Genomic DNA, 72,089 nt, shown 5'->3' on the forward strand with positions numbered 1-72,089 from the left:
TTGTTTGGTTATGGTTTGTTTGTTTACTTTTGTGTTTTTTTTTTCTTTCTGGGGCATTGCTTATCTATATGAAAGCTCTCACCTTGTCCTCCATATCAAGCATTAACAAGAAGAGAAGTGAGGTGGAGGGGCAAGATTTCTTCCCAGTTTTCTCTGTAGATGCAAGAGGCATCAGTGGAAGAGTTTTATTTGGAACTGAGCAAGAAAACTAATTCCCTGTCAATAGCATTTCAGTTCTTAATAGCATCTTCAGCTTTGTGGAAGCTTGTTGTTTCCAATCTAAAAGACTCAAAGGCTTTTTTACAAATCACAGAAATAACAGTGGTGTGGAAGAAATGCTTAAAATTTGCTTGCTTTACCTTTATATGAAATGTTCAGATGCAAGTTTATTTTTATCCCCAATCATTTTTAGCCCGATTGTGAGTGCTACACCTAGCTTATTAATCTCATGCCTCTCCAGCATTTAAAATGTAAACTAAAATGCCTTAAAATTATCTTAAATGAAAAAGCATGTAGTTAAATTATGTATGTTAAATTGTATTATTGGGAAAACATGTCAGGTTGTCTTGTCTGTATTTTTTTCATTGGAAGAGCAATAGAAAAAACTTGCTGTGGCTGAAGTGAATGTGTCATTACCCTCTGTGCAATGACTATACCAATAGGAACAAGAAATTCCTATCTACTGGAACACTACTACATCTACTGAACATAGAAAGTCCTAAAAGTGTCAGTTCTACAATGGCCAAGGGCTTTTCAGCCCTTTGGTGGGAGTAATTTTGATGTTTGGAGGTACTCAGTCACTTTCTATTCCCTTTCTTGAATTTCAATTAGCTTCCCCATGTCTGATTTTTTTTCCTGAATTTCTGTGCAGAGCTCCTGAAATTACTAGTTGTTCTTCTACCCCAGAAGCTTTGTTAGTCTGTAATGCACTGACATGGGAGAATGTGGAGTGAAGTTAGTGGCCATCTCCAGAGAGCTGGGCATCCACCAGGCCTTGCAGTGAGCTTTTCATTCTAGTCTTTGATCTCCATGGAGTTGGTTTAAGTTATTAGAGGCTAATCATGATATCATGCTGCCTTGTTCTCATGCTTACACCCCTGAAATTGCTTCTACTCAAAATCACAATGGGTTGAGTCTTGAAATATAGTCTCAATTTGTCTTTGATTGTGTTGAGCTGTTCAGCTGGAACAAATGTGAAGCGTCAGTGAAAGAATGCAGATACTCAAAAAGTGCATCAGCAACTGATTTGTAAACATCTTGAAGTGGCTTTTTCTTTTTTTCTGAAGAGCTTCCTAAGAGAAAAGTCACATCTTGCAGAAAAAAAGATACTATTAATATTATTTTACTCAAGCTCTTGACCTGAAGTAGAGACTTGATAGAACAGGTTTCAGGATGCTCAGGATGTACTCATCCAGAATAGCCATCACCTAGGGGTTGAGATTGTGGATTGTGCCATACAATTAAAATGCTGTCATTTCTTCCTTTCTTCTACTCTTCACCCTCCTCCCCCCTTTTCTTTTTCCTTTTTTTTTTTTTTTTTTTTTTTTACTCTAATCACATGTTGTGTAGGCTGGCAAGAGAAAGAAAATGATTACAGCCATGATCTGATCATCTGAAACTTATCTTTAATACTCCATCCATTCTTGCACTTTGTCATTGTCTGAAATCACCATAGCAATTCTCTCTATTTACAGATATCATCTCTAGCATGTTGCTGTTAGTTTTGTTCATTTCTCATGTTGCTCTAACAGGTCTGGAGACATTGCCAGTTTCCTTTTCCTTTTTTCCCCAAGATAAGTATCTAAGCCCAGCAACTCCAGAAGATAATTAATCCTGACAATTTGTCACCATTACTATGAAGTGTGGTTAGATATCTGGTTTTGACTAGGCACCTAACTTTTTGGTATCTATGCCATTGTATACAATGGAAGGTTAAGGCCCCAAGCTACTTTATTTTGGCTTGGGAAAACACTTCACAAGCAGATGTTTGTCTATGTCCTGAAGTGGCTTATCTCCCTTCAGTGAAGACACCTTTTTTTAAAATCATAGAGCCAAATCCTCATTGAACAGCAAACATGTAACATCAAATGTTAATTAAATGGAACGAAAAATCAGATTCTTATGTGCCGTATTCTTAATATGCATTACAAATGTATATTAAATGATTATAAACAAATCAGAATTTTTCTGCATTGAATCAGTCCAAATAAAAAATAAATTCAGGCAGGAAATATGATTAAAATAAAAATCAGAAAAAAAGTATTTTAGCACGCTTTTAATTCAGTAATTCTTTAAGAGTTGAGTAATTGCACACATTTGTGTAAAGTATAATGAAAAAATTATTTCACATCAGGATGTGGAAGCATTTTACATCAATTTCATGTCTGCAAATGCCAGTGAAATGAAAAGAGCAATGACAGTCCTTTCAGAAGCTGACTGCATATCAGATTGGCTGCTGGAAGACAAATAAATGGGATATGTGGCAATCAGGCCAGAGTTGACTTTTTTTGCTAATTAGCTTAAAAAGGGGATTGAGAGAATATACTCTTAATTATTCAATCAGAATAGAAGCTAAATTTGTATATAGATTCAGAGAACGTGTTAGAAGTTCAAGGTGCAACAGAAGCTCAGCACTAGGCTGGGGCTCCCTCTTCTCTTGCATAGAATATTGGGAGCTGATGGTCGTCCTAGGGGACAAGTTTGTGTGTCGATGTGATGCATAGCTTCCTGGCCTCAGGAGATCAGGGCCGTTCCTGAGCTGGGAGAGGCTGAGCAGGAACAACTAGGAGAATTAGAGAGGTTCACAAATGAGGCCTGTGGGGACATCGCTGGTTCCACCCAGAGCCTCATGTTACTGAGGAAAATGCCAGTTGCAGAGGGAAAAGCTTCTCTGAGCACATCTAGTTGTAGAAAAGAGGGGTTTGGTTGTGGTAGGAGCTGGTGAATATTTGGGGAATGATGTATACTAGAAAAATAGCTTTACTTTAACCAAAATAGAGTTGGCACTAAAGATGTAAAGGATTGTGGAGGATTATCTAAACTAGAAGCAGAAAGATGACAGATATTGAGGAACATTTAGTACAATCTGATGCAATCCAAACAGAAGATGTGGCTAATGTACAATACAACTCCAAAAATGCCATAAGGGAAATAAGAATTGCAGTAAACAGAGAAGGCAAGTCAGATTGTTTACAGCACCAACTGAGTAGCATGTGCAATACTGAACAGCACCCGAAATTATAAATGCTTCTCCAAGAATTGGAGAAGCCTAAAAATAAGACAGGAAAATTGGAATAGTTGACATCAGTGGCAAATCTGGTAGAAGACATCCCAGAGACTGACTGAAAAGAGGTGAACAGTCAGTTACTAAGATGTTGTACTTACAGATGTGGTTTAGTGGGGAAATACTGGTGGTAGAAGGATGGCTGGACTGGATGATCTCGGAGGTCTTTTCCAACCTTATTGATTCTGTGATTGTACTAAGCTGCTTAGACATCAGTTTTTAGAAAGTAGAGACAGATTGTTAGGAGTGTGGGAGGAGCATAGTACAGGAACAGTAATGAAAATGTCAAAAACAGTATAATATTGTTGGGAAAGAGGAGTACTGAGGAATAGATGCAAGTGAAATCTATTTCTTTAGTTTATATTAAGTTTATATTGCCAAGGCCTCCTCTCTCCCAGACAGGACAAAATAAATGAACTGAAGACACTACAAAGTTAGATAAAAGACAGATAGTAGATTCTAACTATCTGATATTGAGCAGCTCTTCATCTTTATGAGATGCAGAAGAAAAACTTCTTAATGTAATTAATAGCTCATTCCTACATCAGCTTCTCTCAGAGCCCAAGTAACAAACAAAAAAAACCTAGACATTATCCTAAACTCAGTCTATAGTGGTGTACAAGATCTCACTGGTGTGTGAACCAACAAAATTGAAGTTAAATGTTTGCATCATTAGGGAAAAAAGACAAAGAAATCCAAGAGACAGATATTCAGTTTCAAGAAAGAGCACTACATAAGAAAAAGACAAATAGTAAGAAGAAGGAAGTAATCAACCGGAGAAAAAAAAAATCTCGTGAGATATAGTTCCACAAATGAGAGCCTGGAGTATGTATTACAATTCCAGTTAAACTGCATACTGCAATTCCAAGGGAAAATGAAGCCATCAAATGAAATTTCCTCAAAGCTCAAAGGGAAAGTTATCACTGAAAATGATAGGAAATGGAAAAGGATGCTATCTTAGGGAAGAGTAGTTTAAAAAAATAAGGCCTACACAACGGAGGAGAAAGCAAGGCCTGTAATACATGGCTAGTAGAAAAATAAATAAACAAAAAAAAAAAAAAAAAAGGAGGAATGAAAGAGTATTTGAACGGTAGCTGATAAAGTTGTGTGGCTTACTGCACCAGAGATGTGGTTGTTCAGCAATTTCGCCCTTAAAGAGGGGTTTGGATGGGCAGAGCTTCAGAACTACGATCTGGTGAATCCTCTCTGCTACCTCAAGACTATAGAATCTGGGATAAATAAAAGGTCACTGAATTCACAAATAAAGAGTCTTTCTTAGGAAGGCTGTTGTAAGGTAAGCTCTCTTACTGGCCTAGTGGGATTTTCATCATTCTGTTTTAGTAGGTGTGTCAATGAATATTATTTGATTTATCCAAATCCTTGTACATCTGGGTTTAATAAAAACATCTGATGGAGTTTTCAACCAAACATTCTCCAAACAAATAGTTTGTTTACTAGTAAATAAAAAATTATTTTGTAGATTGAAAAGTGCATATGGGGTAGAAAGCAACTGATAGGGCTTAAAGGTCACTTTTTAAGAGGTCAAAAAGTAGAGGAGTCAGTAATGAATCAGTACTGGGGCCAGGTTTTTTTTTTTTTTTTTTTTTTTTTTTTTTTAACATTCACCAATAACTCAGAAAGGGAATGAACTATGAAATCTCCAATTTCACAGCTGATATTAAGTTATTTTGGGTAGTCAAATGCCATGCTGGTGGCATGGGGGATCATAAAAGGACCCTAGTAAATAAGCGGGAAGATAAAATTGTAGTTAAACTCAGAGCTGGGAAACGGAAGGTAAAGCTCATGAGAAAAAATTCAGCATTGACAGCTGCCTGTGATTATCTGTTCAGCAAGGAATGACATCATCAGGAAAAGGAGTAAGAACAAAATAAAACTTCATTTTGCCACTGTATAAAACATTGATGTGTTCACAGCCTAAGTACTGTGCGCAGTTTCTACATCTCCAAAAAGTCAGTGGAATTAAGGAAATATAGAGAAGGGCAGCTAAAACAGAAAGGAGACAAAGCAGATGCCTTAGGGAGAGAAATGAAGGATTCTGGGGCTATTCAGTTTAAAGGGAAGAAATGAGAGTAGGAGCAATATTTGCCAAATCTACAAGGTGATGAATGATGTATCTGTGAAACTGTTATTCACCAAACCCCATGGTACTAAAATAAGTGAGCAGTCATTGAAACCAGCAGAAGGGAAGCTTAAACAATAGGAAGAACCTTTTTGTACAGTAAGTAGAGCAGTTTTGGTATTTCTTGCAATAAAAGGAGACAATTATCAGTGGATCATAAATAAACTAAGGAAATCATGGAAATCAAGTCTAGAGATAGACTCTAAAAGCAATAGGCAGAGTCACTTTCTAACATCACCACGACAGGTTTTGGAAGCTGGAAGTCTCTAAAGGGGAGGGAGTGCATCTAATCACCACCATAATAGCACCTATTTTTGCCTCTGTTAGAGATAGAGTACAGGTGCATGTAAGCTAATAGTCTGAGACTGTATTGCTTTTCTTTGGTTCTTACGTTTTGTAAATTTCCACCACTTTGAACTGAATATATTCTTTCAGAAAATATTCATTGTCTTTTAAGATTTCTTCCCCTTCTTTTCAATAACCACTTCAAATGTTCACTGACAGAACCTGAGCCGAGAACAGAGATTATTTCCCCATAATAAAATCAAAGAGTACTGGAATTTATCTGAAAAGCAGTAGAATGGAATGAGAGGGAAGGAAGGAAACTCCCTTCTTACCTATTTTGGGTGCAGTAGTCATGCTTAACTGTTATTAGATCATCCTGCAAATATATGTGCTATTTAACACAATGTGCTCAATAAGCTTAGTAAAATGGACTATGTGGCAAGAGTACCTTTACTCATTAACTGTCCTCACCTCCTGCCAGCATGTCTCCTTCTAGTCTCTATATGTAAGTGATGAGAGCCACTCCTTCCTGGTTTATCAGTGTAGATAGGTTTTAGTAGTTCTTCATTCAGTTGCGTCTACAGTAGGATTAATAACAATACAGTGATCTAGAAATGCAAGAGGGCCCACCACTAGGAGGCTCAAGTAAATTTTGTGCAAAGTTAAAAAATATTTAAAAGCTAATGAGTCATTTTAAAAAATCAGGAGATTTTTATTGGAAGCAAATATGCTGGTTCTTGAGATGTACCACTGGGGTTTTTTAATCCAGCCAGGTTAGGTCTTTAAATTGCTTTTCTACGGTGTAGCATTAGATGCTTCCTTTTTAAGGTAAATGAGGCTTCTCATTGTTCTAGGAAGGAGGGCTATAAAGAGTATGACAAATATTTTAGGACAAGGCAGAAAAGGGAGCTCTTATGTGGCACCTTAAAAGAGCAAGAGATTTATGAGTACCTGCTCTCAGCCTGCCAGAGAGAAACTTTGTGTTTTAAATATGATTAGCTCTGCTAATAACACGTCTATAGATCTGCAGGACCACAGGAGGAACTGAGGATGTATAGTCTGCATTTTTAGTTAGCCAATCTGAAAGGATAAATGTGCTAATGCTTTTTTCCTTGCTCTAATGCAAACCTGCACAGACTCACTCACAACCTGCACGTATTTGCATATTCAAACCTTCAAGATCCAGGCTGTATTTTTGGTTTCTTTACATGCACACATGCACACTTTCTATTTTTTATATTGCCTCTGAAGAGTTTTCTTGAAATTCATGAATCACCTGGATTCACTCTGGAAGAAAAAATAGCAGGAAATAACTTTTGAAGTAGGCTGGATGGTATGACCTTCAGCTGCACAGGTACAAGTGCCACCTTTCACAAATGTATAAGCAAATGAAATATCACAATTTTCCTTTCATTTCACTGTTTTCATAGGGGTGGCAATGTAATAACTCATTATTTTCAACCAAGGGAGACAATTGTGACTTTAATGTTTTCCTCTATTCACAGCAAAACACAGAATAAGATTTAAACAGATACTGCCTTATTTCTTAAACCAACTTCCTCCCCCAGGCATGTTTATACTTGCTTGAAATCTCCTAAGTGGTATGGCCCTGAGCAATTATTTACTAACTTCTCAGCCTTTAATTACGCACAGTGTACAGATAAAAGAGAAGAATGTTTTCCAGAAGGATACTTTGTTATTCCATGGTGATAAAGTATCATTTGTGTGAAACGTAAAGTTCTTAGGACAAATGAAAACCCCAAAATAAGAAGTGCTTGTTCTTAACAATGGCTTCAGGAAGATAAAACAAAAACAGTGTTTGTGAAAACTGCTTTTGGTAGCGACTGGAAGATTTTAAGCAGCGTAATTTCTGATTTGAATGATAAAAAGACATAAGATGTGATATACTTTTGTCTTCTGCTGCTTGGACATTAGGGGATTGTACAAATGTTGAGCAGCTAAAAGTAGGAGAAGAATTACATTTTTTTTGCCTTCACATCAGCGGGACAGAAGTTGCAGTAACGAATGACTTCAATTTAGAAATGCTCTTTGGATGTTGATTACAAACATTGGTACTTGTAAGGCACTTGTATAAACTGGACTAACAGATGTGCAACCTCAGAAACCTTGTTGAAGGCAGCAGCACTTAGATTTGTTTAAAACTGTCCCCCAGGCTTTGGATATTCTTTCAGTTCTGATAAGTACAAATGATGCATCAATTCTTTTGTGTTTTATGACATTACCTCACTGTTACACTTTTCTCATTCACATTTTCAAAATGAATTTCATTTGTCAGAAATGCTGTATTGTCTTGAGAGAAGAGATGCTCAAAGAATGGAGGAAAATAAGTATATTTAAGTGTATCAGAAATCTTGTGATTATAATTAGAATAATGTACATAAAATATAGTACTTCTTGATACTTTTCAATTAGTATCACAAAAGGTGACTTTCATTCTAGGCTGCCTTCCTGGAAATCTCCCAGCAGAAATGCTTGAAAGGCAAATGCAAAAGAAATTTGCTTAAAGAAATGCATGCCTTTATGAGGTCATAAACCTTGTGTATGCAAGCTGGTTACTGTCAACTAACTAGTATTTGTCAAGGGAGGAAACAAAAGAGACAGTACTGTTGGCACATGTTGTGGTTTAACCCAGCAGGCACCATGCAGTAGCTCCCCATTCTCAGTGGGACTGGGGAGAAAATTGAAAAATATGAAAGTGCATGAACTTGTGGGCTGAGAAAAGGGCAGTCATTTCTGTACAAACTCTTCTGCAAATGCCAGTAACACCATGTTATAGGGGCACAAGCTGTACTATGACTGAATTTAATGGGTAGTGTAACAAGTTACCAATAATGTGAGAAAAGAGGTCAGATGGATTGGAAAAATACTGATATATTCTGAAATTATAGCCAAAGATCGGAAGTTTACCCTAAATATTACTGTATCTGTGCTGGCCACCTTCCTTATAATATAGGGAAGGATAAATGTGCACACACATCTGCAAGTAAAATCAGAAATTCCAAAGCACTAGTTAGAAAAGTATTTTATTTCATGTGTATCCTTTTTCTCATGTTTATCTATAATCATGTGTGGTAGTCACATATATAGACAAACAGAATACTGTTTTAAATATTGTTTATCTGAGGAATGAGTGCTCAGCTAAATGAAGAAGTAGCCAGAGCTAGGATCAGGCATTTGTAATTTAGTTCACTCTAGGACCATCTTTGTGCTCCCTCAGGAGACTTTCTGAATGTGGATTCAATTGTCTTCTTAGATTGGTGTATTCAGGAGAAACATCAGAAAGCCCACAGAGTTGTGTATATGAACATGAAGAAAGGAAGTGTAAGCCCATCTTAAAGATTGATAGATTCATGTGAAATAAAAATTTCCTATCCATGGGGATATAGTAGCATCTCAACATTTGTTTTTATAACAGATTAACATGATCATAGTTCTTTTTGACTGAAAACTTCTGAAAAATATAACAATTAGAGTCTGGATATAAGCAACTGTATGTTGAAAGCTTGAGAATCTGTCCCTTGTTTAGATATACTAAGGAAAACTAAGAAGTTTGAAGAAATCTGGCCTACGTTGTCATTCTGAACACTAAAAATATGGTTTTATATGGTGCAATCCACGTCACTTCTGTATTTAACAGTACTCAGTGCAGCAATGCCACCATATGGTGTAGTCCTCTTAGATATATCAGTATTTAAATGACAACACCAGCAGGAGCTCAGGGAAATGCAGCAATCGTGATTCAATACGTGGGCAACAGTGCCAGCTACAGACATCCTCAGAGGGAGAGTGGGAAATGCCTGTGGGAATTCATTAGTTTCTAAATCCTTCCACATTGCTTTCAAGCCTTTACCTAATTTCTGTCTGTAGGATTCACCAGTAAATTCACTTCTATCTTTTGAACATTTAATGATGAAATTTATTTTCCATTGTGTTCTAATAAAACAGGCCAGTGGTAAGGAAAGAACCGTGTAATACTGACTCTAATTTCACTGAGGGTTTGCTGTCAATCATTCTATCTGCAAGGGCAGAGTAATCCCAAGGAACTCTGTTTTGCTGGGGTCTTTATCAGACCACATTTAAATTTTCTCCCAAATTCCAGTCTATACTGGAGCATACATGAAGTACATGGCAACTTTTCATCAAACTAAAAAGATAAACTGTATGCTCAAACTTCACACAGAATATTTTCCTTTTTTATTTATGCATCTTGTTATTTCTAGAGAGGTTTAAGACCTGGAGTTAGACTTTTTCCATTCTCTTCCTTTAAGACCTGCTCTGGTGCTATTTACACATGTCCACAAAAGATGAAATACAAAGATTCCTTGTTTTGGCATTCGAAGAGCAGATCAAAACTGCATTAACTCCACTGTCCTGAGTAGCTCCAGTTTGAATAACCCCTGTACACTTATTTCACTCTGCACTTTCGAGTAGGTGGTCCATTTTCTATGGTTTCTGTAAAGCATCATTCACTTTTAGAACACCTCTGAATGGTGCCTACTCTTACAGTTTGTTTGCAATATGCTTGGAGATCCTTTGCACTGAAAACTGATCTCTTAATGTACTATAACTGTTATTTTGGAATTTTGTCAAAATACATTAATGTCAATGGAAGACTCACTGTAACCTCAGTGAAATCCAGATCAAACTCTGTTTCCTAATTACTTTATGCATGGACACATACAAATACACTTTTCATACAAGTATTTCCTGAACTCTGTGTTCTCATGGTTGCCATAACATGTCTTTGTGCTGAAAGGTAAGCAACAAATAGAATGTTAATAGCACTGGTGCAATGAAGCTGTACAACTTCTCACAGAGAAAAAAGGAAACTGCTTAAGTTTCTAAATGTTACTGGGACACCAAAGATTCTTAAACATTGGGTAATAGATGAGTAAAAGATCTAAGCAAACAAACAAAAACACAACAAGAAAAAACCCTTTGGTTTCATATTTACTTGATTTGTTTGCTTTATTTTAAAGAGACAGATCCACTCTAACCATATAATATTACATCCCTGAGATTCCAGTCTCACAGTGCAGAAAAGGCAGAAATCTTTAATAATAGTGAAGTATTTTTTGCTACTTTTTCATAATTCTGTTCTCTCAGAAAGGTTGGTTTTTTTTTTCCTACTTGGGCAGAGATGGTCATGTTCCTTTTTTACTTCAAAAGCTATTTGAAATTCTATCATAATGGCCAAATCTGTGAAACACTAGAACATCTGACATTTCAGCTTCATCATATTTTTCTGTCGTCAAAATCATAGTACAGGACCAGAACCTGGATGAGGAAGAAGAAATGATTTCTATTCAAGGTGATCTAGAAAGCTTAATCATCCAGATCTCATTAATTTGTTACTAGTGCTTTCAGGAGTTTGAAGACTTCAATTTTTATTTTTTTTAATTTGTTGTCCCTGCCCCATGTTACCAGCTGGAACCTTGAGAACTTGCACGTCCTTCGTCTTATGGCTGCATGCAAGGTTAATTCTCTTTAGTTCTTGCTACACAGAGAGCTCTTTACTGAACATAGATAATCTTGAGCTGTAAACATATGCTTAAAATTGCCCAATAATTTCTTAAAAATCCAGATATTTTAGTATTGAATCAAAATATCTACTGCTAGTCAACATGTCAGTGATAAATGTAGCCTGTATGCTCAAATATTTTTAAAAGGCTGTGGAGCTAACGTTGTCATGGAAGCTTGATCTGTCAAAAACGTGTCAAAGGAGTCAAGCTGATAAAAAGCCTGAAATATGTTCTATGAATAAGGCATGTAATTTTGTGCCCAAATTTGTACCTCTGGCTGACAAAGTTGTGCACAGTTGTGGTGCTAATTATAATGGAATAATTTTCTAAGGTTTGAACAAACTTTATATATCCCTAGATTGATGATGCTAAAATCTGGGTGAGGAGTAGTTTTAAGCTGAATTCCAACTTACGCAAAATTGAAGATAAACACAAGAATGCTTGATGTGTCCAAGAACAGAGAGATGTAAGGAGACTTATTACTTTGTAAAGGTGGCTGGATGCCAATGTATTGGCCATGTCTCACTAAGATAAACAATAGAAGTCTCTCACTAGTAATAGAAATGCAAGAGGCATAGTAGAAAGATTTTTCTAGGCTTCTGAAATTGTGGAAAACTGATTATTTCTGTTCGCTTATCAATAATTTGATTAAGATACATGTATGATGCTCTGAGACTATCCATTTTTGCAATAAATAGTGACTGCAAGGAAGGTCTGATACAGACCAGAGAACTGTGAAATAAAACTAGGTGGATCTAGACAGTATGTGAATGAGAGCATTAAAATTCAATACCCATTTTCCTGGGAGCAACAGAAGGTTCAGATAAAGTTTATTTTCTGAATGTCTTACATTCTTCAAGATGGCTTAACTGCTAATGTTAAATGTGGCAACTAAAGACAGTTAGGCTCAGCTGGTGTCACACAGTTATGTAGAAAATGATTACTTAAAGCTGTGCTTTATTTCGCCTGATTGAACCCAATAATTTGTTTAGCAATGCCCTAGATGCTGCATGATCATCATGGATAAGCAGTTTTCAGAGAAGTCTGAATGTTCAAATCTTGCAGTGATACACCATTACCTCAAAGCACAATCACATCCTGGGATAATCACTGCCTCTTGAACTTAGTAATTATTGACTGTCCAAGAGAGAGCTACTATTTGTGTCGTTTCTATATTTTCTATATTTAAGGAGTTAATAACTTAAGTCAGAAGTCTAATTTGATTTTGAAGGATTTTTAAAAGTGTTTGCTTAATTTTATTGCATATTAATATCTTATTAGTTTTTGTAAAATTTTATCCCCAATTTTTTATTGTCTGAGAGTTTACCAACATCATAAACCCAATGTTTATTCAACCTTCAGTCAGCATTGCCTGAGAGGATTTTAGAGCTGAATAAACCCAGTTATTTTGCCTTTCATAATTATCTCTTTGTACTCAATGAGCTCATTTCTGTCCTAAAACAACAAAAAAAGGCAGGCTCTCCTTAGAAAGATTAAACAGGGTTTGGATAAGACATCTAGTTTGCCCATAATCCTAAATTATTGATTTAAAAATATTAATTTCATGCTTACAACCAAAGAAACCCCAAAACATAAAAACTGTGGTTTCATGTCTTGAAAGTGATCAGCAATCTTCAGTTTTTTGAGAATAGCTTTTAGACCCTTCTGAGATAAATAAGCTTTATTAGCAAAATAAACAAGATAAAAATTTGTGACTGTAAACGTCGGAAGCTATTATAAGGGAAACAACTCTTTTTGCAAGGCTCACTCTGATGGCAGGGAGGAGTGATAGGCCTGCAGCAAGTGCTTTCAAAGTGCAGCATGGTTCTTGGTACTTCATGATAAGCTGTCCAAATATTTGGACATTGACCAAACAGAGCTCTTGGCAGTCTGATGGTCCTTTAACTCAAACACAGTTACGGCATTTTTAGTGAATTGAGAGGCAAGTATGAAGGTTCAGAACAGAGATCCTAAGATTTTTATGTAACCATCAGGAGGTCAGGTACTGATCATTTCTCCAGCTAGAGTAACAATACATTTTTGAAGTGATGAAACCAGTTTTGTTTTGATAGAAGATTTCTTTTATCAAAACTAGCTACTCCTTACACATTTCAACAGATAGATTATGTTACTATTACATACTTATCCATATATATAAATAAAATGTGAATGATGTTAGGATAGCATTGAAGCTGAATATAAGTTTCATGCTTGTTAGTGAAAATCCTCTAGTCCTAAGACAAAAGGCTTGCTTTCTACTGACATGCTCATAACAGAGTCATCAAAATCTGGATATAATCTCTCTATCATTTTAGAAGAATAATGTATGATATGAAGTGGTTAATACTTATTCTTCCTTCCAAGATCATAAAACTCAAATCCATGAATATTCATGATGTCACTTGGAAAAATATTTGGACCAGATCACAAGAGCTTTCTTAGATTAATAATACAAGTTGATCTTTGGCTGTACTTTGTGTCAAAAGAATACGTATGGGTTTTCTTCAACACTAACCCACTTTAAGATTTTTTGTGAATCATTTTTATATAATTTTTTATTATATATATATTTTTATATAATTTTTTGTTAATTTTTTTTTTTTTTTTTGAGAATGCATATATGTTTTGGCCATTTTTTTTCTTTTTTTCTTTTTTTTTGGTCAGCAAAACCAGATTTCTCCTTTTGCTGACTTAAGTGATTGAATGAATATTAAAGAGTGATAAATAAAATGAATATTTTAACTCACCACAGAATTAAGGAAGGCATTATTAAAATACACGAGATACCATTGACAAGTTCCAAAATGTATCCTTATTATAATTTGTTAAAGGATTAGAAAATCTAATATTTTTCTTGCAACACTGCTAATATTACATAATTTACAATTTTGATAAGACTCTTCAGGTATGTGTTCCAAAAACTATTGCAAAAAAAAAACCAAAAACCGAAAAAAAACCCAACCTTTCTGAATTGGTATTCCAAGAATGAGGACAAAGAAAGTAATGATTTTGACTGTACTTTCCATTTGGTTATTGAAATTATGCTGTATGCTCTTCTGGACCAGGACTAAATTATGAAGATCTAGAATGTTTTAGTTTGCTTCTTGTGTTTTTGTGGGTTTATTTATTTGTTGTCTGTTTGTTTATTTGATATCTGTTTTTTTCTGTGTGCTTCTGAGCTTATGAGGTATTTAATGTAGAAATAGTTTCAGTACATTTGTCTGTGAATTTTCTATTTTTTTTCAGGAGAGATAGAATCAACTTACGATGTGTATAAAGACAACCTCTTTATGTGCAGGAATGTAGAGAATGAGAATAATGGAGCAAATCACTTGTAATACCAGTGGCATGTGCATGGGCTAAAAATAGTGAGTTTCTTTACACATTTTCTATTTTTTTTCCTACTGAAGAAGAATATGACCTCTAGAGATTAATCTTCCAGTACTTTTAAAAATTTTGTAATTGTTTTCCGCATTTCATAATGAACATATCAATTATATCCATTGGAATAAGAGTGCAAAGGAAGATTTAAGGAAAAGGTCTCAGTTTGGAAACAAACAGAAGAGAAGTTTCTTTGCTTCAGACACAAACTGTTTGCAGGAGAAAAAAACAAAGTTATTATAAGCCAGAAATAAACCATCCTTTCTGCTCTCAAGGTACAGGAGCTAACAGAGTTGTGTTCCCTGATTTCAGCTCCTTGGTGATTAGGTAGTTTGGATAAAAATGTAAGTACATCCCTGAGGTGACACGAGAGTAACAGGAGAGCCTGAACAAATGAACATGGTGCAAAACCAAAAGACATGTCAGTGAAAGGCTCCTAAATGGATCAGATAGCTGGAAATCCACAAAAGAAAAATTTACCTTGCTGAGCAGTAGAAGCCTTCATTGTGTCAATCTGTCTTCAGCTGAAATGGCTGTCACTATCTTTGCTCTCCAGCAAAGGGAAGGGAGTGGATCTGTGGGGTGGCAGAGGAAGCTCGCAGATTGCAACCTCCAAACTTCCTACACAGAATATTTCTATTTCTGACAGGATGGATGATCTTTTAAAAGATAGTATACGCTAGCTTCCGAATACACTATTTCCTTAATATCAGATGGGCTGCCTTGTGATATTTTCTCCAGAGTAAATATGAACTGTAACCATATGTATCTGGACTTTTTCCCCAGGACTTTCCATGACTGTTTCTGTTACGACATCTTTTAACTACTTTTTTTTTTTCTTTTTCTTTTGTATGTACACGTGTATTAACATATAAGTTTTAAAGCTCCAGATGGAAAAATTGACTCTCTTTTTCATAATGTCTGATCCAACTTCTTCCTAATTACATGAATGTCAATTTCCGTGTCATGGTAGATGATACTTGAATGCTTGTATTCTGAGTAATAAGTTGTTATTTTTCCTTTTTTTCCTGGTCTGTAAAGGTGTTATCACAATATCTGCATTGCCTAAGCATGTTTGGTGATGTAAGAGCAATGATCATTTTATGTATAATAAATGGACAAATTCATTTTTATAAATATGACATAAAAATAGGAGCACAAATATTCTAAGAGCAATAATACGAATTCCTAACCTGATCTTTGGTTTAGAAGATGATCTGTGCTAAATGACAATTCCTAAAGCTTCTTCTTACCCATTCCTGTAAATGCGGTCTATATTTGAAGGAAGTCTTGTCCAACAGATCCAAATATTTTGAAAAAACATTTCCATAGTAAATAATAATAAGTTTCTAAGAAAAACTAGTAATTTTATCATAGCTTTTATTCAAATGAAGTCTCTAGGTAAGACCTCTGCAAGATTGGTATAAGAGTGTTAAGCTTACGCTTTCACCGAAATCTGCATCTACCCATTCCCATTCTACACAGCAGAAATGATGAACTATTGGCTTAAGTATTTCATAGCTAACTACGTAGCATAACTGCCTGCTAATTTCTTCAGTAATCACTTTCTACCAACTCTCCTTTAATCAAAAACAAAAACAGAACAAACCTATGTAGCTTGAAGAAAGTCTCCTGTAGGCTGGCAAAAAATTAAAGAAACAAAAAATGTTTGATTGCTGCTGTAGGTAACATATTATGGATAACTTGTTATTACCATTATGGTACCAAACATAGATGAGTCACTGCATAGTGACAAGACAGCTGGTTCAAATCTGTATCTGGCATATCCAACTTCATGTCAGTTACCTTAAAATCAGTTAACTTAAAATGATTGTCCACAGGTACATGAGTCGTGAATTTATCCCAGGAACTTTCTGGAGTGTTTTTGAGTATCATGGTATTAGTCTTTTCAGTTTCACACTCCTGCTCACTTAGAAAAAAGTGAAAATAATGATGGTGTGATTTGACCTAGATTCATCTTGCAGTCTCAGAATGGAGGAAGTTGCAAAAAAAGGTGCTGCATTTTTATTTTTTTGTTCAGGGTTATAGTACCATTTTTAACATATGTAAAATCTACAAAGACAGGCAGTAATTGGTATATAATGTATGTAACTTTTTTTCTGAGTTAACATGCTCTTTTAACAGGAGTAAGAAGTTTCATGTATCAAACTTTTCCATGTACTAAGCTCTTGAGGATCATTGTTTTTGACGTTCAACATGAATTGTGTGAATTTGTTTTAAGAGCAGATCAATTAAGTACTACTGTGACATACTTAATATCTTATAATGCACCACTGTTTACATTTGGAAAATTCATAGTATGTACAAATGAAATATAACATTTTAAAAGCCTTATTTTTGGGGTAAACTGATGGGAAATTCTCATCCATAACCTTACTAGAAAGTAAGAAAGAAATCTGAAATAAACAAAGTAAGTTTGTGACAGTGCACTGAGTTCTTTATTTTAGTATTCTAAAAATATTGAATTAGATACAGAGAGCCTTTCATTACATATTTTACTAAAAGTATTAAAAATCTATGGAAGGGAAAAAATATTTACATACTTACGTACATATTTCTGTGGATAAACTAAGTAATAAAACCTAGCAGAACCATGTATCACAAAGCTAACTATTTTATCTTAACTGTCTTCCTATGACCAGATATAATGTACTTACCCTTCAATCTCTAGGAGTTATTGTTATTATTTTCTTTCTGGGAAGATTTTGTAATTGCCCTTTGTATTTTGTACAATGGAGGTGCTACAGCCTTGAAGTAGTCAGTTTACAGTTAACTGTTACTTTCTGTACCTCTTCAGATAGTTCGTGTTATTAACATTTGATACATTGAAGACTTTTTCTGTCTTTTTAAGAAAGGAAAGCAACACATTTTTATAGGCTCACCTTGACTCAGTAAGACATGATTTTGTATTATATTCTTCTTGTTTATAGTGAGATGATGACTATCTAAAAGAAAGTATTGAGTTTTAGTGCAAAGTTCTGAAGAGATGAATCTGCTAGATTAAAAACAAGCCTTTCAGAATGGAAGCCTTTTTATAAGAACTTTTCAATCCTCTGTAGAACTTTTGTCTTCTATCTAAAGGTATGACAGTAGTCAACTTATCTGCTTACTCGTTAGCTAGCACTATTGCAACCTTAAACAGCTCAGGTAGATGAAGGGCTGTTTTTATCCATGGTATGCTCTAAAGTACTTGTTGAGTGCCCAGCCACTGCATTTGCTGTTCCTGTTGATATCACAGTTCATCTAGTCTTATGGGGAATGGCTGAGTGAACTGGAATTGTTCAGTCTGGAGAGTGTTAGCCTCTTCTGCATAAAAAGACTAGAGGAAATGACCTCAAGTTGCATCAGGCAAGGTTCACGTTGGATATTAGGAAAAATTATTCTCTGAAAGAGTTGTTAGGCACTAGAATGGGCTGCCCAGGGAGATGGTTGAGTCACTATCCATGGAGCTGTTCAAGAAATGTTTAGGAGTTTTACTAAGGGATGTGGTTTAGTGGAGAAATATTGGTAGTAGGTGGACTGTTAGACTGGATGATCTTATAGGTCTTTTCCAACCTTGCCGATTCTATGATTCTATGATCGACATTAACCAACTACTTTATCATGCCTCAAACTACCTATAGAAAAGGATCCTGCCCTCTGCTGTGTCTATATTTTGTCTAATGTTGTCTATTGTATTCTATTATAGCAATAATATGAACCAAGTGCTATTTAAGAAATCAAAGCTAGTGAAGCTGTTGAGCAGGTTGAGGGAGGTGATTCTGCCCTTCTACTCTGTGCTGGTTAGGACTCACCTGGAATGTTGTGTCCAGATGTGGAGTTCTTAGTGCAGAAGAGGTGTGGACATCCAGAGAAGGGCCACAAAAATGATTGAAAGGATGGAACACCTCACATATGAGGACAGGCTAAGAGAGCTGGAGTTCTTCAGTCTAGAGAAGAAAAGGCTGCAAGGTGACCTGATAGCAACCTTTCAATATCCAAGGGTGAGCTACAGGAAAGAAGGGAACAGTGTCTTTAGCAGGGTCTGTGGTGACAGATCAAGGGGAAATGGCTTCAAGCTTAAAGAGGGTAGATTTAGATTGGATGTAATGAAAAACATTTTTCATTACATCCAATCTAAAAAAATCCTTTACAGCAAGGGTGGTGAGGCACTGGAACAGGTTACCCAGAGGTGCAATTGATGCCCTGACCCTGGAGACTTTCCAGGCAAGGCTGGATATGGCTCTTGGCAACCTGATCTAGCTGCAGATGTCCCTGTTCATCACAGGGGTGATGGACTAGATGACCTTTAAAGGTCCTTTCTATGGGTTTCTATGATTCTATGAATCTATGAAGTTCTGTGTGAGAGAGAAGGCCTTCATATGTGTTTATGAACTATTTCTGCACAGAAAACAAATTATGGTTATATTATGAAAAAGGTTCATGTAGCACTCTTTTGTGTAATTGCAAACAGTACACTGGGAAAGGAAAAGGATCACCTATAAAGGAACTATGCATTAGTTAATATTTGGAATAATTATTTTGCAGCCCTCTTGTGACTTTTCAGCCAGCTTTAATTATATGCATCTAATGAGAGGAAATACTAACATAAAAAATAATGACCTCAGAAAACTTCAAAAAAATAGCAAAAAAACCCCTACACCAATACCTCTGTTTGAGAATTATGTTGTCAAGTATTGTCATATATAAATCTGTGCAAATCATCTTGCTCAATATTTTGCATGCCAGTTTTATGTCATAATTAGAGTATCTATTGGATCTATTTGCAATTTTGTTCTATTTGGACTATCTTGTAGAATTTGTTGCTGGCATTCAAGTTGAGTATATGAGTCTCAGAGAGTTGAGAGTGACAAGGTACTGTGAGTTGATTACTTCATGATTCAGCTGATGTGGTTTCTCACTGAATGAATTGTTTATCTGTTTCTTGATAAAAGTGAGAGTAAATATATGTCTAGTCAAGAGACTGGTCTTTAAAAGATACAGTAAAAAGGCATGATGCTTTGTTTTTAAATCACATAGCAATAACTATTTTTGATACTGCAGAGCTTGAAAGCACCTTGCCTTAAAACACATGTAATAAAATTGTTCATTCTGTTCTTTGATACTCTAAGCAGAGAGAAAAGGAAGACAAGACTCACATTTCTTTAGGATATGAGAATCCTACAGAATAATTCTCCCATTTCGCTTCAAGATTAAGTAGTTATTTTCTGATATTTATGTACTAAGGGTTTTGCAGAACCAGGTGACAATGTGATGAAGGAAATAGAGAACTTTTTTCAATTGAGTGAGGGACAAGAATCCAAAAACCAAATGAAATTCATAAACTCAAATGCAACAGAAAGGAAGTGATTAAAAGGAGTCTCACAATAGAACCAGATTTGATATTCTAACTTCCAGTTTGTTCTAGTCAGCATGGAGATGTTTCTGCTGGAAGGAATTTTTGGCATTTGAGAATGCTGGCTTCATATTGCTAAAATTTTGACTGAAGCAAAATGAACTTTGTATTGGACAAGAATCATAAATATGTAGTAAAAGGTCTGAAAATATCCTCCTTGGTGTCATGAGAGTTGTATTTCTGCTTTGCTCAACTTCTGACGTCAAAAGCAATCAGTCAGAAACAAGTGTCAGTAATGCTCTGTTGCTACATTTTCATGAAAAGCTACCATGCTAGAATAGTTGAGAACAATAGAAAAGTTGAGAACATCTTGCTTTTGTAATATTACTGCTTAAATTTAGTGAAAATGTATCTAAGTTTCTTTCACAACACTTACAATATCTGCTCTGAGTTTAACAAAGTACAAGCACAGAAAAACAGAGGACCAGTGTTTTTTTTTTTTTTTTTTTTTTTTGACAGAATCAGACCACTTTCACACATGGATAAATCTTGCTTTGGTATGGCTGAGGTGCCTCTTTTAACAAAACTGTATTGCTGACAGCAAAGAGCAAGATCTTACTGCCTGAAGCCAGTGGGAGTTGTGTCTTTGACCAGAGTCAAAAGCATATTAGAGCATAGGTTATATTACTCCCACTAGACTCTGTCAGATCTGAGATACAAAACTTGTTTTTTTGAATCTTTCTGTTCTGCTTTCACAAAATCAGAAATCTTTGACTGAGAGCATTTTAAACAGCGGCCCACTGAAGAGTGGCTCGGAATGTTGTTCTGATTGTTTCCTTCTTCCAGCTAAATACTGTTTTAAGAATTACATTACAAACCAGTATCAATACAATAGATCAAATACACTTGTGGAATACCTTTAAGTAAATGAGACATATGTGATAAACGATTATGCATGTATGAGATTTAAAAAAAAAAAAAAAGGTATGACTCAAAAACCTGCTAGCAGGAGCTGCGTCCTAAATGTCTGTGAAACTTGTCTACACTGATTATAATAATGTGACTATACTGGATACATGCAGCCTACATCATGAACTTTCCATTCACAGAATCACAGAATTGTAGGGGTTGGAAAGGCCCTCTGGGTGTCATCAAGTCCAGCCCCTCCATTGAAGTAGATTCCCTATAGCAGGCCACACAGGTAGGCATTCAGACAAGTCTTGAATATCCCCAGAGAAAAAGGCTCTAGAACTTCTCTGGGCAGCCTGTTCTCCATCAGTCTGACAGTAAAGAAGTTCTTCCTTGCATGAGTATGGAAATTCCTGTGTTCCAGTTTCTGCCTTTTGCCTCTTGTTCTGTTGTTGCTCTCTGCGAAAGTTCCACTCTCAGACTTCTCTCCTACCCTTCAGATGTTTATAAACAGTTATGAGATCCCCTCTCGTTATTGAGAGGGTCAGTTTGTCATGGACCTGGGCTGCCGGAGTTCAAGGAGCATTCAGACAATGCTCTCAGATATAGGGTTTGGATTTTGGGTGGTCCTGCATGCAGCCAGGAGCTGGACTCAATACTTGTGGGTCCCTTCCAACTTAGGATATTCTGTGATTCTATAATTCCTTTTTTTAAATTATTCTTTAAAGTCACTTTTTGGGGGAAATTTATATTGAAGGTGATCAGAGTTGTCTCTCTCTTTCATGATCTACAGCATTAGAAACTTAAAACGCAGTATAAAACTTTCTACTTTTTCCAGTCAAAACAAACAAGAATTTACTTTTTTTTTTTTTTCCTTCAATATGACAGTTTTCAGTCCTTGTAAAGAATTCTTCTTGTTTTCAAGGAGCTGTAAAAATAGGAAGACACAACAGTCTTGTCTTATATGAGTCAGCCTTTACAGATCACACCTCCCCGCTAAAAAAAATCACAAGTTAAATTTTTGTGCTAGCTGATATCCAATACCTTTTGTTTTTCACATTATCTTTTCTTATCCTTTACCTGGATAATGAAGACTTCACTGTTTTCAAAGACAATCAATTTGAATATACTGGAATTCTTATTGAACGGAGATAAGTAACAACTAGGATCTGTCAGAAATCCCCAGAGCCACAATATGTATTTGTTAGAGATGCATTGCAAGTGGATATACCTTGCATTCTGCTTCTGATTCTACACATTCAGACTTTGCTTTAATCTGTCTGTTTTAGGTGTTATCATTCCGAATGAAGTATTCTCTGCTATGAAAAGATCTGAAACCTGGCATTATTTTAGAGCCTCAAGATAAAGAGGTGATGCTGTAAATTTGTTGATGCATCCTTTTCAATGTTTATGTTGATGAGAATTTGGCAAGCAAAAATCTGCTGGCTGGAAATATGGCAAATATAATTGATTGAGCAGTAATTTTTGTGCAGTTGTCAGCAATTCAAAACCATTTGCTCAGTGAGGTTTTTAACTTAGCTTTTATTAAACAGTAGAGGAAAAAGTAATTCACTATACTCATCAGGGAGAACGTCTTTTATCATGCTTTCAAAGTACTTTCCAAGTTAAGCTTTCCAACCCTCTTTTAAGCTAAGTATCAGATACGTGAATGGAACCTTTTATTTTAGCACTTTTGTATGAAACATACTTGAAAATTTCTGATCCCACAGAGAAGTGAATGGGGCTTCATGGGATGCAGGGCAACTCAGTCAGAACCAAGCCCTGAAGACAAATGGGGCTTCTGAAGCAGGTGATGGCTATCACAGCATTACATATATTTTCCTGTTCTTCTGGATGCTGGTGTCAGCCCATGAGAATCATTCTGCCCATTCTCTCCATGTCAGCTCATGAGGAGAACCACTCCACTTCTTTCATTTTGCCTGAATCATGTATGTATCTCACCTGACATTTCATTGCTTTTCTATCATAAAATCTATTCAAGAATTTCATTGATCTTGTTCTTAAATATTGATTTTTTAAAATAATACGAAGTATTTGCCATGGAAATATATAACTATAAAGTGTAAATACATAAATATGGTTGAGTAAGAGGAGATACAAATTCATTCTTGTTCATTTATCAAGACTCTAGAAAACCTTTACAGAAACTTTTCAACAGGAGAGTTTATTTTTTTCTTTTTTGAGCAGGAGAGTTTCCACCTTCTTTTCAGATATTACTCAGTTGACAAATTCCCTCACAGTTTTTCTCAAGGTCATTTTTCAGTACCCAATCAGAATTGATTTTCTGCTGCTTCTCTCTCAACATTGCAGTTGTTTCTCTTTTTTTCCCTTTTTTTTATTTTCTTTTCTTCCTGATGTGTTTTTATCACCAAATGATGCTTTTAGTGAATTTCCCTCAGCCCACACTGGGACTGGTAAAGGTTATAATCCTTCCATCTGTTTGGTTCTATGAGGGATTTCAGTTACTTTTCATATTTTTTGGCAAGTATAAGCAGCTGTTTCACAGAAACTTTATAAAAAAACATTCATGCCAAATTATAACAGTTCTTGAAATAATCATGGTATTGTATAAAGTAACATATACCATGAATTAAAGCAGTTATTGCTAGGATAAATATTTTATCTACTCTTATTTGAGATAACTTGGGAAGGTCATGGTGAATTAATTTGAGCTCCTCCTGATTAAACCTTTAACCCGAGATGTACATGGACATATATCTCCTGTCCAGACTTTTCACACAGAAAAGCTCTGGTATGAGTGATTGACATATGTGTGTCTTCCAGATCATATTTCATCTGCTTTCCTTTAAAAAAACATTGAGTTTGTTTTCTGGCATTTTGAGAGGGAATAAAGAGATTTCCATTACCAATAATGACCAAGCTGAATGTGGGAAGCATGTTTTAAGAAATTCCTAGCATACTACCACAGTAGTGCTGTAAATGCCTCTACACATCATCCTCTGTAACATTTAGCCAGTAAGACTAAAACTAGTTAAACTGGTTCAGAGCATAAACCCAATCAATTTTTCGGTAGTTTCACTGAAATCAATGGAATTTACAGAGAATGAATTTAGTTAATATCAATATTTTGCCCTGAATTTTCTAAAGATTAAAGATTTTAGACATATTTTGTAAATAATAGTTCTGTTTACAAGCTGTGTAGAATTCATCCTTCAGTTTATACTTCTGCAGTATTTTAAAATTCACAGAACAAAAGATGTGTCTTACCACATAAGGAATGTTCCCTTTTGTCAAACATACATGTTAGATTAAATGCCTCTCTTCGTACACTACTTATCACATTAGGCAGAATTCATACTGACATAAGAGCAGATGGCTTAGTTTGATGGAATATGTTTCATACAAGGAAGAGGATTGAATAAGTTGACAAAAAAGCATTTTGTGGATGGATTAGACACAGTAGAGTGACTTGTGTGATGTCTATGGAAAACACCAACGAATGGATTTTTAAGGTGTTGAGTGTAGAACATATTCCTTATTGATCAAACAAATTGAGAGGCCTGGCAAAAAGTAAAATATGCCCACAGAACTCATTCTGTCAATGGGAATGTTTTTTATCTACCTGCATCCTCAACAAATGGTATTTTATTATATTCTTCATGTGCTTCTAGCAGCACAATGCCACTTTCTTCCAATTTCTCTTTCCTCTGACGGAAAAATGTATTTGGTGAAATCTCTTGCTATGACAGATTTCAGTCAGTGCATAGCTCAACTGCTGCTGCTTGGTACATGATTCTGGCCTAAAAGGAGGGTTATTGGTAAAAGCTCTGGCAACTGGGCATTTCTATCCAGGCCCCCTCCCCTTGGCCATTTTGGTCCTCTGAACTGGGTGAGTAACATAGAGGTAGAACCACAGCAAGGTGTGTGTTTTGTGCTGGAATGACTGACTCGGCAGTGCAGAGTAAATCACAACCCTAGAACATCTAATGCTAATTAAACACCTAGGCATGATGTTCATAAAATCAAAAACACTGAGAGAAGAATGTTAGGTAGAGAATAATTAGAGGCTGAGGCACAGGTCCCACCCATGGATCTCTGTAGTTACTGTTGCTTGAGATAACTATGCAGCATAGATACTTGTGTCAGGCTAGCCTTTTCCTCTCTGGGGAAAGGAAGTCCAGAAGCTCAATTATTCAGCATATGGGTGTCCAACCTTCTGGCTTGCCTGGGCTGCAGTGATTGAAGAGGGCCTTGGGCCACATGTATATATGCTGCTTCAAAAGCATTGCCTCCCATTTGTTTCCATAAAAATGAAAACAGATACAAAGAACACAAGAACACTGATAGAGCAAAATCTGAGCTACAAATCACTATCTTTCCACATAGTCATCTTCATTAGCTATGCATTTTTGCCATCGATGAAAAGGAGCCGTGCTTGTAAAAATCTGCAACAGTGAAGGTAACCCATTGTCACAGTTGTCATGGCTGAAATGCACCACTCACCACCTCACTGTACTCACATCCACTGTTCTGTCTCCATAAACACTGAGGAAGCATCAATGAATGTCATTGGGTGCATTTTTTCTGCACTTTTGCTTTGTTCGTACTCCCATGTCGGACACCATTTTGTCAGACTTCCCCTCTGCTGCCATCTGTCACACAGCAACAAAATGTAGCAGAACATTGATGGGAAAGTTCATCCTCTTCTGCCATACCACCAACTGTTCCTCCAGACAACATGGGCCAACAGAACAAAATAGGAGGCGTTACTTTTGGAGCAGCCCTCATTAAGTATATAATATAGTAATGCATATAAAGTACTGGGAGTATTTTAATTTTTAACACTTTTTAATTAAAATAGATAAAAAAAGAGAGCAACAAAACCATAAAACTGGTGACATACTTGATCTTGTTTTTGTGAAACTAATGCATCATTCCGATTCAGTGGCAGTAGTTGCAACATTGAGTGAGCTCTCAGGATTTTAATCAGATTGTTTTGATGAAATTTTACTCTTCTCATATGTTCTTTATCCTCCAAAATAGTTGTTCACAAATGTAACTGCTGCCAAAAAGGGGCTACACAAATATGGCGTGATTATGAAGTGATGGATATGTCTCTCTGATCAGACAGGGCTTATGAAAGGCTGGCAGAGACATGATCAGTTTTTTAATTGCAACTCTATTCATCCCATTTGAACGTTCGCAAGTAATGTATTTATGTCAAATGAAATGTTGTCGTAAATAATAATAATAATAAAAAAATTCAGCAACCTTGTAAACTGTTCGCAAATTCCTTTATCAAAACAGAAAGCACAGCTGCATATTTTTTGCTGTTCACAGGGCTGTGTTCAGCCAATGTATCAAAATCCATAAACTTATTTGCCATAACATGAGCTGGCATTGCACTGTGCCCCGTGCCCTGGTTCCAGCCCAGATGGAGCTCATTGTACACCGATACTCTTTGGGTGCTAAGGGGCTGTGCAAGGCCGGGGCAGAGCCACCACCATGATGGCACAGGGCAGGAGGTGACCACACTGCGGGGTGTGCAAGGCCATGTCGAGCCCGTGGGCCATGGGTTGGACATGCCTAGACCTTAATGCCAAGTTTTTAAGGAAATTTGTTTCATACCCATGGTATGTATACTTGCTTTATGGACGAATTCAGAGGGTACTTCTTTTACAAACTGCTGAGAAAACTCCAAGACCCATGAGTGATATGCAGAAAACTACTTTTTCCAAAGTGAATGAATGAACATAATTGAAAGTTAATCTCAGATTGTATTTTACAGTGGGGCTGGCATTTGGTGAACTCAGTAACTCCTAGATGGGATTGTTTCCAGATCAAGACAGTAGCACTGCCTAGGGTATAAAGTTGGACATGACTATTTCCTTGCAGACCCACTCACATAATATTATGAGCCTGCTGAAAGTTTAATTTGAGAAAAGTGTGTTATTGGCATATGCAGAAGCTTTTGAACTAGCAGACGGTATATGGATTATTATTTGTTTTGTTCCCTATTTCAGAGCTGTTCTCATGCCTGTTTTGTATCAAACACTCTCATAAGAGTTCATAATGCTGCATAATAGGGCTAGGTTGAAGTGTTTATAAATTGTTAATGAATAATTTTGACTGACCAAAGTTAATAAAGATTCATTAAAATTCATAAAATAGTTCATGTATATTTCATTGCAAGCATAAAATGAAGTACTTTTCTAAACATGGATCCTTCTTGAAACTTAAAATTAAGAATTTTCAGAAGCATTAATTAGTGGAAAGCTGATGAAAGTGGTTATGATGAATGTACATTTTGAACTATTTTGAAAAACTCCTCTCTATAAATTCATAAATTATTCAGTAAAAACTACTTATGTAATATTTCTTAAAGGTAAAATAAGTGTCCTTTCAGGCTTGGTTGCCCTTTCCTCAAAGCAAAATAACTCTGCTATTTTATTGGAACCAAGTAACAGAAATAAATTATTTTTTTTTCCCTCAGGGCAAGCATCTGTTACTTCCTAAAGTAAAGAAACACTCAAGGAACATATGGTTGAAAGGATTTGGCAGGGCTCTCTTTTAGAAGGGGAGATGTATGTGAGACTGAAGAAAGAAACCAGAAAGTATCAGATTCAACCAATAGACTATCAGTATGTCCCTATCTAAAATTAAGAAAGCCTCGAGGAAAGTACTGTCTGAATGATACTGGAGTTAAGAATAATTCAGCTTCTAAAGACAGAAGAAAGTCAAACCTTATTATCTGTGTAAAAACAATGCACTTGGATTTAGTTCTACTTAGTTGGCCAGCCTACATGAGTCTCAGTCAGATGTTTGGTTTCCTTAAATGCAATGGGGAATGAGGGTAAGGGTTACTCACATGAATAAGTATTTCTAAATTGCACAAAGCAGATCCAGAAAGGCTACTATAATAGCATGTAAAAGCCAGTGAAAACTAGATATTTGGATCAGCATTTGAAGTACACAATTCCCCTTGAAAGAATGTGACCAACACTAATAAAATGAGAAAAAAAGGAAACCTAAAAATTCAATGTGATCAGAATTCAAAAGGACTAATTACAGCATTTTATATTTTGTATAGGCCAGAAGCTCCCTGATTGTGATTACTTCCAGTAACTCTTCATTTCTGAACTGTAGGAACAAGGATGAGGAGACTCCGATTAACACAGTGCCCAGAGAACTAATAGAGACTCGTATTCATGGCAAGAGACTACTGGAACAGTTGTTCTTGAGAAAAAATAGAATAGTTTTTTCTCTTCTCTAGAAATGTCAACCTAGCTCAGAAGAAATACAGTTTCTGTTGTCTTTCATTTGTACCATTTGAGAGAAGAGCAGTGAAATTTGCAGTTTCTGCCCTTGTTTAGGTGCATTGCTCCTTCTGTTTGTGTGGAAGAGAGAGGAGCCAAAGAGATGCTCCTTATTTTGCTTTTTGTCTTCTGTATAGTGTGGTGGACAAATCTGTTCTGGAACTGTAAATGAGACACTAAGCTTTCATATTCATTTGTCGAGTGGCTGACAAATGATTGTCAGGAAAATAATTACAAGGAAAAAACTAGACTCCAATGAAATGGAGATGGCATTTCCATGCAGGTATCAGCTAGGTATAGTTCATATTGCTCTTCTGCACCCATCTTGCTGTCTAGAAGTATCTAGATTCTTTAATAATGCAAAGAATTCTGTGTTTTCAACCCAAGGCAAATTACTAACAACCTCTGAATGTTATTGCTGGGAGGGCCCCTCCCAGAATATGCCTTTTTTCCCTGCGTGGAGTTGGCAGCTTCATGACTTCTGCACTTGTTTTCATGCAATATTGAGTGTTTGAGTAGTATCCTCACTCTGCTGAGCTGCAAGGAAAGGGAACTGGCAAGCCCTTGAATGGCTCATATCAGGCTATGTGTCCTCAAGAGAATGGGTGTGCTACTTTGAGAGGGGTCAAGATTTCCTGGCAGCTGAGAGCAAAGAAACTGTCAGTCAAGGGAAAATGCAAGATACAAGTGAGGCAAAGTTTTCAGTTAACAGAGTAACACTTTTTTTTTTTTTTTTTTTTTTTTTTTTTTTTTAATACAAGACTTTTAATCACCAGATTTCAAATAGTTTTACAAGTATTTAATGTATTCTTATGTGTACTTCACAGGAGGCCCAAATATATGAATTGAAGTAATGAAATGAAGAAAAGATGAAGCGAGAATTACATCTCACCTTACACTTTATTTTCTAACCATACCACCCTACTTTGTCTCAGTACAAGCTCAAGGAAATATGAGACAACATACTAGAGAGTTGTCTTGCCTGTCTGAAATGGATCATTTGCAACTTGGGATAACTTCAGCTTGTTTTCATGTTTTTCTTGAGTTATCTGGAAATCTCCATTCCCAGTCACAGCATTTTCTATTTCTGTTCTTTGGAGGTGTTTGGGAACTGTTAGATCACCACTGATGGAGCACCTGGTAAAGGGGAGTCAGGAGCTCTGGGAGCACAAGTGTAAGCAATTCCCTGGGTGTACTCATCCCTAATCTCATTTAAGGACTGGCACAGGCGTTTGGTGTTTTTTCTTCTTAGGGGTGTTCGGTGAGCCCTGATCCTTAGAAAGCGGTAAGAGACTCCTAGCAGATTGTGACCTCTACTTTTCTTGGGCGATCTGAAAATAGTTTTAAGTAGCTGTATTTACTATTGCTTATCCTTATAGGAGCATTTATTTTCTGATCATTGCGTCACAGAATTTAACTAATGACTTCTAACAGGTTTTGCAGCATGTAGAAATAAAAAGAAGGGCATAAGAGATTTCATTTAATCTGTCCAGATAGCTTTTGCATGGCCTGTATTTCTAACAGTATTCTTTCCAAAACAGCGGAGTAAAGCTTGTTTTCATCTGTGTGCATGATACTTATAATAAGCAAATTCTTTGAGTTAGAAATTCCTGCAGTGAAGGATTTTGTAAGTTATCACATTAGGCTCACTGTAGGAGACAAAGGTCTCTCCACAAACTGTTTGAGTAATGCGGAATGGCACAAGAAAGATTTTTCAGATGCATCCTTGCGTCTAAGCATTCTGGTTCCACTTTTATTTTTTTTTTGAAACTAAGTAATTTCAAAAACTTTAAATTTGCTAGCTAGGACCCACTCCTTATTTACCTGCCTGCTTTCAAGAGACAGCCCTACCTTCTGGAGATTTAAATTATGAAGAATCTTATCAGTACAGAAATTATTTTCTTTAACTGTGAGCTGATCAGAATTCAGAATCACATTCTGGAGCTTTCTTCTGACTTCTGTAGTTGGAGGGGCAGAGTGAGTCAGCAGCAAAGCAACGTTTCTGACTTGTGATTTCTCAAGTCACAATTCTGTTCACCCATTTAAATTTTTTTCTTGTATTGCAAGTAGACCTTGTATCTGCAGCACCTCTGACTTCTCCTGTTGGCTATGAAAATATATGGAACATTGCAGTATTTAATGGAGATATTAAAAATTGAGATTGGAGAATAAGGACAATTTCTATGAATACCATTAGAGAGTTAATATGTGTTTGATTTTTGCACTGCTTTTGGCCTAATCAGAAAGAACTGAAGACTTCAGAAGGATTTTAGAAGCAAAATTTAGATAATGAAGATGATGAAGAGAGGTAACATGACGTTAACTAATGAGATGTGCGGACATATGGGTGAAGTCACTAGAAGATAAAGTGTACATGGAAGTTGCCTGAGTGAGGAGAACAGTTTGAGTTCTTTGTGAAGAGGAAGGGAATTCAGCACTCCAGCAGCTACAAAAGCCAATGCAACTAATATTAAAGAAAAATAATTTGAATTTAAAAGGTTGGACTTGTAGGAGAAATAAAGGCTGCAGTCTCTTGAACCTCACAGAAAGGTTAGAGCAGCTAACAGATGGATAATCTAGGAGTGTCCTGGTTTAGCTGTGATATTAAAAAAAGAGAAAGTGAGTTGTAGAGACTGCAGAGAGCAGGAGGAAATCTATGAACTGTGCAGGAGGAGAGCCTTGGATACCATCAGCCAAAAAGATTATAGTGTGTGGGAAAGACTAAAGAAGCTGTTACAGGTTTCTCTGTTCTTGTGTGCAGGAAGATGCACACAGTAGTGTATGTGATCTGGGTAGAGTTGACAATAATTACCTATCTATGTCTTTAAGAAAAAAGAGGTTATGTACCAGAATACAATGTTTTGAGTTCTGGGGAAAAGTGAGTTTAACCTGGTGGAAAACTTCAGTGGTGAAGCAAGTGAAACAAGATCTGGAGACCTACATTGCAGATCTCAAACTTGATGAACTGAGCAAGTATTTGTGGGGAAATAACACTACAAAGGAAGCTGTTCTGGAGCCAATTGAGACACAGCTCAAAGATTTAGAGGACATTTTGCTGAGTGCTCAGAGATACATTTGTAAACTTTTCTCATTCTTTAGGACCCTGTGTGAGCACATGTACTGTGCTCACACGTACTAGCCACTAGTTTCTTCCTGAAAGAGGTAACTATTAATACTGGTGTATTCCTTCAGTGTTGTGTTCCTTCAGATAACACTATTGTTTGGATTAACTTTCTACTTTACTTAGTTTAAAATAATAGCAGTAAAGGAAATGTTCCTGAATGAATGCTTTCTGTGCACCTTCCTTTTGGTGCAAACCTATAGTTTAGTAGCCCTTCTGTACAACAATATGACAATTAGTTGTACAGGGAAGTAGAAAGAGGATGATTTTTTTTTCTCAATATTGCCAAATGCAAAACAAACTTTGAGTTATCTGTGATTCCGTATGTGTTTCTCCCTCAGATATTTATCATAGTGTATTCCATTCAAAGCTACAAAGTTATCACCACTCCCATTAAACTTCACCTTGTTTTCTCTGAGCGATGTGCCTGTCTTTTGTTCTGAGTTTTTAATCTTTAGTCATTTTTAATGTCTTCTCTTGCACTGCTTCTTATTCTTCTCTTCAATTTTGTCATTGCACCAAAAAATTTAATATGTATATGTCTATCAGAGGAATTAACTGAAAACAAACAAGGCCAATGCTCCTTTAACTCCAGTATAAGCCACTGTTCTGTTAAAGTAACTTAATCCTATATTCCTTCATTTCCTAATTTACTTCATTATTTTTCTATCTCATAGTAAAATAATCTTCTGTAAAGAAGGTTTTGTTCTAGTTTAAAATAGACCTCAAAGTAAGTATCTTTCAACTTTGTTTAGCCTTCACTAGTTTGCTATTTTAGTTGGAGATAGAGAGGAACATCTTGGAACAGCCTAAGTCAGAGATGTAAAACATCACCTGGGTTCACCATGGGGAGGACATGCTCGACCAACTTGGTGGCCTTCTATGATGTTGTCTCTGGCTGGGTGGATGGGGGAGAGCAGTGGATGGTAGTCTACCTTGATTTCAGCAGGGCATTTGATACTGTCTCCCACAGCATCCTTATAACAAAGCTGAGGAAGTGTGGGATAGATGACTGGACAGTGAGGTGGGTTGAGAACTGGCTGACTGGCAGAGCACAGAGGGTCGTTGTTGGCGGTGCAGAGTCTGGTTGGAGGCCTGTAACTAGCGGTGCTCCTCAGGGGTCAGTGCTGGGTCCGGTCTTGTTCAACATCTTCATCAATGACCTTGATGAGGGGATAATGGCCACCCTCAGCAAAGTTTGCTGATGATACGAAGTTGGGAGGATTGGCTGAAACTCCTGAAGGCTTTGCTGCCATTCAGCGAGACCTGGACAGGCTGTAGAGCTGGGCAGTAAGAAACCAGAGGAGGTTTAACAAAAGCAAGTGTAGAGTCTTGCACCTAGGGAGGAATAATTCCATGCACCAGTACAGGTTGGGGGATGAGCTGCTGGAGAGGAGTTCTGCAGAGAGGGACCTGGGTGTCCTGGTGGACCACAGGTTGGCCATGAGGCAGCAGTGTGCCCTTGTGGCCAAGAGGGCCAATGGCATCCTGGGGTGCACTAAAAAGAGCGTGGCCAGAAGGTTGAGGGAGGTGATCCTCCCCCTCTACTCTGTCCTGGTAAGGCCTCACCTGGAGTATTGTGTCCAGTTCTGGGTTCCCCAGTACAAAAATGACAGGGATGTCTTGGAAAGAGTCCAGCGGAGGGCCACAAAGATAGTGAAGGGCCTGGAGCATCTCTCCTATGAGGAAAGGCTGAGTGAACTGGGTCTGTTCAGCCTTGAGAAAAGAAGACTGAGAGGGGACCTGATCCCCTGATCCAGGTCTATAAATATCTAAGATGCAGGGGGCAGAGTGGCGAGGCCAGACTCTTTTCAGCAGTGTGTGGAGACAGGACAAGGGGAAACAGACGTGAGCTGCAGCATAGGAAGTTCCTATGCAAGAACTTTATGGTGAGGTGAATGGAGCACTGGAACAGGCTGCCCAGGGAGGTTGTGGAGTCTCCTTCTTTGGAGATGTTCAAAACCTGCCTGGACACTTACTTGTGTGACCTGGTGTAGGGAAGCTGCTTTGGCAGGAGGGTTGAAGTCAATGATCTCTGGAAGTCCCTTCCAACCTCTACGATTCTGTGATTCTGTAAAAATGTTCTTTGCAAAATAAAATACTTGTAAATATTATATAACTTTCATCTGAAATGAGTGCTTGCAGCATCTAGTGAACAACTGGAATTATGCTTATTCTTGTGATCTGTCTTAAAATTTTGAACTATGCTAGACATTTGCCACTCCTCTTTTGCTTCCTTTATCAGTAATAAGCTATCTGTAAGATTTACCCAAGGCTTTTCTACCTCCTTTGCTACTTAATTCATAATGTTCAGATATTATTCATGTAGATCTGCTGTCTTATCATTCATATCATCTTTCATTATGTCTGATTTCCAGACTTCATACCATCTTGTAATCATAAAATCTTAGTTTATCTGGCTCTTTTCCTTGGGAGACTCTTCTCCTGTCTTCAGTGTGTGGTCTTCCTTTGTTTGTTTGTGTGGTGTTGTTGTTTTCATCATTAAGGCAAAGATGCATTTACAATCAGAACAGTATGTTTTGCTTTTCTTCTGATCTCCTAACTCATTTTACACAAACCATCATCTCAAGATTAAGGATAATTGGAATTTTGCTTGAGTGAGAGGTTGGTTTATTTGTTCACATTCTAGAAAAAAAATGCTTTTCTTTTGTGCACAACTATTGAAAATATAATATCTTCATGAAAAAGGTCCCGAGGAACCTTACAAAAATATAATCTCTTAAGAGACTGATAAGCCTGTCAGCAAAAGTTTTGTTCTTCTCTAAACTTGTTCACTGAACAGATAGACAAGTTTAGATATACTTGACGAAAATAGGATTTGCATTTCTAGGTTGGTATTTGTCATTCACCATACAACTGAAATAACTAATTGGGTAAGCCTTACAGATAGCTTATTACTGATAGAGGAAGCAAAAGAGGAGTGGCGAATGTCTAGCATAGTTCAAAATTAGTTAGATAGAAGTGTAAAGCCTTTGCAGGTTTTGAATTCATTTTGAACTACTAAGGTATTAGCAGTGTGCTTTATATTACAATGTAAATTATATTTAGTAGACTTTTACACTGTTAATGAAGCTTTACTTTTCCAAATGCCAGCTCATTTTTTATTTTATTTATTTGAATTTTAACTTTCTCCCATGTCATTCTTTTTTCATTAGTCAGGAACATCTTTTTGCACAATGTGAATGTTGTTTCTTTAACTGGGACAGAATTTCGGGACAAAAATATAAACCTCTACAGGATTTATGCCTTTCCACCACACATCTCTGGTACAGGAAAGTAAAACAGCATCATCCTTATCAGGACTTAAAAAATATATATTTATGCCCTTTCTGTATGTTTAGATTCAGCGTTTTGAATTATATTTTTATCTTCAATTAAGTCCTTAATTTTTTTAGGTCCCACTTAAAAATTTTTTAGCTTTTTTTTTTTTTTTTTTTTTACTGATAAGCTAGTAGCAAATATAATTGCTTAGAAAACATTGCTAGGCAACTCTGCAAACCGACGATGCAAACTTTTTTTCAATTGGCTAGTTCTGTAATTTAAGTAAGTCCAGATGTGACTTGCAATTTCCTAATTGCAGGGATTTCCTAATTCCAGGGAAACTGCTGTTGTCCCTGGAAGAATTCAATAATAATAAACTTCCCATTTGCAAAATCACCTCTTATGATGTAAGTGGAATCAAACTGGAAAAAAATTGGGAAACAACACAAATGTTTTCTGGTTATTTTTTGTATCTTGGGGAGGAATTATTGCTATAGATTTTTAGATGTATATATAAGGAACTTGGCAAGATTTTTTTTCTTCATTTCATTGTAAGGTCTCCCGCATAATGTCAGCATGTATAACTGGTGGTATAATGAACATCTGATCTTATCTTTGTCAATCACTTATCATGCAGTCTTTGCCATCTTCCGTCTTAAGGAAGTCCTCTTGATTAAACAGTCATAAGTTTTTCTCACTTTTGCTTATATGAAATTCTGAATCTCTTGAATTTTTTTCTGAGGAGCTGACTAAGCTCATTTCCATCAGAAGAATAATGGCATGTGTCATGGAGTTAACTAGATCAATCTGTGCCTGTGACAGAGTGGCAGTAGGCCCCTGCATCCCCCCCCCTCGGTCCCACAAAATGGGAAGGAAAAGGGGTAGGGAGGTGGGGGCTGGGCTCAAGGAAGGAAAAAAAAAAACCAGTGGCAACGATCTATGGAGGAAAACTTATTCTACTATGATATTGGAATGCGAGATGACACAACATAATACAATCTAATTGAAATTGAGACTAATAAATCGAATAAAATAGGAAAGAGAGGGAGTTCCTGAGACCGAGTCAAACCTGAAAAGCTTGGTATGGCTAGGAAAGCACCCTCCAGCACCCACTGCAAGGCAGTAAGAGACTGCCCAAAGAGGAAGAGCCAGATCCCATGACTTCCATGATGTACTGGGACAGGTACCCAGAATTGGAGCATTAACACAACTCCCAGTGCACTACATGATGTTTTGATGTGGAATACCAAAAATCACGAAACCATGACAGCATGCTTGTGTTAAGGAGACAGATTGGCTGAATATAGTCTGCTTCTGATGGAGAATCCAACTTCCTACTGATTCCTCTTCTCACATAATTGGAGATTCATTATCAGCTGACCGATAAAAGACTTCAGAAACATCTCCTGACTCTTCAGAGCCATGCTAAAATGCCACAAAGCTAGTAAATTCAAAGGGGTCAAGAGGCCCTGTAGTGTGACTTGAATACCAGATTCCAACACTGTGATTAAGCAAGCAAGCTCTGGCTAACTGCCATGTAGCTTTTCTATGGGCATGACTCCTTACTTGATGGGAAACTAGCAATTACCTAACTTCTTCCACTGAAGGCTGGTGCATTCCAGAAACCCGTCAGAGCAGAAAGAGTTGATGAGTATGCTCTGAGCATGCTTAGTATCTGCCAGCAACTGAACACCAACAGCACAAGGTTTGGGCTGCTTTCTATTTTTATAGCTGCACTCATTACAGAAGTACCACTCAATTTAGTACATTATATGGTTTAGTGAGTTGAGTGTTCTCCCAGGAAATAGTTTTAAGACTTGACATCTTCCTTCTCAGCCTTGAGACTTCCCAAATCCAGAGCATTCACCTCTTCAGTGTGTTTTCCTTTTCAGGCTAGTACTAGAGTGTGAGAAGGGAGAGAAACTACTGTGTCTTTGTTGTGAGGTTTCACTGTGAAAGAAGAAATTCCATATCTGATAGGTCAGAAGAAAAAAGTTTGAGGGAAAACTTGGTTGCACATGGGAAGCCAAGAAAATCATTTCAGAGGAGGAAACTTGGACTGTGTTCTCACACTCATATCTACTTCTGAATTTCATACAGAAAATAGAAAATAAGGAAAAAACCTATGACCCATCTCTTTTGTGATGATGCTGACTACTGTCCTAGTGCAGTTTGTTCTTTTCTTCATGCAGTGTACAATGGCAAATAGTGTTGATGTCGCAGGAGGAAGTGAAGAATGCCTCCACCCTCAAGCTGGTGCTGTTAGAGTTTGGATCTAGTGTGGCCCTACTTGGAGAAATGTACCAGCTACTAGACAACTTGAAAACGTATGCCAAAAAGAAAGGCTTCTCCTCAGCTACATGAGCTTTGAAAAATAGAAAAGGAGAGGTGTCTTCATTTATTTATTTATATAGCTGGTTTGGCTTTAAAAAGAAAACTGATCTTCTGGCTTGAACAGATAAGTGTAGTCATGCTCTAGACAGGCATAGCAGTCAGGATGTGTACTCTGTTCTCAGCATGTACTAGTTCTATTTTTCCTCAGCATATTATATATATTTTTAAATCAGTTTAGAGTATACGTGGAACTTTGGAGATGCAGTCAGTTTGCATTTTTTAATCCTGTGCCAGATTTTTCTAGTTGAATGCTGTAGGTCAGGAATGTATTATCAGGAGTGCCGAATTCATGATGCAGATCTGCAATTCATAATCCTAATCACAACAAATTGTAATAGAATGGCTTAGGATGGAAGGGACCTTAAAGGTCATCTAGTTCCAACCCAGTGCTATGGGCGGGGTTGCCAACGACATCAGGAAAGAAAGGTCTGAGTCCCTACTCTCCATTGTGAGTGAATTTAATGGCATCATCTTTTTTTCTGAAACATTTTCCTAGAACTCAGACTAGAATATGTCCGTAATTGGTCTCAGTTCTCATTAAAAAAAAATAGCCTTCAAGAAGAATGTTGTCCAAAAAACAAAACAACTCTAAGCAAGCAATCAACAGCAAAAGCAAACAACCCTCACATGCACACACAAAAACAACAACAAAACAACAGAAGAGTCTTGCTTCTTTTCTTGAAGAAGTTGTGCCAGTTTGCCCCTTTTGTCACATTATGCGTTCCTCTAGGAAATTTCTAAGTACTCTTTTTAATTTCCTTTTCATTTATCTTCTCTCGTACTAAAGTGGTTTATGGCCAGCAGCCTTAAGAACACCCAAAAGACTTTTCTAAAGATGTTGAACAACATTTATTTGTCCTATAATGTAGCAGCTATCTTTTATGAAAGAAACTATATATTTTAGGTCATATAGCCAATTGTTATGCTGTAAATGTATTCAGAAGTGTAGAGCTTTCAGTTGTCAAAGTATCTCCAAAGGCTTTTAGTACAATTAGATTGATTCTGATTTTTGTGTACGTAATGATAATTGTAATGGCACCTATTAGAAGTTGTTTCTTGGGGGCTGAAAACTTGGTTTGATTTCAAAATAGAAACTATTTATCATTACTGTATCCCTGCATTTTTCTGTGAAGTACATACTGAAAGACAAGACTTGAAGTTTGCTCATGGCCTTCTTATTTTATTACTAGGAAAAAGAAGAATATGGTTGAAGAAATTTATCTTACTCTTTGCAGGTGACATTTCTAATGTTTCTGATATTGATTCTGGTTTGACCTAACCTTTTCTTTTTGTTGCCAGCACAAAAGTGTTTTTGTGCTACTCATTACTTGGCTGCTGCACACTTGTGTAATTGGGGAAGGGCAAAATGGATAAAGTTCTATGGTATAATACTGACGTGGAACAGAGATGGGTGCAAAAAAAAAAAAAAAAAAAAGTGCTGATAAAACTTCTGTTTCTGTAACTGCAGAATGTAATCTCCTGTAATCTTTCTCTTGGTTTTAAGATATGCAAACGTAAATTTCTGTGGTAAATCCTGTGATGGTGAGGATTTCAAAGTTATGTAAAGTTGACTAGCTTTACACATAAATGCAAAAAATCAGAGAAATGTGAAAGGAAAAGGGCAGCTTTAAGCACAAGCAAGGAGATGGAGCAGTTGGTTTTGGCAACTGAATGGAGGAACTCAGGATCCCAAAATGAGGATATGGTCTCAATGTAGGACAGTTCTCAGAAAGAGCAGTTCATAGGAGATTCCTTGCAATTCTACTGTTACCTAATTCCCCCGAGCCCAAGTTTTGAAGTCCGTGCACTTATATGAGAAAGCATCATGCATTCCTGACTGTTCTGAAGGGGGATCCCAGGTGTATGCATTAGCAACTTTTGGAAGCAGAACACAGGGCTGATTGGACCTTTCGTCTGACAGTACAGGCTGCTGTTCACTCTGTTCTCTTACCTGTTGTTTTTTTTTTCCCCATAAATTCCAACACCACTTGGAATACTCTTTTACTCCTCTAAAACCTTATTGTATCTCTCAGTCTCGTGTCTCACCCTTGCCCCTCAAAAACTTGCTTATCTTTGGCAGCATTACAAGGTCTCTTCTGGTCTTGTCCTCTCATTTCACCTCTGCTCCTGCCCAGTGCCCTCTCTGTTGTCACTATATAAGCCCATTCTCCACATGCCTCCATAGATGCTGGGATGCACACAACCACCGAGCTTTATTTCCCCTATAGTAAATGGAGCTTATAGAAACCCAAGAACCATCTGCACGATCCTGTGCTCATTGTACTCAATGACAACAAGAATTGCAGGATAAATTCTGTGGATATTTGTCTCTATTTAGTGTAGTGATTTCTTTGCATGCCAATGTGAAATTTATGCCTCTCCACTAAGTTCTATCTTCAAGTTAGGAACACACTTGAATTCAGATAAATTGTGAATAGGTCCCTTTGTTTTGCACCTCTATGTATTTGGGAGTTCTCAAATTCCCACTGCAAAAAGCTCTCAACCTGCTTTTCTCTGAACTCCGTTCTGCAATCCAAATCAGAGCACACAGAGGGAAAACAAGACAAACAGCCCTCAGAACAATGATTTCCTTGAGCTCCTTTACTGCAAGAGCATTTGTTCTGTCACTGTGAGTCTTGATCTGCAGAAATCTGTGCAAAAGTTACAGCAAAGCTAATTTAGGGCACAGCAAGGGCCTCGCCAAAACAAAACAACAAGCAGACAAAAAAAAAAAATAATTACAAGCAAAACACTGAACATAGTAATCCAAGTTGGCTTTTTCTTTTGTGACAGAGAAATGTAAAAATATTCTATTGTAACTGTCTATGGTGCTCTGATGAATTGTAGATCCTTAGGACCACTTAATGGCTTGGGCTGAAAGGACCTTAAAGCCCATCCTGTTCAACACCCTGTCATTGGTAAGGCTTCCATTCAATAGATCAGGCTGCGCAGAGCCCCATCCAACTTACCTTGAAGACCTGCAGGGTTGGGGAATCCACAGCTCCTCTGGGCAACCTGCTCCGCTGCCTTGCTACTTTCTGAGTGAAAAATTTCCCCTTAATATCGTTGTCGTTTCCTTGGAGAACAGGAAAATAATCCTCCTTAGTCAGTGGTAGGCTGGTGTTAGTACATGAAGTTTTATGGGAGAGAAATACTGATGGCACTGAGTTGGGTCAAATGCAGTGTGAATTCTACTTTCCATTATCAGCATTGAAGAAATCAGGCTTCAGGTTATGTTGGATCAAGGATCTTTTTTTGTGTGTTTAAGGAGGGTTTTTTCTCGTCTTAAGGTTTTTATTCTGTCTTTGGCATTTTAAAGTTCAAAAAAATTTGTTGAAATCTTGAGCCATTTCTCTAAGTGGGAAAACTACCTAATCTAATTGTAAGCCTGTGGAATATAAAAATTGAATTTCTGGGATCTATTTAGTCCTAATAATGGAAGAATATAGAGACAGACTTTTTAAGTCCATGTGATACTGTGCAGAAGCTTGGATTCACATTTCATTATTGATTCTTCTTTCCATTTGGCAACATTTATCCTTACTGGGCTGTAGAACTGTAGAGTATAAGTCAATTTGACTACCATAACCTATAAAATATCCTCTGTCCTAACCAGCGATCGAATGCAATGTGTATATAAGCTACAGATATTCTTTGATTTGTAAGTTGTTCGTTTATCTGTAAGTGTTGAAAATTCAATCTTTCTATGGGTTTCAAGTTTATGGAGAATATTACCCTACACCCACTAACACCAGGATTTAGTATATCCTTTTTTTTGAAGCCTAAGAAGTGAGAAATGTAAAGCAGCATAGTGTTCAACAGGACAATTGCATTGTTGAAAACTTAGATGCGGTATTAAATCAGAGTCTGAAGGGATGCTAACTGCTGTGAACAGTGCAGTAGATTAAGCCAGCAGTTCAAATCAACATGCTCATTACATGTAAAAGATTCTGCATCCCTGATGGCTGAAGCCTCTTTTTTTATAGATAACATGCAAAATAACATAACAAAATCTGAGCACTTTCTTGGTAATTTTATGTATGCTTACCTGGGTAGGTACTATCTAGATGTTTTTTCATGATCTGTGGCTTCTGCCATAGATGTTGAACCTATTCAGAGGGCCAAGAAGGCAATCGTGTGCTTATGTGGTTAGCATGCTGGTCCTCAAAATGAAAGTAAATGCACCTACCTATCATGCATAATGGTCTGTCCATGAAATATTATCAAAGAGTCAAGACTTTAAAAAGTTGAATAACTTGCAATGCCTGTTTTGATGCATTTTAAAGATGTTTAAATGCTCTTTTTCTGTAGTTTTGAATAAAATCTGTCTGTATTTATGAACATGATCTTTTGGAATCTGGCTGGATTCTACATAGTAGTCAACAATGTCTAGTTCAGGTTCTTCGCTGAAGAATCTGATCACCAAAGCAAGTGCTGTGACATACATAACCATTACTCCCCCCCAGAAATGCAATTTGTTATAAAACATCAGATGAAAATCAAAGCCAGAGCACAACACAAACATGAAAAAGTAAAGCCAAATGAACAATTTCTTCAGAGCCTAGAGCCCATTACAGGAAGTGCAAGCAGTTAAGCCAGGCTTGCAGATGGCAGCATATCCACAGAGTCATGACAAGGTGCTACATCTGCATATGCTGGTATAGTTTCTTCCTTCCACACAGAAAGCTGTTTAAACCACCATAGCTCATGCTTGAGGTCAGAATGATGCGTACTGTGGTGTGGTCTGTTAGTGACCAATGTGTTGATCTTCTGGTCACTCATTATGCAGCTGTGTGGAACTAGGATATTCTGAATAGACTGTAAGGGTTGCTTTGCTTTCATGCCCAGTTGGCTTTTAGATTGCTGACTCTTTTCAGACCTCTTGACCCTGCAGTTTGTTGTTGCATTTGCTGCAGAGAGTAATAGTGCCAATAAATGGACATATCTAAGTCGAGGTTCCATAGTTCATTGGAAAAGACAAGCCTGAATGGTAAAAAATATAACTTCAACTGTGATTATTTCTCCCCTGTTTTTACTTGCAATTTTTTAATTTAAAAAAATTTTTTTTTTTTAAATTTTATTAATACTTGCTATATTTAAGCAAGTATTTTTAAAGCCAAAAACTGATTCTGCTTTTTAAATCTGAGGATAATAAATCTCAGAAGTACAAAAAAAAAACCCCAAAAAGTAAAATGCTAGTAATGTAGCAAGACAGCTATGCAGAAGTTTATCCATACATGTACATGTAAAAAAAAAAATTGACCTCAAGATAATAAAACTCAGCCATCATCCATAAATAAATTGATCTGACAGCAAGTTCACATAGTGCTGCAGGCAACATCTTGAAACAGGTTTGCCTGTAGTGAAATCTGAAGGTTTGGAAGAACACAGTGTGAAAACAACACCTACAGTTTCATTGGGTTGGAAATGTCAGCATATCACAAATAAGACAAGATCTTGAAAATCTCTGTGTTTGGCTGTGCAGGAATGTTAAAGAAAGAACGGCATGCAGGAGCTAAAGTGCAGGATGAAACTTTATTCTCATTATCAGAGAAAGGTCATTTGGCTACCAATACTGTGGTTACCAATACTCTGTCATCCTCATGGGCACTTACTTATGGTGAAACTTAAATCTATGTTTACGCTACATTACTTTTCAATTTGGCTCCGTTTGATGCAACATGGTATGCAGCAAGTGATAATGAGCTCTATATTGCAGACTCAGTTCTATAATAAAGTTTGGTTGAATTTGTAAACAAAATTTGTTTCGGTGTAAGCAACTCTGGGTGTATGGACAGGAATTTACCCTTGTAATAAAAACAGCTGAATTGGCACTCAGGAAATATGTATTTAAATCCTGGTTCTACCTCAGACTTCCTGTATTATCTTTGACAACTTAGTCTTTGTTTTTTAACTGGAAATCGGGATGTGAGCATTTCCTCTTTGGTTTATAAGTTCTTCCAGTAAGAAATGCAAGAAGAAACTTGCATGCATGTGTCCTGTGTAGGTCTGATGTCCTACTATAGCAAAAGCTGTTTAGTTCAAATCTGCATCAGAAAATGCTATTTTGACAAAACCAATATTTTGGATTTTGATGGTGATGTTCATGACATTTCCATATGGTCTTCCTGTCATCTGGGGACTAATTTTTTTCAAATATAGTTCTGAAATGATGTTCAACATGCACAAATTTCTAAGAAAAAAATACGATTTTGTGAGGAATTCTCACAAATGTTTTTTTCCATGACAAGGAAGAAAAATATTTTAATAGTATAACATCAGTAACCTAGAGAATGCTAGCACGCACCAGCTGAAAATATTCCTCCAAATACTGTTTCAATTAATGGGAATGATTATGTCCCCTTTGAACATTCTATTAACATTCATGCTATTTATTAAGAAATTTAAGCAATGTTATGACTTCTTGATATTTTGAATCAAGAGACAGAAAATAATACAGGCATAAGAACATCCTGTCTAGCTATATGCAACTGTTCAGAAAATCCTGTCTTCTCAGTTTTTAATTTGCAGTGGAAAGAACTTCAAAAACTTTAGGTGATACATTCTTTATGGGAAATTCTGAAAGTATTTTAAAAAAGTAAAACAAAACATCCTGAACTGGGATTCCAATTTCAGAATTATCTTTATTCTTCAGAGTTTTATCTGTTCTAACAATGCATCTTCACTGGGACTGATGAATGTTGTAGGCATAGTAGATGCTTTTGAAGTCATATGAAGGGAAATTAAGTTTGTAAGAGTATCCGCTGTTATAAAATATGTGTGATTCACAGGCAATCCAACGATAATACGTCCTGTTTCTTTATGTTACCTTCTGAAGCATTCTTTCATCTGTACTAATACCTACTTGTCTTGCCTATTTCTACATGAACAATTTTGAGATATTCAGCCTAAAATTGGCACTGAAATTTTATTTGCTTTGCTTTTGGAATTTAAAAGTCTGCAATGCAGAGATTGAAAAAATACCAATGCCTTGCATGTTGTTCTTTCTCCTAGCAATGGAACAATCTTGAGACAGTAATAATTTAACGAAGTCTCCTTCAGAACCTTAATAGTTTTAAACATAGTAAATTCAGAGAAAATAGATGAAGACTGTATTCTTTAATACAGTCTGATGAGTAGAGAATATGTTTCCAATGGACAGTGCTTTTGAAACTTTTTGAGACTTTTCCTTTGGGGTAAATAATCACTGGCAATAAGTGAAGAACTGGAAAAAGAAATAATTCTGAGCAATATTTCTGAGTGTTTTGGAAATATGAGCTGTTTGATAGCTTTTGCCAAGAAAAAAGAGGATAGGGAACTATGACAAAAAACAAGAAGAAGAAAAAAAAAAAACCACCAAAATGCTGGAAAACAACAGGCAAATCATTAATCCTTGTGTTAGTTCATGTCCAGGCAGATAGAAAAGCATTTTTTGCTCATAGTTTTTCTCTTACTTTTTAAAACATGGATTAAAAAAAAAAAAAAAAAAAAGTTAAAACTTTCATTAATGTTTCTATAAAATGCATTATTTTATTCCACCTTCCATTAATTTCTTGTATTTTTAAGGTCTCAAGTATATAGGATCTTAATTCACATTCATTTGCTAAAATAGGAATGATGGGACTCTTTTTTTCTTAATTTGAGGGGAAAAAGAAAAATGTGATTTTATTTGTTTGGCTATACTTCTGATGACCTGAAGGAAAGTTAAAGGTGAATCTTACATTGAAATCTGAAAGTTAAGGTAATAATAACAATAATTCCTGTAGGAAAAAAAGCTCTGTAGCTTAAATAACTTCCTGTAATAGATGTTTCCCTTACATTTAATTCTCTTCCTCTTCTGAAATAGGGACAATAAGAACACTTTCTAAAACACTTGTCAGTAAGAGTCTAAACTCTATGTTCTCTATGTTGAGTGGAAACTCAATGCAGAGAGAAGATCCAGTATTTTTAAAGGAAAATATTTAAGTTATATATGTAAATTGAAGTTATGTTCCTGTATCATGAAATCCAACTATTTTCATGTATTAGATAATTCACTAATCATTCAAAAGAGAAATTTCTCATGAAAAAGCTGAAAGGAAATGATGCCTGAATGCACAGAAGTCTTTTTTACCTGATATTATGGTGATACAAAAGTGTTAGTATTGCATTGTGTTTTCATCTTCAACTGGACCTTGAAAATAGCTTCTAAAGCAGCAAACATAACAGAGCTTACCAAGTGCATGTGAAAGTACTCTCTGGCTACAATGGAATTACTCATGTGAATAATATTTAATAATGTAGGTGAGGTTGTGCTGACCTAATTGAAGTGAGGATTTGGCAGAAAGCAAAATCTTCTCTATTCTCAGTTCTATGGAGCAGAAAAACAGCAAGGATTTCTCAGAATTCATAGGAAATTATAGATATGAATAGCTAAATTAAATGTTGCAGAATTTGCAGCGGCTTCTTCTCAGTGGAGACAGTTTTGCCACAGGACTTTTTTGACACATTTTAGCATAGTATCAGAAAATAGTCTATTGTCTACACTTTTCCTCTTGGGAGGTGCTCATCTATCTTCCTATGATGTGCAGAGGTTGTGAGTGGAAAATGTCCTATTACTCTCTTAGAAGAATAAGTCATATTACTTACACAGAGTTTTTTTTCTTTGTGTATACTTCTAAAAATGTTCACTTTGCTTGTATATAGTGATATTTGATTTTCACAGCTATTCTCATTTCCTTTTCCCTTCTCTGTACAGCACTGTATGTTACACTGCATGTTATCTCATGATGGATTTCCTACAACAATTTTCTTTTTATACTATGAAAAGTGTATAAGAAAACAGCATCCTTTAGATGCCATCTCATAATTCTTCTGAATCATAGAATCACAGAATTGCAAGGTTGGAAACAACCTGCAAGATCAACTAGTCCAACCACCCTCCCATTCCCAGTACCACAAGCTATTAAACCGTATCTCGTAGCTCCTCATCCAGACGCCTCTTGAACACTGCCAGGGATGGCGACTCCACCACCTCCCTGGGCAGCCATCCCAGTGCCTGACCACCCTCTGAGAGAAAAAGTTTCTCCTGATGTTCAACCTAAACCTCCCCTGATACAACTTCTGGCCATTTCCTTGGTTCCTACTATTTGCCTGGGAGAAGAGGCCAGACCCTATTACACCACAGCCTCCCTTCAGGAAGTTGTAGAGTGCAATGAGGTCTCCCCTGAGCCTCCTCTTCTCCAGACTGAACAATCCCAGCTCCCTCAGCCTCTCCTCATAAGACTTGTGCTCCAGACCCCTCACCTGTTTCGTTGTCCTTCTCTGGACACGCTCCAGGACCTCAATGTCTTTCTTGTAGTGAGGAGCCCAAAACTGAACGCAGTACTTGAGGTGCAGCCTCACCAGTGCTGAGTAGAGGGGGATGATCACCTCCCTGCTCCTGCTGGCCACACTATTTCTAATGCAGGCCAGGATGCCGTTGGCCCTCTTGGCCACCTGGGCACACTGTTGGCTCATGTTCAGCTGAGCATCAACCAACACCCCCAGGTCCCTTTCCTCTTCACAGTCATCCAACCACTCATCCCCAAGACTGTAATGCTAAAATCAGAGCTAAATGCTCTGGTGCTTGCAGAGCCTCAGTCTAACTGACTGTGAGTTGGACTTTTCCCATATTCCTTCTGTTTGTGTTCATCAGCCCTTCTGTCCATTGTGTTGACTCGCATTTCTTCCTGCTCACCCCTGCTTTCAAAACTCCAGGATTTCTTCCATCACCTTACTGGGAGGTGAGATGTGGGGCAGTGCTACTCTGCAAGGGAAGCTAAGCCATTTACTGCGTTTTCTCACTGACTAATAATAGAGCTTTCAGGCATTGCATTACTAAATGTCACAAGATCAAGAGTCTGGAGAAAAAAGAATTAGGGAAAAGTGCACTTTAAAAATATCATTTAAAGGTGCTGGTTTCCTTTTATTTCTTTTCCTACAAGGCCTTGCTATGCCTTGTGAATCTAGGGATCAGGTTTAGAAGCATTTTTGGCAGAAAGGCTTAGAAGGTAATTTGCCTTTTTTTCTCTTCAACACAAGTTTTTTTTTTTCTTCAGAGGTTCTGAAGGCTTACAGCAAAATGAAGACCGCTATACTATTCAGGACCACAATCTGATAGCACTTGCAATAATGATATTGCAGCTTCTTCCATTAGTTTAAGAGGTACTTTGTTATTTGTTTTCCTCTTAAATATTATAACTGAGATTTGTTTTGGGAGTAGGTTTTTTTGTTTTTTTTTTTTTCAGTCAGTAGCACTGCATGACATACTTCTGTGATAGATAATGTAGGGAATGAATTTATGTTCATCTCTGCAATAGTTTTAGGTTTACCTATTTGTAACAACGTTTTCTGCTTTAAGAAAATGCCAAAGCAGGGCTACTGCAGCAGTTTGCTGTCAATGAGCTTCAATAGACTTACAGACTTAAGGCTTTAGTTATTTCTTTTTGTAAGATCATGATTCAAGGTTTTCAGTGTTTATTTGTAGTATTTCTTTCCCAACTCAGTGTGGAAACTGCTAATGTATTCCTTTTCTCTCTTTCTCTCCCAGTTCTCAAGAAGCCATAGCCAGAGCTCTATTGCAGTGTTTGTGGAACACATCCTTAATGCTGCTGAAGCGAGCTAAGGCCTTGAATAATTCTGATTTCCATGTTGTTGTCACTTCTCTGTCCAGGGCACTAAGCGGCTCATTTCTGCTTTCTGTGTTTTGACAACTTTACTGTGTTTTTCTCTGGCTTGATGTTTCTGTATTTGTCTCTTGCATGGTGCATTTTAATTGCAGGAAGTGGAACTGCCAATGAATTATTGCAGCTGGCTTTGAAGCTCTGAGAAAACAAACTGGGCAGAACTGGGAAAGAGTTTGGAAAAGAGAAATAATCTCTTTGTGTTACATCCTTCACATCTTAAAAAGATATAGAGCAAGGCAACAAAATGATCAAAGTCAGAAAAGCTTTCCTACAATGGCAACTTTTCAATCTGGGGGAAAAAAGGCAGTGCATATGACAAAGGTCACTGGTACGCATGAAGAGCATAAAGAAGCATTTGCTCTGTGCCACAGTCAGGAAGAAGGAATCCTAGTGAAATGATAAAAACAGCACTTGAAATGTACAAAATCATTTTTCCCCCTTCATATGTAATTTAAATGATGACTCTCAGTTTGCGAGGTCAAAATTATAAATTGGTTCAAAAAGGTATTAAGCAAATTCGTGAATAATAGGCATCTGAAATACAATAGCCCAGAGCTAACCCCTAGCTTGAGGAGTCTCTAAACCACTGATTGCTGTCATCTGTCAAGGGTAAGGTCATGGTGTACATGCCTTATGATTACAAAAGCATCATCTACTGTCCATTGTTTGAAAAAAGGGACTGATCTGAGACAATAAGAATATGCTCATTGCCTTCATTTAAGATTAAAGATTGATACTGAGGAATTTTATTTTAAAATGATGTGGAAGAAATGGAGAGGTAACTACAAATGTATTAATATCAAGTGCTAAAATGAATCATAACTGGGAACAGTAGATAAGAGTAAAACTTAGGTTAAATTCTGATCAAAAGGAGACTGAGGAAAAAAAAAAAAGCTTTTAGACTAGGAACAACATCTTCCTGTATCTACTAGAAACAAAATCCCTAGCAAAATGTTTGAGATATAATCCTAAATTGACATCAGGATGGCAGAAATTAAATGTCACAAGAGAGAAATTTACTTTAGTGTAAAGCTGGCTCTGTCACAGCATGCACATCTGGTCTACAGCTCAGTTGCACATTCAACTGTAATAAAATATTGCAAAAACAATAGGTTAAAATGCACTCTGATTTGTACCTAGTATAATATCGTAGAATCGATAACAGATTTCTTTGTAGTAGATGAATTTATCCTTGTTAAATGGTAGGGTAAACCTGAAGTCAGTTAACTTCGAATTTTCCCTCCTTTTACTGAGACCAAATCTGGATGCAATGCTTTAAGGCTGAAAGACATCACAATATTTGTTTCTGTTGTAGATCTTATGGGAAAGTAAATAAATATTGCTGACCTTATAGTCCGTTCTGAAATCTTAAAAGGTTTTGCAAAGCTTTTAATGACTACTAGCATTTCCACAAATGGGATCATTATTCAGTAAAAAATATTGTCTTAAAACCTTGCGTATCTTGGGCAGTGCTATTATCTCCATTTCTCTATGAGACGTGGAGTTAGAAAGAGGCTGAAGGGCAAATAAATTGAGTAGAGGAGAGTGTGAGGGTCAGCAGGAAAGGGATTACTCAGGTATATGAGGGACAATTCATATACTTGTCCTTGTTTTTCCTTGCATTTTAAATAGAGATACTTATTCAGCCACAAGATCTTTCCTCAAGTTCTGTCACTGCAGTCTGAAAAACTAGGGAGTAGTTTATTCGCTTTTTCTTTATTAATTAGAGTGCAATATCTGCAAACTGACATTGGATTCAGCAGTGTATTTGGGAGTGGAATTTTCTTCACTACACATTTGTTTTTTCAAAAAGGTAGGCATTTATTGGCATGTGAATTATCCTATATACAGCAACTTGGATGCTAAATTGGAGTGTATATAAAATATCACCTAATGAATTTATTAGCTATTTGCTCAGTTCCTCTTTCAAGTTGTTACATTTTTTTAGTGATATGGAAGAGGGTAATTTCTATTGTCCTCTAATAATATTTTAGGTCATCTACAGAGTGAACTTGAAGTTCTTCCTATTACAAATGAGAACATCAAATATAAGATATTTTTAATTAAAATAAAAAAAAAACAACAATCCCTTTTGATTGAAGATGGCTTGAATTTTAATGATGCTTGCAGTTTTTGAATACTGGACTGACTGAAAGTCTAATTTGTTAAACCAAGTGGTATCTGGAAGCACCATTGAAAACATAGACCCTAGAGCTAACCTGACAAGTTTGATGTAAATGTACTGGACCAATTACTTTATTAATAATGAGTCACACTTACTCACCAATAATGTGTGTTGTGACTAATGACGTACTCTTGTCTAAACAAGAACACAGTTTTAAGACTGAGGTTTAAGAATGATGAGCATTTGTACAGAAAATATCCCAAAATTCTATATTGCACAATGGATATAAATTACTATAACTGCTTGGGATATCAAATATAAGAAGAGAGAATTAAAAAAAAAAAAAAAAAAAAAAAAAAAGTATCCATATTATAGATCCTGACATCACATATAGGATTTGCAAACATTTTGAAGTCTCAATTTTTACTTCATTCAACCATCTTCTAACTTACTGAAGTTGTAGATAGGTTTGCCCTAAACTTGCTTTGTACAACTAAAAGATATTTAACATTGACATTAAATTTGCTGGTGAAGAACACTTCCCAAATGCTAACTAAGGCTAACACATATCTTAGGAAACTGTGTAAGCCTACAAATGCATATGTGACTTTTCCCTTATTCTCTACACGCCAGCATGAGATATGCCTGCTGTATGCTGACTGCTATTCAGACCATGGAATTGAAACAGCAGCAAGAAATTCCATATGTGCTGAAGAAATGTCATGACCTTTCTTGCTTTCTTCTAGCCATGCATTCTGTTCTATTTCACTGCAAAAGAGTGACGGGAGAAGTCACACAGGAAAGTCCATAAAATAAATTGAAGTGTAGCCAGTCAGACTGGAAAAAGGAGTGTAACCTGTGAGTGAAGCAGCATGAACCACTGACTGAATGAACTTCATGAAAGCCATAACTGCACATATCCCTTGTTAGGTAGCCACTTCTGATTCCTTAAAAAGCCTGTAACAAACAGAAAAACTGTAGTTGCTTCTTGCTGAAGTCAGCCTGATGGGCTCACCGTGAGAGGTTAGAAAATACCTTGACATGAAAATGGAGAGCTGGTTTCTCACACTGCTCCAGCTTGGCTGCTTAATTTGGAGTGTGTCTTCGAACTTGTGCCAAGTTAGTGTCCCCTACAAGGGTCCTTCTTGGAATTGCATTTCCTTGGAACTTTATGCTCTTTATAACAATTAAATCTTTATAATCATTAAATATCATTAGGAACTTTGATTCCTCAGTTTTCAGACTCTGTGAAGCCTTTCCTGTCTCTGAACAGAAATGAAATCCAGAACTCAAAGACATTTGTTTGTGGGATGAAGAAGCCTAAATTGTGAATTTGGAAGGTTTTCTGTATTTCCGTTGTCTCGAAGTGGCAGTCATGCATTGCTTTTTCACACAAAATGAAATGGGCTGCCCAGGGAAGTGTTGGAGTCACCAACCCTGGAGGTGTTCAAGGAACGTTTGGATTTTGTGTTGAAGGACATGGTTTAGTGAGTACTATTGGTGGATGGTTGGATTGGATGATCTTGAAGGTCTTTTCCAACCTTGGTGATTCTGTGAAAATTGGCAGACCCTGATACTTTAGTCAGACATGATCAATATTCAGTAATACACCCACATCTGCCTTTGATTCAGAAAAATAAAAACGTTTTGCAAATTTTTTTCATCAAAAGTATTTCAAAGTATTTGTTCTCAGCTAATCTCTAGCTATGTAATGAAATACTAAAATGTTTCAGTTCATGCTGAATTGAAGTTGAAAAAAGTGTTTTGAAGTCTGAGTACTACTTTTTCATTTCCCTTTTTTTCCCCAGTATTTAACACATTTCCAGTTAATGAGTTTTAACTATGGCAGTAGCCATCAGCAGCAATAAAATATCCCCTAGCATATGGGGCTGATAATCATGATTTTCTTAAACTTCTCACGTTATAAGATTCCATGCCGGAGTATCTATGCAGCAGTACATAGTGTTCATCTGAGCAACCCAGCTGACATAATGAAATATAATTATTCTTTTCAATTGTTCATTGTAAATGTAATTGCATTTTAAAATTACTGTGCAATTTAACAAAATCATGGAATATAATTAGCTTCTTTCAACTTCTATATGTTACAGAATATCATTATTTTCTAGACTCTCGTGCATTCTTCTGTCTTTACTTTAAATCTGCAGTTTTGAGTCTTGTTCACTCTGAGTCATCTTGCGAATTTGTTCACTGTTTGGATGTAGCCCATAGTCTTATACTGAAATATTAAAATTGACATGATTTCTGAAGCAACCCCATTTGAAGTTATGAGGATGTCAATCTTTACAATCCAAAATCTTCAGAGATTAGACATTGGTGTTTACTTGATTGTGAGCTAAGTGTTCTCTAAAACACAGTAGTGAGCTGCCACACAAATTGAAAACTCTGAAGAAATTGTGAGAATAGTCTCAAGTGTATTCCTGACTCGAAATATTTCTAAAGTAGATTACACAGCTACTAGGCTGGGCTCTTTAAGGTAGTTGGCATTTTTAATGTGAACTGGGAGTCAGGTGCTGTTGATATTTGCTTGCAGCTGTAGCAACGGAAATCATTCAGCTGAAGTCTGTGTAGATTGACCAAAATGCCCGTGGACAGAGCCAAAGGTGTGCCTTGGATTCTCAAACTTCTATTATTTTGCATAAGCAGGATCAGCAACTGACTTACTTTCTGAGTTGCTAAAAGTTCTCAGTGTGTTTTTCTTCAAGTGGAATACAAGTAAACAGTCATAGAAACAAATAATAAAGCCAAAAATAAGAAACAGCATGAATTTATAGTGAATTCTCATTCTGAATCTTTAAAATGGAGAAACTGAACTTGAAGCTATGGAATTGAATGATCAATAAGTGTAGAATTCTAAGCTACGGAACTCAGCTAGTCAGGGACCAACATCCCAAAAGGGAAATATTTGAAGGAATAAGCTTTTTGTTGCTTACCAGACAAAGTTGAGAATCAACTTGGGGATTTTTGTCCACTGTTTGATGATCAGTGGGATCGAGATCCTTTTTCACAGTTCCACGTCATTGCAGTATCTCTAAATCCTTAAATGCTCCAGATTTCCTGAATGGTTCATTCTTTCATCAAAATCAGGCTTTCTGTAATCTGAAAGAAACAATTATCCATTCTGTGAAGTGGGGAAAAGTTATGACTGTGATGTTTGTGCTGTGTTCAAACAATGTCCGTCTGGCACACCTTTTTAAGACCCTCAGCTTTGTAATGCATGTTGTTCATGAAGATCAATTAATTCCTCTTCCTAATACTCTAGGTTTACTGAGATTTTTTACCCCTACTTCAACCAGGCCCTAAGAGAAAATAATAAAAATCAGACCAAAAAAGGGAAAAGATTGATGTACCGCATTTTTAGAAATCTGTGCTATTGCTTTAGAAAAAGAAAATTTATTTAAAAAAAAACAACCTGGCGATCTATCTACAAATGTCAAGTATCACTTAGTGTAATCCTTTTAGGGAGACAGAATGAGATAACTGTAGTGGAATTTTTTTTTTTAAGTGACATGCCTTCAGATTTCCTGTTTCACACTGTGCTTTCTTAATCAAAGGAGTTGCAGGGAAAGAAGCAGCTAAAGGATAAACCAAATAGGTAGGGAGTAGAGGCAAGTTTGGAAAAGCAAGAAGAGTCCCTGTGGGGAAATACCCTCTGTCTCAATTGATCTTGGAGTTTACTTTCCAAGTTTTAGCATGAGGCTAAATGTAGTCTTCAGGAGTGGGGTAGGATGAATTCTCAGCTGTCAGAGATGAAGAGCAGAAGGAATATGCTATGAGAAAGACAGGTGACATCCTCTCCCCAAAACTGCTGAGGCTCCTGCAGGCATTAAGCAAAGTCTGAACTGTAGCACGGAACTATGAGTCTTTGTTCTGTAAGCCTATTTTATTTTGTACGGATGCTTGAAATATGTCTGAATTAGGGATTACTAATTAGGGATTGCTCTCTGCCTTTTGTTTCTCTCTGACTTTTGAGTATATGAAACATCAACTCTTGAAGGAAAGTTCTTAAATGTGAACATAATCTGAGCCTTTATTGTTAGTGTGATTTAAAAACAAGGTACTACAAAGAAAGAATATGGTCTTAAGGGTTTGCCCACGTACTTACAGACAAGTATAGAAATAGATGCACAAACTCAGAAAAAACTGAGCTTATAGTTGTCAGTTTGATGTTTTCTGTCATTGGCAGAGAGATAATTTTCTGAAATAAATATTGGCACAATATTTATCTCCACATTCTAGAGCTTAAAGCTGGAAAGATTCATCTAGCTGAAGGGTTGCCAGCCCATAGCCTATTTACTGCATCCAACATGTATGCAATTCGTGTTTGGCTTCTCCAGTAGAGTGACCTCACATGTCCTACTGCTGGCTCTGTACTGAGACCCCAACTGTACTCAACCCTAAATCACAAGGGAGAATGGATTCAGGAGCTCTCCCTGTCCTCAGTAAGATAAATTCCAGATGTCTTAAGGCAGTTAGCCTCATAAAAGCCTTTAACCTAGGCTGAGAAAGCTAGAAGGTTGCCTGCCACTCATGCAGTTTGACACCCACATCCTTACCATTTTTTCATTAGGTTTTGACCTGGGAATTCCTATTCTGAATCCAGAGTTACTGGGTGGTTGGCCTAAATAACATGAAGTTCAGTCATCTGGAGAGTTAAGTATTACGTGCCATTGGCAAATAGACAAGAGAGACATAGATGTGAGCAGTGCTTGATGGCAGGGAACTTATTAGGAGGGATATGCCCAGCTGATAATAGCAGGAAATTCATGACTTGTGCTGTCCAAATAGTTAAAAAAAAAAAAATAAAATAAAAATCATCTTTGGTTTCCCTTCCTCACTTGAAGTTTCTTTTCTAAGAGTACAGGAACTTCTTGCTGTGACTTAGTGCTGTGAACTCATGTTGAGTCAATTGCCTATGATGACCTCTAAGTCTGTCTTATTTCCAAGACAGAAACTCGTACAACCTTCTCTCTCTGTTCCCAGCTACCTTATATAATGTTTGTCCTTTTATTGCTTTGTGATCATTTACCAACTGATTCAGGTCTCCTTGTAAGTATAGCCTCACTATTAAGTATATTCTTTGATCTTACCAGTTACTGTGCTGATAAAACTTTTGTAGCTTCAGCTAAGTTACTGATAAAAATAGGAGTTGAAAATCGATTCCTAGTGGCCTTATGGATAAGGCTACACTCCTAACTATCTCCTTAGTAGGAACTGCACTTTGAGATCCATCAAGGGACTGAGTTTTAATTTTCAGTGCCATCTTTTAGATCCAAAGGACCTAAAATTGTCAATCAAAGGGTCCTCAGTATAGAAACTGTACTAATAATATAATGATATACCTTGACCATGCCAGTTAGATCACAATTGGAACTACTGTAAGGGAACAGTTGATTTGAAATGATCTACTTTCCATGAAATCAGGCTGATTGATGCTGTACATTTCCATGGTCTCTAAATTTAATTGACTGTCCCAAATTGGTTCCATATTTTTTCCAGGAATTGATATCTAAGTCCCATACAATTCCCTCAACACCAGCTTTTATTTGATTTCTTAATCCTGGCACTCCTCCACAGACCCTTGAAACTGCTATAGTTTTCAAACATTTGTTAATTATGGATAGTAATAGATATGTACAGAGAGAAACTTTCTCAGCAGTTTCCTCTAAGACAACTGAGTTTAGATTATTCTCTCCTGCTTGGCTTGATTGGCAAAGCCTTCATTTCACTGCAGCTGCTTTCCATTTTTCCATTATAAGAGTGCTGAATGTTCTGTGACCTTCACAGCTAAGTAAGGGATGCACTTCCCTCACTTGCTACTAAGAAAATACACATGTTGCTATTTCTCTATTTTTTTTTTAGTGATGTTTCTTAATTTATTGCTTTTGTAACTCTTTTTATTTATCTGTTTATTTAAAATCTATTTTAAAACAAGTTAATTTCTTCATCTATATGTCTTTAAAACACATCAAGACTGGTTTCTTTTCTAAGTATCAGGGCATTTTTTGGTTGGTTTGAGCATAGCCACACAAGAGCAAATAAGTGCATTTCAGAACCCCTGTAACAAACCTGATCCTATCCAGGTGTAGACTGAATGCTTTTTGTCAACCGTAACTTCATCTCTATTGATTATCCAGACAGGCCAATGTAAATTTCCTGTTTAACACATCCACCTGGCTTACCAGTCTGTTAACTTGGCAGTGTTTTAAGAATGCCTTTTATAAAGTCTCTTAAATACCTATAGCAATGGTCAACCCTGCATGCTTTTTGACTGATATAGACCAGGTATTCAGGTCATACAGCTAATTCCTGGAAAGCATTAATTTTTAAGTTCCTCTTTTGATGATAAGTAAAGCAAAACTTGGTTTTCAAATGGCTAGGCAAAGCCATTTTTATATATCTCCAATGTTTTAAAAATCTTTAATTTCTTTTATATTTTTTAGAAAGTCTCTTTGGGATAGATTGACCCTGTTGTTCTCTGAGATAGTGGATCTTAAATTCATTTAAAGCTTCATTTAATATTGCTAGGCCAGTGCATTAATCAAATAGCAGGCTTGGAAAATGCACAATAAAAAATTTTAGCCATAATCTTTTGGTGCCAATGGGTCGGAAGCACCTACTGTTAAGTGCTGCTGCATTTGGCATCACTGCTGAGTCAAGCTCCAGATGCCGCAGAAGCTTATTAACTTAAAATATCCAGCTGCACTGTATCTCAACTTTGCTGCAGCCATTAAGGTGGTCGCAATGGATTTATTCTGAAGCTATTTCTGCTAACTCAGAGGAGAGTTTGTTGTCATAGCAGAACGTTGTTCCTGGCGGTTTTCTCATCCTCACATTCTTTACTTCACCCTTTACTTCACTCTCATTCCTTGAGGTCATAACAAAAAAACAGGACCATCCCAATGAGGATGTGACTTTGTGTTTGTTTGTTTTCCGTTAAAATGGTATTTGCATTTTGTACTAAAGCTTACTTTTCCCCCATTCTCTATCTTTCATGCCCATTTTGGCACTCTTGCCAAGTAGAGGTCATTGCCAGCTTGGTTTCTTCTCACAATGAGAGCTCTCTCCTTTGATGCTGCATAACTAACGTTACAGATCCCTATGCTGTCTCCAGGAGATATGTACATTGATATCACATCAAACAAAAGCTGGGGAGTATCCAGGTGTTAATCATAGTTTGAGATATCTTGGTTTGAGATTCTTGTGATATGCAACTTTTTGATGCTGTTATGCTTTGGAAGGCTGGAGGAAAGTTTGATGGGAGGCTCTGGAGGAGCAGCAGGAGATGCTATGGAAGGAGGTGCTGACCAGCCCTGCCCTGGGGTTTGTCATCATCTCCCCATCTGGGGAGAAGAGTTCAGGTGTAGGGCTGCATCCTTGCATTTATTTCCAGAACAGAGCACAACCAAGCTTTCTAACTACTATTTTGTGGGCAGTTGATTTCTTTTATCCTTCTAAGAAGCAGATTTCGTGGTGAAACCTGGAGTCTGTCCAACTGTACAGCTTGAGCTACCCAGGGCTGCACATCTCTCCTATGTATGAAAAATAAAAGACTGTTTAAAGGTTGGCAATTTAAATAGTGAATAACTGAGCACCCAGAAGTCTCATGTCTTTGGAGGTTTTAGAGTCCTTAACTTCACATACATAGGTGCCTTTTCATCCATGTGGTTTTATATATGTAGGTAATTACGTGCATGGGTGAAAAGTGGTCATAGCCAATAGCAGCAGAGTCAGCTGTAGCTGTGGGGATTTCTGCATGGTGTCACAGGCATCACTCATTATCCTTGCACTATGGCTACTGAGCTCATCTCTTTCCCATCAGCCTTGAATGAGTGATTGTCAGAATACATGAGGTCACTTCTTGCTTTCAATAGAGTAGTAAGTGGTTTTGTAATTAATTTTTAATGGGAATGTCTTTGCAATCTTCAGGAAATAATCAATTGTTGATCTAAAAAAGGGTTATTTGGGTTCACCCCATCCACATTAATTATGATATGTGCAAGCATGGGGTCCACAATCAGAAAAGATGCTGGGCTTTGGGCTCTGGGAAGATTGCAGGAATATCTGAATGAGGAATAGTCTGTGATTCAAAAATGATCCAAAATGTACTCTCTGAGAATAAATATAGAATGTAAAAATTCATACCTTCAGGTTTTCTTCTTCACATTTAAACTTTTTCAGAAGAAATTTTGAATAAGAATTCTGCATTTCCTCTTTCTGAAACATGTATGAAGTACAAAACTCAACAACCACACAAATCATCCAAAGCAATCGCAAGGTTATATCCTGGGTAATAATATCACTAAAAAGCAAAAAATAAATACCACCCACCCCACTAGCCTTCAGGCATAAGCAATCAATAGAGAACAGCATTGTGTATATATTTTTTTTCTCAAGACAAACAGCTTATTCATCCAAGATTGCATTCTTTGATTGACTGCAGCTATTTGTGATATCATGCCAAGTTTGGCAAATTGCTCCACCCTACAGTAACTATACTTTTCTAAAAGGAAATAGTTCATTCTGACACATTATAAACTAGGTATTTGGACTTTTTATTTTGAATGAACACTCTAAACCTAAAGATAGATATACTAGTGTTTATAAATGATTTTATTAAAGGTTAATGAAACTGAAAATTTTCACTTAGGGAGGATTTTTTCTTTTTTTTTTTTCAATTAAGACAACAAATGGAGCTTTTTCTGTGAATTTTCAAGTCGTCAGAAAAATCAGGTGTTCACTGAATGATTCAGGGACACTGCATGGCAAAATACTCTGATCGGTTAGCAGTATTCATCTCTTCACCATAGGTATGGGAAAAACTGGCATAGCTTACGGTCTAGGTATACTATATATATCTCAACACCAGTATATGAGAGTGAAAACAGATATGAGAAGCACATTGAATTCCTAACTGGGAAATACTTCAGAAATTTATGTGATAAATTTGAAAATATATTTAAAAAACCTCACAAAGTCTGTCTCTTGTTGCCATGTTCTTAACAAGTTTTCTGCTACTGGGTGCACGCAGTGCCACTGAGTTTACTTTTGGCTATTGATCCATGTAGATTTTAGATACTGATCTCTCTTTGCACCCTCGCTCTGATCCTCTGCAAGAAGTAAGAAGGCACTCCTCTGCGGCTTTGTCACTCTGAATTTGGTCTCAGAGTGATGCACTTAAAATGTGAGGGCAGCTCCAGAAGTAACGCCTCCTATTTTATTATGTCAGCCTACAACATCAGAGGCAGATGGTGTATGGCAGTAGAGGCTGAACTTTCCCACCAATATTCCACTATGTTTTGTTGCCGTGTGACAGATGGCAGCAGAAGGGCAGTCTGAAAAAATGAACTGGTGGTTCTGATCTTCTTTCACCTCAAAGGCATGACATTTTTGCCATGTGTGTGATTAGCTACCTTTGCCACTATGTCTGAAGCATCTGCTTTTGTATTTTGAAGGAGCAAATAAGTGAACACACAAATACCGTTGCTGGTAGAAATTGAGCTTTGCTCTTTGTACTTTCTGAAGCCCTCCGATTCTGTGAGATGTTGGGCTTAGAGAACACTGCAGACCTCAGGCTCATGTTCAAATTGCATCTGGGTTGCAAGAAAATCTGCTGACCTTTGTGTGGGTACAACACAAGAAATGTGTCAGGAAATGGCAGCAACTGCTGTGAGTGACACAGGCATTTGATGAAAAACTAACTGAAGAAAAGAAAAATGACTGAAAATAGTTCTAGTGAGTACTATGGCATTATATTTAATACATGCTTTCAGATGTTCTGATTGTACCTGATAAATGTATCGGAAATGAAGTCTTTAATTGGAAAATATAACAACAGTGTGAACTTGAATTCATTAGAGTTGCGAGTTTTATTGGTTTTGGTCATACCTATAGGTATTTTAAATAAGATCCTGAATTCAGCAACACATTTCCACTTTTCCGTGTTCTTTCAGTGTGATCATGTAGAGATTCAGAAAGGAGAAAGTGTAAACGGGGGTGGCATTGATCTGTGCTACACATGGACTCCAAAGGACCTTTCTCTTCCAACTGAACTGTTCTATTTATATTCATTTCCACAGCAGAACTGCTTCAATGCTGGAGGAAGGAATTTCAAGTGCCCCTTTGTACAAGTATGCATTGACCATTGCATTCCAATTTCTTCCCCTCCTGTATCTTGCTTTATGTCCTACAAAGAACAGAAGTTTGAGAAGAGAAGTGGTTTGCTGCTTGAAAGAGAGGATAGCAGTAGTTTTGGTCATCCCTCTAGGCTCCAGCTGAAGATGAGCAGGTGAACATTCATTTTTACTCTCCTATAAAATGTCATTAAATGAGGGACAGATTCAGCAATGTTGCCAGTTTCATAGGCTTTGTTTTGAGAAATACTTGATTCGGAGGGCTCTGAGCATGCAGGTGTCTAGGCAAGGCATTGTCTTCACTACAAAACAGTGCTCTGTGTGAATTTTCAGTCCAGAATGGAAGCAGATGGATCTTAGTTCTTCAGTTTCTGAGAACACATTTCCCTTTTGTATTTTCTGCAAGACTTTGGCCAAATGAGGGCTGATTTCTCTCCTCTCAGGTACCTATTGCCCTGCCAAGGACAGCTAGTCTCCCACTAGGCTGAGGTTAGAGCAAAGCTTTTTAGGTGTGGTTTTAGATTTAGTGTTCCTGGTTTCCTCTCACATACTGTTTTGTATTTCCATGCCCTAACTGGACTCTTGCCCTAATTCAAGAGAAGGTGTATATTTTAACCTTAAAGGTTAAAGAACCTGATTTTTTTTTTTCCTGCCAGTGAACAATGCCTCTTGGTGATATGCAAGTAATATTTAAGCACTTGTTATTTTAGAGTGCAATCTTTTATTTCATGTCATTTTCATGACTGCTTGAGCATTCATATGTTAATTTTTGTCAGTTCTGTAGGACTGGAAATATTTATTCCAAAGGATAAAACGAGGATGGAATTGAAAAACATGTGAAGTAGAAACCAAATTCAGGAAGAATTTATTTTTAAGTAAGAATCTGCCTTAAAACTTGCGATCAGATAAAATCGGACTGTGGAGGCTTTTAAAATTTAATTTGCTGATAGGTCAGCAGTTGTGAAAACCTGATCTCCACATTTGTGATGCAAGTTTTGCCCACTGGGGAAAAAGTTTTTGATTTAGCTTTTGTCTTTTACAGTTTTTTATATGGGAAAGGCTCTGCTTGCAGTATTATGTCATATTATGGAGATAAATACTCGTGTTTAGAGACATCTATGCAGAGTAACTCACTGAGGGCAACTGAGAATAGCTAAAACATGTGAAATGCTAAAAGATGCAGTGTATTTTTATATCTGTACGTTCTAAATTGACATTTTGTGAAGTACACACCTTTGAAGATGATCTATAAGGTATTAGCTCCACAACCTCCAATTCTGTTTCATCCTTTGTTTTCCACACTATTATTCGTGGCAGTGGAGTTCTTTCCCTGCCGTTTCATCCATTGTTCCATAATGGCATTATAAGGCATATTAGAAAAAAAAATCTTTAAGAGTTTGACCAATGGAGAGAGGCAGTACTCAGTACATCACAACCAATGGTTTTAGGTTTGTGCCCATAAACATGTCTCTGCTTATTATCTCATGCATATTTAACTTTCTATGTTAATACCAAGGGCCATTTAGCTTGTTATTTAGGTCTTTTGTGTTAGAAAGGCGTCTTATATGTGGAAAAAGTTGTATTTAGTTTCCTCTATCAGATGTATCTATAGCCATTTCTCCTTCCATCTTCTCGCCAGAGATGCTAGAAGATAGAAGACAGGTGCAGTACTTTTTCTCATGTTTATTGCTTTGAGAGGAGGGGGCTGAATTGGCAGTGGGGTGATCTTGAGCAGGCTCTTGTAGATGCTCTCCTTGCATTTCTGTGCACGGTCTCTACTACAAAGATGTACAAAGGCAAATGTAAGAGCAGTTTCATACCTCACTGGAAACTAAAGTCATGCTGCGGTGCTAAACCTATGATTTTATTTTTGTATGCTTGTATTTTTTAAATTTTCCATTATAACTTTTATTTCTTAAGCTTTGTTTTTAGATGAGGAGACAAATCTGGTTTGGCTAAATCTAAGGCTTTTCTGCCTCTGAACGTCAATGAAAAGGAAGAGCCAATCCCAAGTGAGAAAGAGACTTTTATTCCTGATAACTGAAATCCCTGATTTTGTTCACTTCTTGTCTTTACTCTCTTTTACTTGGAGTATTTTTAGGTTTTGTTTTTTTTTTAAACTTTATTTTCCCACCTAAACCAAGATCTTACATTAAACCCCTCTGAACATCCATGAGTGGCTTACCAGAAAAAATAAAGTCCCAATTGTTCAGAAACTAACAACATGGAAAAAATATGCTTTCAGAATGTTAACAACAATTGATGGAAACAAATAAAGAAGGATTTGTTCAGGGAACTGATAGCTGAATCTGCTTATTTTGTGTTCCCATAATTTGAAATACAAGCCTTTAAAGAAAGTGGAATGTAACAGTATCTATTTGATAAGTGAGTAAATACTGGGCAGTGTTAAAAGACAGAATGACAGCCTTTTGTACCAATGACGTCTGTAACAAAGCTGACGCAAGGGAAAGATAACGCTTTTTGCCAGCCCTTGTTTATCTCACCCATATCATATGTTCTCTTGTGATCATTGGAAGAGTCTCTGCAGAATGAAAATATTGTTTTATTTGCTTGCCTAGTGAGCAGTTTTGTTTTTATTTGAGCATTTGAAAAATCAGTTCCAATTTCTGTTCCTGGAATAACAGGCAAAAACACCAGAGGACAGCAAGAAAAATAAAAGCAACTAGGGAGGAGGAGATGATTGGGCTATGAAAAGTTACGATGGCTGATTAGAAAATCTGACTGCATTGCCTAAGCAAAATACCAGCAGAAAAAAACCCTCTTTCATCTATCTTTCAGCAATAGCTGCAATTATTACATGAATAAATGTAAATGAATAAAATGCACGTAATTGTTTTTAATTTTCCATTATTCAGTAATATGCTTTAATGCATCATTAGCTCTGATGATACAATCTACTTTTGATTAGAGAGGATGTGTAGCATCTTTTACCAAATGTTACTGCTTCTCAAAAAACTATCTCTGAACCACAACAGGACCACCTTAATGCAGCAATTTCAAATGATAAGGGTAGCCCAGAATAATTGGTTTTAGCATGTAAAGGATTTTGAATTTTTGTATCCTGTGTGTCATGGATACCAATAAAAAAACAGACAGAGAAATGAAAACACTTCTATTTGTTTAGGTGAAAATAGAATTGTGTGTTGTTGGTACTCCCTTTAGCCTGAAAAATAGTCCTGACTAGCTTCTTGGCTTCCAGGAGTTAACTTCAAAGAAATGGTACACTTCTTACATTAACACAATTCACACTTCAATTCCTGAACAGCCTACTTGTTTCTACTGTTTGCTGTATGTAACTGAATTCAAATTTTAATGTTTTTATTGTTATCACATGCATTGTTCTGCTCAGATCTGTTCCTCTGAACATCCTTAAAGGTGCTCAACATCTAATAATGAACACACTTTGTTCAGTCTCTTTGTTCTTCTCCTTTGAAGTGTTACAAGGATGAGTTTTACTACAGCACTTTTTATTGCGTTTATAATTCTGTAGGAATGTTGAGCTACTTCTTCAGTGACTTAGCGATTATAAAAAGAGAGGTAAATGATTATTATGACCTGCTGCTCATCTGAAACCAAATTTTGTTTTCATAGAATCATAGAATGGCTTAGGTTGGAGAGGACCTTAAAGATCACGGAATTCCAACCCCTGTGCCATGGGCAGGGCTGTTTAGTATCCCCAAAACTGAATGCTGATTCTAAGTAAAGAACTGGACAAAGACTATTTGGTGCATTTGCAAATCCTTCCCTTTCCATCCCTCCCCATCCCTTCCCAACCCTTCCCATCTCTGCCCTGCCCTTTCCTGCAGTACACCCTTGTGCCTTTTTCTCTCTAGCTAAAGCCAATGCAGAGCTCAGGACAGTCGGGAGAGGGGCAGGATTCCTCTATCAGTATAAAGCCTTAGTGACAATAAAAGATAACCTGCAGTAATTTTTCCTTAATTGGGATCCTTTAAAAAAATAACGTAACTTTTTAACTTCTTGTTTGGGTAAGAGCGTGTTTGAATGTCTTCATAGCAATTTTGTTAAAAATGTGACCAAAATTGATACAAGCTCTTAGATCTCTTTGCACAGTGAAGTTCTGACATTTCTAAAAATCCTGTGGAGTTCAGTTTGTTTGATTGTTTTTAATAACTAAGAGTTCTTGTAATATAGATCCTGCACCTTTTGTTATGGAACAAGAAATGTAACATGTAGGTGAAGCACAGAAATCACAGCGGAAGTATCATTATTAAAGTAAGACTATGTGAGAACATATCATCTGTATTCACCAAATACCCTTCATATGAATTAGAAATGAAACAAATACAAAAGGGCTACAAGTTCAGTTGATATTATCTCCTTCCTGTGGGAAATGTAGTGGAAGACCAATATGAGAGCAGAATTAAGGCTTTTAACTAGACCAGTGGGTCTGATTTTGGCATCTGAGGTACTATGCTGGGATTCGTTGAGGTCAGTTTGTGTGTTTTGGAGTGTTTAGCTTTATTCTAGACTGAGGCATAACTTGTAGTTACACTTGTTTAGCTATCTGTTCATTAAAAGCCTGCTCTGTGATTTTGCATAATTTCATGTAGAGCTGCTTTTGATGACACAAATGTTTTCACTGGAGATCTCAGAATTTCCAAAAATAATTAGAGAAGTTGGTAAAAAGAAGCAGAATCTTTTTCTTGGATGGGGCTAAGTGAGGGGAAAAAAGAAACTTACACCAAATGACACATCCAGGGAACACAGTAGGCCAGTGGCTGCAGAGTAGGTCCAGAAAGCAGCATGGTATTCAGGCAGAGCATTGCAGAGGCAGTGGGCCTGTGAGTAACGCACTGATATTAAACTGCCATCAAGTTAAAGCAGTTACACAAATGCAACAGCTTTGCCAGACTTCTCTGCTTCCCAGTCTCTCCTACATCATCTTTTGCTTTTCCCCCACCATCCCCCTGTCTATAAAACCACAATCATCTAGATAGATAGCCAGCTTGTTACGTACTTATTGCAGCAAAGGTCACCCCTGTGTTTTGTGTATTTTTTTTGTCTTGGTATTTCTTCCAGCCCTATGAGTTTGGATACATTATTTGTATACCTGTGCTCTTCTGTCTTTCTCCTGCCTGGAGATGTACACTCTCACTGCATACCACTTCCTACACATCCTGTGTGAATAGGCCCATCAGCAAGATACTCCTTGACTGTCCCTAGTTAGGTAATATTTGAGTGAGCTAGAATCAGTGACTCCTCATGACTGCCATCTTTTGTACCTCCTGCCAGAAGCAGAAGTACATCCGCCAGAGCAGCGACAAACGCCCCTCAGCTGATCCCTGATGCTTGGTTTGGAATATATTTCACTGTGTTTAATGCAGATGTCTACAACTTACAATGCTGAGTGCACAAATGCATATTCATACTCACCTGCTTCCTCACCTGGCTTTTTGCAGATTCAGCTTCCAATTTGCTCCTGTTAGCCAGTTTTCACTTTGACTCCTTGCTCTGTTCCAACACAGTCCTTACCAGCTCCACAAGCACATTCACACCTAGCAGGCTTCTCCTTACTTAGCTCTGTGCTTCCGCTAATGCTTCCTCTGATACCCAGACACTTTCTGTTCTGCTTACCATGATACTTTTTTAATCTTCATAAATTTATTCATTTTAAAATTTCATAATTGGCCCCATATTTGCCCAGAATGGGCGTCTCTTTTCTTGTCTTTATGTACATTCTTTTTTGTCTGTATTACAGTACAAGATTTGCAGGAGTAACTATTTTTTTAATAGGTGAGGTGGTCTGATTGGTATTTGCATAGGATCATGTGGGAAGCTTTGGCTGAGCTGGGGAGAAACAACCAAAGATTCGGAGAAGCAATTATTCTTCAGGATTATACTTAGCTAAGAAATTTGCTATTTCTTTCACAATGATGTAGCAAACATGAGCACAAAAGCTTGCTATCTTTCTCTTATTAATTAGTTGAAGAAATAGTATTGTTCCTGCATAGAAGCCTTTTCTTTAAGGAAGTCCTGTGGAGAGTTAATGGTATTTAAGAAACTTATAGACTCACATGAGTCATCCCATCTTATTATTATTTTTGCTGGCAGGTGTTCCGTTTCATTTCGGGATAAAAATTTCTATGAATCCTCTGCAGCATAGAAAATTTAGCTTTGATGGTCTCAAGTCAGCATATAGCTATATCATTAGGAACACTATGAGAGTGGCCAAACATCTTGCAAAGATGTACAATTGTTATTCACCAAAAAAAAAAATCCTTTGCAAAGGCGCAGAATATTCTCACTTTGTCAACATTTTCAAATTTCATAAATTTATAATGGAATTTTTTGCCTTGATATCTTCTGCATTGTCAGTACTTTTACTGAGGCTTTCCAGAACCAGTTTTAATTGGTAAGAATTCATATGCTCCTATTGCTTTCTGTAAAAAGTTAATTAAATGCGTGAGAATTCAAACAAAGAATGGTGAAGTTGTCAGATACAGTACTGCCAGAAACGATTACTGAAAATATTCCAAATCTTAAAAAAAAAAGAAGTCTGTTGCATTTCAGGGAGATGAAATTGTTCTTTTATTAGCAAATAAAGTTATATCTGTAACTAAATGAGGAAGAAAAATGTCAGGTTCTTCAAGGTTTTCTGACTGTTTTCCTTATAAAGCCAAAAGAATGTGTTTTTGAGGACATTATATTCGGTGGCAGTTTCCACTAACACTTTATTGTTGAAAAGCTATTGTCAGTGTGCTGAGACAAGGCTAAAAGGAACTAGTGATTATTTTTGTTGGCTGTTCCAAAGAATTAAAAAAGGAAATAATATTTCAGGACTTTCTAAGTGAATATACGGAGCAGGATGTGGTGTTTCCTGAACAAGCAGGGATTTGCAGCCCACACCTGCAGAAACTCATTCTGTGGCTTGATATGGCTGAGCAGTGAGTTTGCTACTTTTCAGATAAGGCCCAGTTTCCCCAGTGAAAGTTCAGTTCCTCCATTGCTCTGTGTTGCAGGTTTTGTTTCTAATGGCATAAGGCACCCCTCAGTGGAGCAGGACATGTTGTTTGGGTATTATTTGGTACAGGAACTGCCTGTCAAGGCTTGCTCTGAAATCAGAATGCCTGCTGAATCAGCTTAGGGGATCATCCTGCTTCTGTTAAGTTTTATGCAGCATAGTTTTTCTGACTGCATTGTTCCCACGTGGTTTCTTAAATCTGAGCTAATATCAAAGGATTAAAACAGTGCAAATTAATTAAGCGGCCACTGTTAGCACAGACACTAAGCAGTGCACTATTCAATTTAAAAGAGCGGTTTGATCCTCAGTTCCGTGGCGCAGAGCTCTCATGAACTCCACGTGCTCCCAGGAGTGCCCACTGCAGCCCTGCCCAGGAGCAGGCAGAGCTGAGCAAACACTGCCAGCAGAGCCTGTGCTGCAGGGCCAGCCTCACCAGCAGACAGAAAATCAACCCCTTGCTGGCTGTGGGACACACAGGGCTCAGCTCACTGGGAAATGTGAAACAAGGCTTTTCTGTTTGGCTTTTTTCATCTGTACCCGCTGGAAGTAAATAAGTAAAATGGCAAAGTTGATGTCATTCCACTCACAGCGTGTGGAATACTGTCTCAGAGAAACAAATATTAAGCTCTGTTTGAAAATTGGAGCAGAAGCAGGTAGCGTAAGGTGGAGCTAACTTTATAAAAATAGGATCTCAGATCTCTAAAGGTATTTGGGACTTTCACTTGAATCTTAATGATGGCTTGACACCTAAACACCGCTGTGGATCTGAGCCACAATCAATATTCCCCTCTTCCCTCAGTGAGCTGTTAGCCTGTTTGGAGACATAGCCTCAAGAAAGTCTACACTGAGGTCCCTGTGCCAGGTCTGGTACCACCACAATGCTGCAAAGGGGTTTTAAGAGTCTAAGAGCTTTAGATGTTGAAGTCAAAATGTGACTCACAGACAAATACATCACTTCCTCTTTTTCAGTGCTGTTATTTCCTAAAGCAGAATGGCACTGGGAGGGGTGAGATACCAGAAAAGTGGTGTGGTTATATGTTGTACAGAAGAAGGATGTGCTTTTTATTTTAAGTGTAGTCTATTGCTTTATTAATAATCTGCTTGTATACTACTTCACTATGCTCCTTTTAATGGCTTTGCATAGCTATTCCTGAGAAATACCTTTCCTCTACAATTTATGTTAAACTCAGGGAAAAAATGTAAGTCTTTAAAAAGCACATGAAAGTTTAACAGTTTGTGACTTTCAAGCTCAAACCACTCAGAAATGAAGAAGCAACTCATTTACGAGCACTTGTCGCTTTTCTGTCTTATCTAAAGTTTCTGTTCTCCTGAGTGGCTTCTAACAGCATCACATCAACCCGTCTCCTCCAGAGCTGACAGCCTAGTACTGTTTTGCCAGATGATCTTTCATTTAATCTGATTCTTTGGAAAGCAGCAGGGTATTCTAGCTCGACATGTTATCTCCAATAACAACAATCAAAGCTGTTATTTTCCTTATTCCGTAGCAGGGCTTTGCTTTATCTCCTGTTGTGGAATTTTCCTTCTCTAATGGGCAGCAGCAGCTCAGGCCAAAAGCTGTAGCAATGAAAGCAATGCTGAGGAGGAGGCCTGAGGTCAGAGCAAGATCCCAGTACAGCACATTGTTTTCTAATGGCGTTCTCTGAATGTGCTGACTGTACGGCCTGAGAAACATAACGCTACTGTATGATTACAAATTTGTGACCAGCTAGCACCTGCCATTTGGCAGCCTCCTGGATATGTTGACCAATCAGGATTCCATACTGGTAGCATAATTTGGTTCCTTTTTCCTAAAATCGGTTAAAGAAAAATCCATTGTATCACAGATTCCCTCTTGGAAGCTGAATTTTCAGGTGCCACAGCAGCAGAATCTGTAGTGCACAAGCTGGAGCTTGAAGGTGTCAATAATCAAGATAACTGTAACTGTTGTAAATGAAGATACTCCTGTTCACAGCTGTCAGTCCTCCCTTTCTACTGTGGTCACCACTCCAAAGGTAGAGGCAGCAGGATAAAGCCTAAATCTGTACCTCCCTGTTCCACTCCCAATTTCAAGGTATTAGCTTAACACCATGATAAAGAGAGATGGGAAACATGGGATGAAACAGACATTTTCAGGTCAAGAAAGTCTGAGGCAGCAACAACTAGATTTGACGTATTCCAGAAACTCTCAGTTCTGGGCATTGCAGATGGAAAAATCAGACTGCTGGTTGAGATTTACAGCCATGAGCTGGTTTTGTGAAATTTCATCCAACGCATGTAACTGAGACAGCCTCAGACAGCCAGTCAGCTAGTAGGAAAGTCTTGAGGCAGAGAAATTTGCATTCCCCTTCAAGCTTCCAGCAGCTAAGAAAAACCTCTAAGACAGGTGATCATGAAAGCACTTGCAACCTGATGGACTTCAGTGATCCAGTTGTGTGTTTGGATTAGGATGGTCTTGTATTTCTCTTTAAAAATTCAACTGAAAGAGGAGATATCTCTCCATCTTCTGTTTAGCAGATGAATTTCAGAGGAAGCACTACACTGGTTCTACCCTTTTCATCTTGAGATGGATCAAACCTACATCTTGCATATTCCAGGAGCTGTGTCTTCACTTCCTGGTTTAAGGCAAGACTGACAGAAATTTTTTCTTCACTTTTCAGTTGAGGGTGTGCCACTGTGCAGATGGAAAAGCAAACCAAGGTGGTCAGAGAGGGAGCAGAGGGCAAATAACTGGGAATATAATTCACAGCCCCGCTACAAGCAGCGTTGCCCAGGAAGTGAATAGTTCACATACTGTGTATATATTTTATTAGATTGGATACTTCAGTGCAAAAATGCATAACCAATTATTAGGCAGGGAGTACAGCCTCAAAAAAAGACCACATCAGATCGCTGAGAAACTCCTTTTTGTTCCCTCTGTTTACTTTTTCCGTGGCCTCTGAATCTTATGTTCTTTCTACAGCTGTTAAGTCTACATGGTACATTGTGTGCTGAAATCAATAGGGTCTGCCTACATGCTGAGCCTGATGAAAGTTATGAGATCAAGATACTGTGCCCACCAGCTAGTCTACCTTGTGTCGTCTGTGTCTGCTAATCTGAACTCTGCCTTCTGCATTATTTTAGCATTAGTGAAGCTTTTTGGAACAAATGAACTGGCTGTCATATCAAAGTCCATGTTGGCCAATACCAGTGTTAAATCAGAACAAGCATCTTATAGCACCAGATGATAATAACAATGTCTTGCTTTCCAGTGTCAGGAAATCTCCCTAGACACAACTGGGACAGTCACAGGGATATTTGATAAATCAGGAATAGGCAGTCCGAATTTCACAGTCATAAAATACTAACAGGAACAGCCTAATTACAGCAGTCTTCCCCTGCAAACTAGTCCTAAAACCTTTCCACAGAATTGGGATGCTTAGCAAACCTTTCTTGTCTGTGCAAAGAAATACCTGAAATAATTACTGCAGTCAGTCATAAGGCTTCTATATAAAAGATATAAAACATCTACAATACATCCTCTTCATTCTTTGCTGAGTTTTGTGTGGTTGTAGCAGATATTGTATGTGGCCTAAGCACATTTGCTCCATAGCATCTTTGAAGTTCCCAGATGCTTGAACTCTCAGATTTTTTCATCACTTATTTTGGCAGAGGTGTTTGCATTTCACAAACGACCTTCACCTGTGGCTTAATTACTTGTGTTTCTTCTCCTCCAGGGCTGATGGAAGAAGGCTGGCACCTCTTGGTGGTGAAATAGCTAGTTAAAGTTCTGAATTGCTGACCTCTTTCCTCCAACTGTAGCGATAACACATCTAATTTTCTACCTTTAATGTCTCACTTAAGTGACTAAAGTTAGGCAGGGTGAATCCAGGCTCACGTGTATTTCTGGTTAATGCCATAGTCACTACTGACTAACGTCTTAGTTACTAGGCTGGTGACATGCAGCTAAGTCTACCTGCACATGAAGATTACAGTATTTAAAACATGATGTTATTACAACTTTGGGCTTTTTGGAAATCTGTGGATTTTCTCAATAGTGTATTTTCAACTGTTCAGGTAACGTAATTGGTAGTATCGGTTTGAAAGACTGCATCTGTAATCTAGCACAGACAGTGTTGTGTAAGTCAACACTTATTGAGCTTCAGAAATTAAAGGAGGAGATATAATTTAACATGTAATGAGCTCTGAGTGCAGCAAAATTCTGATTTACTGATCTCACAGAAGAAACTATAGAACTACATGTCTTGTGTGTACTAGAGGGTATATGATCATGGCAAACCAGAGAACAACATAAACTTCCTCTAGAAAATTATAATTAAAGTTTTACTACTCTTCATTGACTGTCACTTAATTCAGTGGCCAATGTATGATAATGTCTGCTACTGAACTGCTGTCAGTGAGAGTGCAGCTCATCAGTCTCAGAAGCAGGACTTCACTTTTTCAAAAGAGACCAGCCTGGAAAATAGTTTATGTAGGCAATGAAGAAGGCAACTGCTAGAAACAGATGAGAGAATGTCATATTGCAAATGCAGTTCCTATTGTGAGGTACAGGTAAGCATCATAGAACATTGAAACAGGTGGCCATTTTAATGATATCCAAGTAATGAAAGGGGAGTTCATTAAAAATCCAAGTAATTGTGAAACTGCAGAAAGGATATCTGATATCTAATATGTGTCTATGGCAAGGATGGGTACTAATTTTTGCACTTTAAGATATTCAATTATCTTATTCAATTATCTTGCTCTACCTACGGTTGTATTTTTTTCTTACAGAAGAACCTATGATTATTAAAAATGTTTGTGGGTTTTTTTTTGTTTGTTTTTTTTTGTTTTTTTTTTCCCCATCAACTGCAGTAACTTCAAGGGAAAACAAGATTCCAGCTTGGTATAATAATTAGTAACATTATCTCATCAACACTGATACAGTATCTGTGAGGTCACTGGACTGCAGAAGTTATGTGACACAATTTCTTCCAAGCTGAATTTTAGCCTTCTGCATGCTGTGTTCATAGCTGTTCTGCTTTATAGTGGGAAGCTCGGAGGAGTTCTGCAAAGCCAAGAAAGGGAGTGGCATCTGTTGTTGCTTGTTTGCAGCAGCTAGCTTTTATAGCA

This window comes from Centrocercus urophasianus, unplaced genomic scaffold (genome assembly GCF_019232065.1).
Source record: "Centrocercus urophasianus isolate 14NV4802_14NV808 unplaced genomic scaffold, USGS_Curo_1.0 seq_13, whole genome shotgun sequence".
Taxonomy (NCBI): Eukaryota; Metazoa; Chordata; class Aves; order Galliformes; family Phasianidae; genus Centrocercus; species Centrocercus urophasianus.